At 45.9% G+C, this 62873-nt stretch overlaps 1 protein-coding gene and 1 long non-coding RNA gene across 2 annotated transcripts; one reads left to right on the top strand and one right to left on the bottom strand.

Annotated features, from left to right (window-relative positions):
• Positions 1–2301: 2301 nt before the first annotated feature.
• On the top strand, positions 2302–27622 carry LOC135399695 (lactosylceramide 4-alpha-galactosyltransferase-like). Its single transcript, XM_064631430.1, has 4 exons — positions 2302–2389; positions 22399–22504; positions 24472–24651; positions 26348–27622. The coding sequence occupies exons 1-4, from the start codon at positions 2384–2386 to the stop codon at positions 27178–27180; spliced, it is 1125 nt and encodes a 374-aa protein (XP_064487500.1). The 5' UTR covers positions 2302–2383; the 3' UTR covers positions 27181–27622.
• Positions 27623–55684: 28062 nt separating this feature from the next.
• LOC135378317 (uncharacterized) lies at positions 55685–58106 on the bottom strand. The gene is made up of 3 exons (XR_010418325.1): positions 57771–58106; positions 57610–57678; positions 55685–57441 (listed from the first exon to the last, which is right to left on the bottom strand). It is a non-coding gene; the product is annotated as an uncharacterized LOC135378317 (long non-coding RNA).
• Positions 58107–62873: the final 4767 nt, after the last annotated feature.

The raw sequence follows: 62873 nt of genomic DNA, 5'->3' as shown, positions 1-62873 counted from the left end.
CTTCGAAATAAATCTTTTAACATCCATCGTTCCTGATTTGTGGACAGCCGACGGCTCTACGTCCGCCCCGGAAAATAGTACCCTCCTCGCGCTTGGGGCTAGCCAGGGCTATAACTGTGAACGAGAATTTCGATACACCGGAAGTAGGTCGTCTGTCTGTATGTGTTCCGTGACCAGTTTTGCCAACTTAGAAGGGGGAGGGGGGGGTGATATAATTCGGAATGACGGATGCCGGGGAGCGTATTATTCGGTGAAGTTCTGTTTTAGCAGTGCAAGTAACGCGCGACGTCGGTGTAATATAGTCTAATATAGAGCCGACTGTCAGGAGAGTTTGGCCATTCTTTGGTATGTTTTCTGATTTTGCGTTTCTCTTTTTCGTGTGCGTGCGCGCTTTCTTGGCCTTTCTTTTACCAGTGGGAATAACCGTCGCCGCGCAATCCGTCCACAGCGCTCAGCTGACTCAAGGATCAAGAGCATACCTGGGTAAATTACTTCTAAAATGTAATTAAATTACATTACTCCAGTTAGAATTTAATTAAATTACATTACTCATTACTGCAACTGAAACGTAATAAAATTACATTACAATTACTACGAAAAAGTAATGACATTACAATGTCATTACTTTACCATTATTGGCATACATGTTCCCGAGTTTGTGGACGGCACAAGGGACACACAAGTTGACGAAACTTGCCTTCCCCGAAATTCGAGGAAAAAAATGTATGCTTACAATGTATCAACAGTTAGCTTGTACTCTTCTATTTGTCTCTTCTACATGTCATGCTAGTGTGCCACGAGTGTGCCACGTGTATTTTTTAATGTTTTATTTTAAAATATTTATTTCGGCGTACAGCCTCAGAACATCAGTTATCTCATGTTCAACAATTGCCGTTTGCGTCGATCCCTGTCGTATGAATGTGTGTATGAGAGTGCAAAAATGTAAGAGAGAAAGGAGGATGAGTGAGAGAGAGTGACTGGTTTGTCCCTTCAGATGACGCACCCTGTAAGTCGCTGAGAAGGCGTGTTAGCTTAGCTCAATTGGTAGAGCCCTAGACAGACGACATCAGAAGATGGACATCAGAAGAAGATGGACATCAGAAGATGTGGGTTCGAGTCCTACAGCTGGCTAACCTTTTCAGTGACTTTCACGTTTAAACGTGTTTTAAGAAAACGTTTAATCTGTGAAACGTGTTACAAAACGCGTTTCTTAAGAAAACGTTTTGACGTTTAACATAGAGCTCTAATTCGAACGCTTTGCATCTTACTCCCTGTGGGCGCACAATGGTTCAGCTTCACTTCAATGGCAGCGGTTCTTACTTCCTGAATAAAATGCTGTCATTGATTGAATATTACGTTTTATGGCAAGAAATGCCATGAAGGAAACGGGGAGAAAGCAAGAAAATATGTGGACGTCAGGGAAAAGCGAGATAAAAGTAACTTGGAACTTAACTTAAGTTACTTTGGCAAAGTTACCTGAAAAAGGAACGAGTTCCTCTGAAAGTTACCACGGCGCAAGGTACCCAGTTAAGTTACAAGTTACCAAAAAAAGGAACTTAGTTACAGTAACGAGTTACTTGTAACGAGTTACCTCGAACTCTGGTTTTTAAACGGTTCTTTTACGGCGGTGTCTCGCTCTCTGCGCCCCTATGTGTTCTCAGTTTTCCATTAAGCGGTAGCGGAGAAGGAGTACGCAGCTACCGATATTTGTAGTGGAAGTACTTTTACCACTACCAATTCAAAATGTATTGAGATTGCTTCTTCGTTACTGAAAAAACTGGCCAATACGTACAACGCTCACTGTCATGCGAATACAATGTTACGCCTTGCACCTAGCTTGAAACCGAAATCTTCTTTTGTCGACTAACAATAGCTGACAACAAAATTGCTAGAAACCGCTAAAATCTACCAAGACAGACATATTTCACACAATATGCTTGGGACTAACATCTCCATTTTTCTTTGGCCAATCAATCAATCAATCACACAAAGTTCCACAATGCTTCCCGTCGCTACACGATTGTAAAAGTGTACGGGGAACCCCATGGAGGATGAAGGATGCCGCTAAATATGATGCCGTCCCTAAAAACAAAATGAGATTGATATTTCAAGGAAAATTGGAGAACATAATGAAATTCACGTAACAAGAACAACAATTATATTCTGACGATGAAGTACGGAGATTTTCCAAATTCACGTAAGGTTCTCATCCGGCTCATGATATAATGCAAAGAGAACGCAGCCGGTGCTGCACGCTTATCATGCACGCTTATCGAGCCCCGATAAGGGCATAGGTCAAAACATCAGTTCGCTTGGACAGCAAAACCCTTGAGCGGAATGATCGACGTGTCAGTGCGAATACATCTGTTACCTACCTCGTAAAATGCTGGTAAGATGGGGTTCGGTAAAATTTCACGAGCACGCTGTCGTACCGAATTATCCCAAGCAGCACAATGTACTGAAAGTCGAGTGCAATAGGGGTGGACGGTATGTGTCTTATCAATGTTCTTTAGTTTCACGAGTCTCTTCAAGGCCTTCCACCTACCCGTCCACCCCTATTGCACTCGACTCTCAGTACATTTTGCTGCTTGGGATGGTGTCTCCTGTGTGTGTGTATTGGTGGTCGTTGGGAGTGGGGGGAGTGTTTCATTTTTGAAAAATCCCCGTTTGGTGTTATGCGTCACATTGTACTATAATGTTGATTAATTCCTATAATTAATAATAATAATAATAATGTTTATTCATACACGAAAAGGGGGCGAGCAAAAAGCCAGGTAAGTAGCCTGACGAGGCGCGACTATACCTCAGTGCGGCAGATATATATGCACTAATGTCATTTGCATTAGAAAAAAAAAACGCATAAACTATATACAGGGTGTTCAAAATTAAGCTTTCACTAGCACTTTATAAATAAGCGAACAAAAGAAAACTGGTGCTACTTTTTCTGTTCCTTGAGTAAGAAACAGATGGTACATAATTAGCAGCACCTGTTTCTTACACAAGTAGCGTAAGGTTATCATCCGGTTTCCTGTCATCGCTGTGTTGGCGTAGCGCTCGTGAAAGCTTAATTTTGAACACCCTGTATACGTACACAGGGTGTTTGCTCTAACGTGTCCAGAAATTATATTTAAAGCGAGCGATAAAAGAAAAGCAAGTGGTTCTTTTCTGCTACTTGAGTAAGAAACAGGTACTGCTTCACTAGTAGCACCTGTTTCTTAGTCAAGTAGCTGTAAAGTAGCGCTCGTTTCTCTTTTATCGCTCACTTTAAATAAAATTTATGGACACGTTAGCGCAAACACCCTGTATATTATACATAAACAAAGGAAATTGTCAAAGAGTCCGTAACTAGCGGAACACAGACAATAAACACAAGTGAGCACCACAGCTCTTTACACATAACATAATCTACGATTTCTTCAACAGAGCCGTAAACGACATCAATATTTTCACTTTCTCTGGCATTTAGGAGCAGGGAGTAGCGTAAAGTGCAGGCTCTGTTTACCATAATTGGTGTGGAGTCAAGGGATGCACCACGTGCATCTAGGTCTGAGCGCATAGCACGGAATTGAGCGCGATAGCTGAAATAACGATAGGAATGTATTATTTGTTGTCTTTACAGCTTTTCTATATGACATGGCTAGCCTATTATCATATAATTTCGTTACGTTCATAAATATGAAGTTATGTTTGAGCGTCCGCCTATGAATGCAACATTGGATGAAGGTCACGCTTATCTTCATTTGCTGCACTCAGAGTGACTGAAGACTGAGGACATGTTCCTTTTCTTCTTCTTTTTTTTTTTAATCTTGCAAGCTGTGCGCATCCCAACGGCGTCAAATTATTTGTGTGGTGTGTACGCGTGACACCGAAGCAGCACTTGGGCAAAACGCGGTGCTGACAGAACCGGACTGGCTGTCCTCCCGCAGCTCTGTAACAGCTTTTCCAATACCGGAAACAGTAACGGAAACGTTGCGCAAGCGAAATTGGAAGGCTGGTATTAGAATCGGATAACGGAAAGGAAAACATAACAGAAATGAAAATGGAAACCGTAACGAAAATACGTCCGTCACCCTTCCCTGATAGTACGTTCATATCACGCGGTATAACGAATGTTCTAGGTGCCTCCGTACTGTACCGCGCGATACCGACGGGCGAGCACGCGCAACGACGTTGGTTGCTGTACGCTACTTGCTAAGCGTTTATACTTGAGCGCAAGTGAGCGTGTGGCATGGAACATTGTCCTCTGGAAGCGGTGGGTACGCTCCACGCCGAAGTACATTCTAAGAAAAAAGGGTGTGAAAAGGCGGTAACTTCTATAGTTACCACCGCCGTCAACATGTGTCAACATGTGTCAACGTGTAGAGCATGCTCTGCTAATCAATAGTTGAAGAAAAGGCACCAACAGTGGGATTCGAACCCACACCCTTTGAGTGCTGGTCAGGTATGCTATCAATTGAAGCATGGAACTGGGTGTTGTGAGACTTGCGTGGTGTTTGTTATTAAAAGTAAAAGAAATTATCATATATCCAAATTGCTATTTAAAAAAAAGCCGTACGTCCCACTCGCTCACCGAATCAAAAGCGGTAACCCTATCATTCGTAGGTAGCAGGTAGAACTTTGCAACCTTTTAGGGGGGGGGGGGGGGGGGATATGTTTAATGCATACATGCACAACGTATGCGACAACTGTTATCCCCTAAACAGCGTAACTGCTCCACCTTTTTTTTTTCTTCTAAGAGTGTACTACTACGTTACGTGCTCTACTAAGCGCATTCTTTTCACTTGCACTGGACTGCACTACCTTGGACTCCACGCAAGACGGGTTCTCGGGTAGAGCCCTGCGCGGATGAGACTTTTGGCATCCGCATCCGACCCGCATCCGCGCACACATTACCGCATCCGATCCGCATCCGCACCATACACAACAGTTTACATCCGCATCCGATCCACTGAGCAAAACGCACCATCCGCATCCGATCCGCAAAATCCGCACGTTTCGAAAGACGCGTAAAGACCGCCGGAAGCATGTTGGTATAATTTCGGATGCCTCCATGCTGTCACGGAAGGACTCAGTCATGACGACAAGCAAAGGTAAACCTTTCAACAAACGCGATATGGAGAGACTTCTGGAACGCGTGGAACGCTACCTCGTCGGTGCTCGCGCGGTTCGAGACGCCAGAATGCCTCCTCTACCGTCTTGGCGCCGTGCATGGACAAAGGTGAACCCGAGCATGCGCTCGCTGTCGGCGCGCAGTACAAATAAATTGCTGGTGGAAAAATGACAGCACGCGGTATATCCGCATCCGATCCGCTACCGATCCGCTGCCTTCGTATCCCCATCCGATCCGCACACCGCAGAAAGTGCTAAATTTTCATCCGAATCCGCAAGTATCTTGCGGATATCCGCGGATATCCGCTTCCATCCGCGGATGGTGCAGGGCTCTATTCTCGGGAGCTGCACTTTCCAGCTGAAATGAACTTTATTAGTAATTCCTTTCTCTTCAACAGGAAAGTGCAGCACGCAAATAACCCAGTTCAGATCTGGTGCAGGAGGTGCAAGCGAAAAGAATGCACCTACTGTTGACGTTGCGTGCCAACGCTTACCGGCACACGCTGTATCACAGTCCCTCGCGCGGCTCGCTGTGCACGGACGTTGCTATGATGCTTCAGGTGCTCAAGGAAGGGCACGTCACTCAGTTGCGCTGAGTTCCACGACGCAATATAAACAGAAGCACAACAAAGGCAACGCAGGTTGCGCTACGTCACACCGCTCGAGTCTACACATTCGGACGTTGCAGTATAAACTCGCTTACGTGTGCGGCGAATATCTCCTGCGGATCTATGCGAGAGACCATTCGTGCCGTTTCATGTGGATGTGGCCGCCGGAAAGTTTGTAAGGTTTGGGAAGTTCTAATTCAGTTTTTCTGCTCATACCTTTGAGCGTTGTCTTTTCCTACACGAGCGTAGAAATGCGGGGTAGTTGGTAACTGTACACTGTGTCCCTGGCTGCGTTCCGTGTATCATTTTCCTACACTCTTAGAAATGAACTTCGCCGCATAGCACGCTCCTAGCCAACCATCATCTCGAATAATACCGTTATTTGCCCCGATTTGTTGAAAACGGGAGGCGTACGCGTTTTTTGTGACAATTATGAACAGCATAAGTATCACAAAAAAGAGTAGCCTCCCGTTTTCAACAAATCGGGGCAGATAACGATATTATTTGAGATGATGGTTGACTAGGAGCGTGCTATGCGGTGAAGTTCATTTTAAGAGTGTATGCGTGGACCTGTTATTTACGACAAGGGTTTGCCAGAATGATATCACAGTATGATGTACATGTCATGCCTCTAACACAGAGACAAATATTCACGATTCATGACACGTTGCTATCACCTCACTTCGATGAAACCCATCACACTACATACACTACGGGTCTGCACAGCTGCTAGCGTCCCAAACGCGTGCCAAATTTTTCCCATAATTCAATTCATTTCAAATATCGATTAACATGAAAAAGGCTACCTTTGACGACCTACGCATTGCTTCAATCCCACCTTAAAGGAACACTGATGTGACCCCAAAATTTTTTTCGTTTTTCGGTGCAGAGTGTTCTCCAACGAATGAAATGAGTTCCTGTGAGGAACGGTGAGCGTATAGGTGACCTACAGAGCGAGCGCGAGGGCTCTGTTCCGCACACCTTTGAAAAATTATTCTCCTCGTGAAAAGAGCTCATCGCAGAACGAGAGGACGTCGTGACGTATATGCTATTCCTCTCACGTGACCAGTGACGTACAGTGGCAGAGCTCAAGCATGTATAAGTGGCGCGTGAGCTGCGAAGAAAAAAAAACAATGCACGGAGCCTTCACTACGTCGCGAGAGCAACGTGTCGGCCGTCCACGGCTGCTTTCTCCGACCGTTTTTGTAAATTCTGTAAATCATGAGAAAAACTGCATGGAAAGATTTTCGATGAAATCGCTTTATTCTTGCTCAAAGTATCGAACACAACTAGATTTTTAAAAAACTAGAAGAGGATATATCAAATTTCGAGGAAGAACTGTGTGGTACGCGATTGGGTGCTACAGGTCTTAGAGGTTATGAAAGTCGAGAAGACGACTGCGATTTAGAAGGCACACAAACACGTCGGAACTGATGCAGCAAACCCTGGTTTTTCGTGGGAGGAGGTTGACAATGGCATACGTACATGGTATACATGCTGAAGATATAATCCTAGAACAAAAAATGGCTTACTTCCTTATGGGTCAGCTCATTCCAAGGTGGTGAATAGAGCAATAGTTAAAGGGACGGTCTCGTACAGCCGGGGCGATTCCGAAACTTAGGCAAAACTATCTTCACGAGTACTGTACGCATACAACCGTCAAAGTTTCATTCGGAATAACCAAGTTGTTTTCGAGGAATTTGTCGAAACGTGCCGTAATAGCAGACGACGAAACCTGCGCTTCTCTCATGCAACGTCACGCATGACGTCGGCCTGCGGGTACATCACCGTTGTCATGGTAATTGTAACTTGCAGAAAGACCTTGGGTTGAGTCATCCCATATACAGCCACGACTTCTGGTAATGACTATACAGGCGTCGCCACATTTAACCGTAGCTCGGGAGCGCGTGGCCGGAATGCATATGCCAGCGGCGCCTGTGTGCATCGATCAAGCATCACTTCGTTGCCGGAGCGCGCCTTGAGGGAGATATTTGCGCCCGCAGAGTAGGTAAGTGAGTAGGTGATCCATGGGGGGGGCTTGCCAAGCCCCCGTCGAGAGGCGGCGCTGGTGTACCGTGGCCCTCATGGCCCTACAGTCTCCCAGCATAGAGGCAAGGTGGCGCTGGCATGGAAGCAGGCCACGCGCTCCCGCGCTATGGCGCGCTACGGTTTAGTGTGGCGACGCCTGTGAAACCACCAAGTGAAAACAGATGTTCCATTGGAACACTGCTTGTTAGGCCTACATGATGCTTCATGAAGGCTTCAAGCGTATTGACAGATATCTTTCAAAATATTTCTCCCACGGTGCAGCAGTTTTGTTTCTGCCGTACTCAAATGTAAAATGTTTAGCAGCCTCCTCATTCGATGACCTTCCATTATAGAAGCTGAAGCTCGCATTGCATTCTGTTGATCCCGTTCATCACTCAGCCCTAAGGCTCGAAAACTGGTGCATACCGTACGTCCCCAGTACAGAGTTTGTATGTTGATGCAGTTGAACCGTCTCCAATGTTTAGGAGAAAATTCTTAACCTTGTCTTATATAACAAAAGCTTTCTCACTTCCAGACCACCCTTGTCGAGGTATTTTGGAAAATGATCACATGAATAGATTATCTGAAAACAAGCCAAGGTGCATTCCAAGCTTTGTAATTCGTGTTGCTCGTGCAATACAGTTTGCTCAAGAGTGTGGAGTTGAGCTTATGAAAGAATATATCCTTCTTCCTGAAAATTAGATTGCACCACGGAGGAAAAAAGAAATTCTATACAATTTCAAGTTAGAAAAGTACCGTACAATAAAAAATCTACCCCTTCCGTTGTTAGAAAACGGGAGTTCTTAGGAATAAAACACAGCTATAGAGACTTCGCTGCATTTTACACAGATGGCTCTAAGTCAACAAACGGGGTAGCAGCGGCAGCTGTCAACGAAGTGGGTGATGTGCAGCTCCTTAGCCTTAACCCAAGAGCAAGTGGCTATGCGGCCGAGTGATATGGGGGGGGGGGGGGATATGTTTAATGCTCATAGAAAAAAGAAGGCAGGGAAAGGTTAGCCATGGTGTACGCGCAGACTTGTGCGTAACGCGTTACTAGTAATTGCGTTACTTGTAATCAATTACCTTTTTGAGTAATTTTTCGAGTAATCAGTTACTTTACTGTCAAAGTAATTTTTCGAGTAATCAATTACTTTTCTGAGTAATCGTTTACTCAGTAATTGATTACTTTTTCCGGCAGAGATTAGCTTATCTTTCAGATGTTCTGCCCCAAGTTAAGCCCCGGGTGCCATCAGCCTTTGTTGGGCTGTTCTACTATAGCAAGCGGAGGTCATTGTAATAACGTTCTGGAATTTCAGAGTCTCTCTCCCTAATCTCTTTCTACACCAGTGTGATGGTACCTGAAGCTTTGGAGGTTTAGTGAGTCATGGGGAAGTTCCACGCAATGCTCTTCCACAATCGGGTCAACGTCTTCCCGGGCGTACAGATCTCCTTGTCCTACGTGTCTTTGTTTGTCTTGTTATTTCAGCTGTTTTGCTGTTGAACCTTTCTCTTTTTTTTTTCTGAGGCACACAAACACGGTTATAATTTGCGTGAATGCAAAGTAACGACCGAAGTAACGCGTTACTTTTATACTCGTTACTCAATTACATTTGAAGTCAAGTAATTGGTAATGGTAATCAATTACTTTTTCCACAGAAGTAACGGTAACGGTAATCGATTACTTTTTTCGAGTAACGGGCACAAGTCTGTGTAGGCGTAGTAAGCTTGCTATTCCTAAAAGCACAAAAAGTAAGATCCAGAAACAGCGACACAGGGGTCCATATATGGGGTCTTCTTAGCACTCGATAGAATATATAGCGAAAACAAAAAGAAGGCAGTAATTTACACAGATTCAAGGAGCCTAATGATGGCAACGGAAACAAAAGAGCGAACTAAAAATGCTCTTCTCCGTAATCTATTTGTACGCCTTCACAAACTCTATGAAAAATGGCATGACAGGGCATGACCCAGCCACGTAGGGATTGCTGGACATGAGCTTGCTGACGCTGCAGCAAAGGCTGCATCACTGTCTCATCCACACACTATGCGAATCCCCGTTCAGGACTACAAGTCGGCACAAAAAAATGGAAATGCCCTTATTGTATCACAGTGGCAGTTGACATAGGATGCAGAAAACAGTAACAAGTTGCATCTGGTAAAACCGGTAATTAAAGAGTGGGAGAGCTCCTATCACCGAAATCGATTCTTTGAAGTCGCACTTTCCAGACTAAGAATAGGACACACGCACCTAACACATCAGCACCTACTGTACTTGGACAACCGCAGCCAGAGTGCAAATACTGTCAGGAGCATGTAACAATCATTCACATTTTAAATGCGTGTCCATCACATGAGCAGTATCGGATTACTTTTCAACATTCTATCGGTATTGCATACAATTTCATCCCTCGCTTTTGCTTTGCAATGAGCCCATCGTACGGTTACATCCCATTTCGCCTATTCCCATTTTGCCTAACCCGGATTATCGGATTAAAGAGGTGGGAGGGGTAACAGCCGTTAGGCGAAATGGGACTGCAGTGCAATCTCATTAGGCAAAACGGGACTGTCGGCAAGTGGGCGTTACTTACACGCTCCGACCCGATGATGACGTGTGCAAGAAATGAATGTGCTCGTCGGACAACTACCTTACGTCGTCCGAAACAAAGACCCTTTACATTTGCAAATATAAGGTGTAAATATAATGTACAAAAATATTTTACATAGTGACTCCTGATGGACAGCATGACGAATGAAACAAGGCTTCGAGCCATGTTCAGTGTCACCTGAGCGATGTTAAATATGGAAACTGGTGTCACTATAGTGGTGTTTAATTTAACTCTTTTTTTTTTCTTTTGTGTTAGCGCCGTGAAGCTATGAGCGACGGCGAGATGGCTATGAGCGAGATGTGGCTATATGGAGATGAGAGGTGGCTATGAGCGACATACAGATGAGAACAGATGGAGAGAGGACAGCAGGAAGGAGTGGGGGGATAGGGGGTTAATATGCGTCTTGGGCAGACTTCAGGGGGAACTGTGCCGGTATTCGTCTCGAAAGTCTTCGGAAAACCCAGGGAAAACCTCAGACGGCACAACCGGTGGTAGGATTCGAACCCACCGCCTCCCAGTTAGCACGACACCACCGAGCGAGACGCCTTAACCCACGTTCAACCTAACTACCGTATTTTCCGGTGTATAACGCGCGCGTTTTTCGGTAAAACGGTGCTCTGAAGAGGGCCTGCGCATTATCTAACGGTGGGAGTTATACACGGAAATATTTTCCGACAGGAATTTCTTTTCTGGTCGGTGTCGTACAAATTCTAGTCTCCTCCAGGGTGTGCTGTGAATTTCTCCCAAATCACTTAGGGTCAGTTGAAAAAGCCGGCGTAGGGCGTTGGAATTAATAAAAAGTCGTGATGCTACTTAAGACTGTCATTGAGCAGTCAATAATTCAGAATGGCGAACGGGACATGATGTCGTACCTCGATGCCGTGGGACATCTAATGCATATTGAGTAGAGCTGCAAATTTGGAAGAATTTTGAAGTGCAGAAAACAAAGCTGCCCTTTTAATTAAAAAAATGTAAATAAAAACTATGTTTTCACTCTTGCACAGTCTATATTTGTGAACCAACAGATGAGGGAAGAAACCCTAGTGTAATATGAATTATGCAGACCTCATGCTTCAATGAAACCAACAAGGTTGCATGTAAAGTTATATGAAAATCCGAAATTGACTTTTGGCAGCATGCCAGAGGACCGCCTTCTTTCTTACGTAACACGGATTAGTAGGCGAAGTGGGACTGTCTGCAGCATACATTAGGCCAAATGAGACCCCCTGCAGTTCGAGGTCGGTGAACCTGCTAAGGGATGGCGAGATAATCTGCTAAGAAGCATTAGGCAAAATGGGAATAGGCGAAATGGGAAGACACGCATCGTACGTCACGTGAATGGTCTAAGGTTTCTAGATCGTATCAAGATTTTACAGAGTATATAAGCCTTTTAGTATTCATTGGTCTTTTACTCTTTCTAAGACACCTCTGGAGATAAGTTTTACATACATGCATACATTTTCAATGTCTTTGTGAATTTAAACAAATCATTCATTGCATAATCTATGAATATCCTCATCGGTGATTTGGCGCTTTTTGGCCTAAGTATCCCTTGCGCAAAAAACCTTGAACTACATACATACATCCCACTGCATTTTTTTTAAATATGTCATTGCATTGTGATGAGGTTCTTGTCTCTTACATTTGCTCACTGCCTTCTTGGTTAGTGGTCATGCTAGCCCATCATACGGCGGCGACCAACATGAACATGCACGCCCAGGATCGGATTGTCCTAGCTTTGACTGTTGCACACACGTGGCTGACACGATAATCTTGTATTTCGAGACTTTTGTGAATGATAAAAATCGCAGACATTGTGAAGGAGTCTCAACATTTCTAATGACGTTGTAATCCCAAGTCGCATACAAAAGTAGTTCCAAAAGTAATTCCGCGTCCATTACAAATTACTTGAAAAAGTAATTCAATTACAGTTACAATTATATAATATTGAATGTAATTCTGGAAATAATTACCCAGAATGTAATTAACTACCGGGTAATTCCATTTTAAATCGACCAAGGTGTCACTTTAAAGAGACACCGAAGAAAAAATGCCAAAATCAGCAAATATGACAAAAATTGCACATATTTTAGCGCTCATAGCTCCTGAATGAAGTGTGCTTTTAATGTGCAATCTTTCCTCTATCGTTCAATATATCGAAAACCATTCTAACCCGTTTGGTTGCCGAAAGAGATGTCAGTAAAATTAGGTGAGAGCAGAAAATAAACCTCTACCCGAGGAACGTCATCATGATGTTGGTAGACACACCGAAACCAAAACAGATCGGAAAGGGACAGCTGGGCTCCACGAATGGGCAATTGTTCGCTGCCTCCTATTGAAAGAAAAGTGGGACCGAAGGTCACGTCCTTTTTAGAGACCATCGTAATCCCCTCAAGACCGTGACTTTCGGGCGCGACCTTGTTCGCCACTAGCTTTGAACGTAGTTCAACTCTACCAAACTCGTGGCGCTATCGAACATTATGACGTCATTTGTTTACAAACAGGTAGAGGTCTATTGCCGAAGTTTCGTATGGCATACCTCAGCCGCTCCAGTACTTATTCCAGTAATTTTGCGGTTACTGAAAGGCCAAAGTATCTCCTAAATCCAGCTGCAAAAATATGTTGCAATATTTTAGTAGGGTGAAAGCAGCGAATTTTTTTCTGTGCCCGGGTCTCGCCGTTGCGACCTTGCATTCCGACTCCACTTTCGAGTGGCACGCCATCGCGCGTTTTCCATTTCAGAGGGCGTTCGGTCTCCCTGATGTTGCACTGATTCCCGCCGCTGGCACGTATTTGTGGACATGTCCGCGTTGGGATTCTTATTTACGTGCAACCATTTTATATATAGTTGCGAGACCAACAGATGGCGTCTGTCTATTATGCCGCAGCGACTGAGAGTAGAGTACTGACTGACGATATGTGGCTGAGTATAGCAACAACTTTTGAAACAGTTTTGTCAATGCTGCACAGGGTGTGCGCCTGAAAAGAAATTCTGTACTGGTAAGTGCTACCAAGTGGCTCATTGCTGGGGGTGCCGTCTTTATTACAGCCGCAAAAAGACGTAACAAAAAACTGTCCGGCTACATTGCATAGGTAGCATATGTATCCATTGAGCCTCGACATTATTTGGTCAGTTAGACTGGATTTGGTCAATAAGAGGAAGGTTGCACCACGCCAGACCAGGCGAACCCTTGTCGTTAGAATGCGTCCCTCATTCTCTTTTATTAATAATGGTCACAAATATACGTCACGATAATTTCCATCGCAGAATGGGTACCTATGCAATGTAGGCTGACAGTTTTTGTTACTTCTTTTAGCGGCTGTAACAAAGACGGCACCTCCAGCAATCAGCCACTGGTAACGCTTCCCAGTACAGAATTTAATTTAAAAAATTGACATCTTGTGTAGTATTGACAAAACTGTTTCAAAAGTTGTTATACTCAGCTTCATACGAGGGTGGTTCCATAAGTTTCCGGCCCGAGGTAGATAATGCGCGCGAATTTGAAAATGCGATTAGGGACGCGTGGCGCCATCTGTTGGAGGGCCGGAGCACCACCCTCAACCCTTTCCATGCTTTTGTCGGTTGGAGAGCGGCATTTCAAACCTTTTAAACAGCCAGGGTGCACTCTTCAGTTAAAATGGAAAAAATCTAGTACCGCGCTGTGATAAAATACTTGACAAAAGAGGGACTTTCGCCTAAAGAAATTAAAGCTCGACTGGACAATGTGTACAGGGAAGCCTCTTCGTCGTACACAACGGTAAAAGACTGGGCTAAGCAGTTTCGACTGGGGGCGAGAGTCCACTGAAGATGATCCACGCGATGGTCGTCCAGTGTAAGTGGTGACACAAGAAAATTTGTCTCTCATCGAGGAGGAAGTGCTGAGCGACAGGCGTCTGAAGGTGAAGGAAATCTCAGAAAGGCTGGGGCTTTCCAAAACAACCGTTTTTCGCCTCATCGGCGAGGGCCTTCACATGAAAAAGGTCAGTGCGAGATGGGTGCCACGACTTCTCTCGTCAGTTCAAAAGCAACAGCGCGTCGTCTGTGCCAAAGAGTTTTTGGAGCTCTGTCAAGAGAACGAAGAAGAAATATTGAAGTCAATTGTCACAGGGGATGAGACTATGGTGCTCTACTATGATCCCCTTTCGAAAAAGGAGTCGATGGAATGGCGCAAACCAGGAGAAGCACCCCAAGAAAAGCCAAGGTCACATAATCCACAAAGAAGATCATGGCAACAATATTTTGGGATTGTCACGGGATCCTCCTCATCGACTTCAAAGAGAGGAATACCACAGTGAATGCGACTTATGTGCTTCACTCCTGCACCGACTGCGAGACGCCATCAAGGAAAAGAGGCGCGGCAGGTTGAGTCGAGGTGTCCGGTTGCTCCAGGACAATGCCCCTGTCCACACGGCTTCTGTTGCCAAGGCTGCACTGAAGAAGTGCGGCTTCGAAGAAGTCCACCACCCACCCTACAGTCCAGACTTGGCACCGAGTGACTACTTCCTGTTCTGAAACTTGAAGAGGGATCTCAGAGGACGGAGATTTCAAAACGATAGTGAGATGCAAGAGGCAGTTTTCCAGCATTTTGCGGGCAAATCTTCGGGCTATTTTTCCAAGGCTATAAGAATGCTGGTTGATAGGTGTCAAAAGTGCATCGAAGTTAAGGGTGACTATGTTGAAAAGTGATACACTTGTTTCGTCTCTATGACTATTAAAAGTTGGTCTGCCGGAAACTTATGGAGCCACCCTCGTATCGTCAGTCAGTACTCCACTCTCAGTCGCTGCGGCATAATAGACGGACGCCATCTGTTGGTCTCGCAACGGCATATAAAAGGGTTGCACATAAATAAGAATGCCGACGTGGACATGTCCACAAATAAGTGCCAGCGGCGGGAATCAATGCAACATCAGGGAGACCGAAGGCCCTGTGAAATGGGAAACGCGCGATGGCGTGCGACTCGAAAGTGGAATCTGAGTGCAAGGCCGCAACCGCGAGACCTGGGCACAGAGAAAAATTCGCTGCCTTCACCCTACTAAAATAGTGCAACATATTCTTGCAGCTGGATTTAGGGGATACGTTGACCTTTCAGTAACCGCAAAATTATTGGAATAAGTATTGCAGCGGCCGAGGCAAACATCGGCAATTTTCTGCTCCCACCTAACTTTACTGACATCTCTTTCGGCAACCAAACGGGTTAGAATGGTTTTCGATATATTGAACGATAGAGGAAAGATTGCACATTAAAAGCACACTTCATTTACGGATATCTGACCTGCCGTCGACGAGCTATGAGCGCTAACATATGTGCAATTTTTGTCATATCTGCTGATTTTGGCATTTTTTCTTCGGCGTCTCTTTAAAGTGACACCGTTTTCACTCTGTACGGGTATACTAGACTGCCCAGGCTTTATGTGTGCCAGCTATGAGGGCTGTGACGCGAATGAAATGGCATCAGTAAGGCTGCAAAGTCGCGAGAAACAATCACCTCGCGAAGACGGCGCCACCTTACCCCCTCTCCATCTGTGGACTGGTTGATCGTAGGAAGCTCCGGGAACTGCTTTCGTCTTGACTTAAGGTCGTTTCCAACATATATTTTTTTCACTGAAATCAAAAAATGTCATCCGCGGACCTTGGTCGATTTAAAATGGAATTACCCTACCGTAGCTGAATTACTTATAGTTAATTACTTTACAGGTCTGGTTACAAGGGTCATTTTCATAAATAAATTTCGTAGTTGCGAAGAACACCGGAGAGTTTCCTGTGGATCCTGAGTTAAAAGTTGCTTGAAAATAGCGACAAATTATTACGAAAAGCTTAATTGGTCAAGAAATTGGCTGCTCTGTACATATTTTGCACTAAAATGTGAAATGAAATAATCTTCTAACTTAGAAGGGAACAATGTGTGCTGGATGCGGGCACCGTTAACCCGTTATTAGACTACTGCACCACAATTTCCTTCGGGTGAATACGTAAAACGCTGGGCATCAACATGAGAGCGCTGTTAACAATCCTCGGCGATTTTCAAGCGCTGCGAGAAATCTATGCAGCTCTGGTACGCGGTGTGCATGCAATGCAAGTAGCCCTTTTGCCTTCATTCGCATTACAAATCTCGTCCAACTGGATATTTTGCTTGCGTTAGTTGTTCGTAGAGTTAACCATAGCGCAGTGTGGTCCAGATAAATATTTGTCGTTCATTGAGAGCGATAACTGTACGAAAACGCAAAAACCAATACTGTACCCACAGAGAACTTGCATTCCTCCAGCTCCTCCCGCCTATAAGCCAGAACGGAACCGAAACCGAAATTTTCCGGTATACGTTGTACACTCTACATCGTTTCACGCCTTTCAAGGTGTAAAATAGGTGTATTAACAAAGATCACACCTCTTTCACACCCTACAACTTTGTTTTGGAAGTTCCTGAGAGTGTAACAATGGTGTACTACACCCTTAGGTGAAATATGGTGATAAGTGTGTCGCCTGGGTGTATAAAGGGAGTATGTTTATTTTCGTTCACATGAACAAAAGTAAATATACAGGGTGTCTCAGTTAAATCCCCGGGCTAAATAATTCGCGAATGGGTGCACCAATCGAATAACTTTCTTTTTTACAAGTATTTGTGCAATACCTCCTACAGGCTGCGCACCGTGTGAATGTGTGGGAGGCGCTCATTATTTAAATAAAAATCCAAACGAGTTTCGTGAAAAACATAACTTCTAAAGCAGGGTGCCATCGGCATTAAAATGGGTACTACCCCTTTTGGGACCTTCAGTGGAGAGCTTTTAGAGCAAAATCTGCCACCGAAGCGGGTCATTTGTTGCAGTAATTACTTCGTTTCGGTTTACATATTTTTGTCGCGGCTGGTGGCGGTGAAGCGCAAAAGGACGCTCTTCCACTCACTTATCCACCAATGAATTAAGTGTTCTTGAGCTTACTTCGCAACGGGGAGTGCTGAAGAAAAAGTAGCAGCGTCAGACAGGCTACGCCAGTCCCCACCCTGCTTATCTGACTGATATGCGCCCTTTCTCAGTTATGATCGCATGGAGGAAACACAGTTAATCACATAGTGCCTTGATATCACATGCTTTCCATTTTCTCTTCAGCACTCCCCATAGCGAAGTAAGCTCAAGAACACGCCATTCATTGGTGGATAAGAGAGTGGAAGAGCGTCCTTTTGCGCTTCACCGCACATTTCCCCAGGGCGTCAGTCGTGACGTTGCCCACATACGTGAGGCCGACAACGGCAAGCCCTTTCACCGTCACCACCACCACCACCACCGCGACCAGCCGCTACAAAAATTTGTAAACCGAAACTAATTAGTTCGTGGGACAAGTGACCTGTTTCCATGTCAGATTTTTCTTTAAAAGGTGTCCACCGAAGGTCTCAAAAGGGGTAGTACCCATTTTAATGCCGACGGCGCCCTGCTTTAGAAGTCATGTTTTTCACAAAACTCATTTGAATTTTTATTTAAATAATGAGCCCCTCGCACTCGTTGACAGGGTGCGCGGCTTCTAAGTGGTATCAAACAGACACTCGTAAAAAAGAAATTTATTCGATTGGTGCACCCATTCGCGAATTATTTAGCCCGGGATTTAACTGAGACACCCGGTATACAACAACAGGGAACGGGAAGTTACATTACAAAAGTGCATGGCGTGGATTTACAACACGTCTACCATCTGATAATGTATGCAAATTTAGAAGATCTGTTGAGATAGTGCTTAAATTTCTTAAAATACGTCGCTCCTCATTGCAAGACAGAACAAATACTACATGATAGTGCTCATCAAACTCAACTGCAGTTAATGTTTGTATGAGAAAATGGTATCAGAGTTAATAACACATATGCCTCCAATCTCAACGAACACGGGTAAGTCCTCCTCGGAAGATTCTTTGGCAATAACACAGCCAACAGCAAATGTGTTATCATTATCAACTGCACTTTCCACATAGACTATAGATTCTGCGTGAATATCACGGTCATGAATGTAACTCTGAATTGCTTCTGGGGCATGTTGAAGTATTACCTCCTTGGAACCATCAGTAGATGTGGCATTTCTGATGAAGGGCTGCAATCACACATACATTTGATAAAATTGACGTCTTCTTGCTAATGAAAGGGTTATGTTCTTAAAATGTCGAGTTTTTCTAGCAACATCTTTAAAATGCTAGTGTGCCCCTTCGAAACGCGTACAACCATGCAGATAGGAGAGGACCAAACATCCTGATGAGTCGCGGATAATGAACAACGTAATGCATTTTACAGGGGTTGGATATTTGTGGGTATAACACTGCAAAGCCTTGAAGAAACGAATAAATGCAACGTTCTAAGTAGTCAACATGCATATGGGGGAGGTGCCTGCTCATGAGAAGGTCTACAATTTCACGAAAAGCTATATACAGCTGCCATGCTTCATTGCCATGCACAGCAGCCATGCCATATATGATTGTCTGTATGTCGGCTGTACATGTTTACACACATAATTAATCACCTTGATGTGCATACATATATGGACCTCAATGTGATTATACGCAATATGCTGGTAATTGTGAATACACAGTTACCAGCATATTGCTACAAACCCAGCAGTTTTATTCGGCGTTACACCCTTTACACCACAATTGCCATGAGGGTGTTAAAATGCACCTTAAAAGGTGTGCGCCATGAACCTTTTGATTTACACCCTTTAAGGTGTAAAACGATTTAGAGTGTACCTGCACTGGAGCTGAAGAAGAAAAAGTAGAAACATATCGAAGCAACGCGAAACAGATGGTGTTGCTGGTGGTGCTGGTGAAAGGGTTCGCAGTTGTCGTCCTCACAGAGGTGGGCAACGTCATGACTGACGCCCTGGGGGAATGTGCGCCCCGGGCCGACTGCTAAGGGAACTGTGCCGACATATGTCTGGAAGCATCTGAGGAAAACCCAGGAAAAACCCCAGACAGCAGAGCCGGCACCGGGATTCGAAGACGGGCACCTCCCAGTCTCGACTTGACATGGCAAGCACGTTAGCCACTGAGGTTAAAACAGACGAATATGTGCTTCGACATGTTTCAAGCCAACCAACACGCTCTACACTCTAAACCGTTTTACACCTTAAAGGGTGTAAACCCAAATGTGCAGGGCACGCACCTTTTAAGGTGTAGTTTAACACTGTCAACGTTGTTAGGGTGTAATCATGTGGTAGGGTGTAATTCTCATCGCCGAATAAGAAAATACGCAGAAAATGTTGTCAGCTTGATGCGAAAAAACTACTGTTTTCGCATCGAGCTGACAACACTTTCTGGGTATATGCCCAGGACCATCTAGGAATGTATTTCTATGTCATTTTGATAATCACCAAACGAACATATACATATGTAAAAAGTTTCACTGCATCTAAAGTATTCAGTAAAAATTGGTCTGCTCGTGCAGCACGTCATTAGGTAATAGGTGAACTATAATGCGATCAACTATGTGTATAAGAATGTTATGTGAAGGAAATATATACGGCTATACATAGGCAACTCAAGGATAGGGCAATTCACCAGAACACACTTCAATGAGCTATATGAAAAATGGTATGCATGGCTTGTTATATGCTCAGTTTTTTTGTTTTTTTTTTCTGAAAACTGATGGAACAAAGAGAGGTGTCACTTGAACAGGTACCAGAATGTCACATTAACTATGTTTCTGACAATCATTATAGTTGTTGACATTGTGATGTCGTCAGAAGTGTCACGACTGATGGCTCCACAGTTTCAGCAAGTTGTGTAATTGTAGAAGAAATACCTGAAAATGACTTGCCGGTATTTTCAGAGATCTTAGGAATATATGTTGTAAATTCTCAGATTCTTTTCATTTCCCTCTGTTTAACCACCGTTGAATACCATTGCCACTTGCATGTCCATGTGGTAACTACCACTCAGGAATCCACTGTTTTGGAAAATTGGAAGAGCGTTTCACCTGACGGGTGTTGAACCTACACAAACTCCCGGATGGCAGGCGCGTTATCAATCCATGTCATGCGCTTCTGTAGTGCGACGTACTTATGTCAATTCATGTGACGCGCTCTCTGATTGCCTATATGTTATTTCTTAACTTATGTCAAGCTCTCCTTAGTGTGCCTGAATTAATCCACGCCTGCCTGTTAATCATGCCAGGTGTTTATTATTTCGTCATGTCGTGCATTCTTCTAGTGTTTCGTAAGTAATTTTATGTAATGTGGAAAACCTGCCCACTTCATCGTCAAAATATAATTGTTGTTGTTGTTATGTAATGCGCTCCCTTATAATTAGGGTTCCGCGTTTTCGATGTTATTTTTGGGCAGATTCGGCGTATGTTTTTCGATGTTTATTGATTTTCGAGAAATCGGAGTTTTTCGATGTTTTTCCTTGCGTGTACATGGTTTACCCGACAGTTAACGGCGCATAGCAATTACAATGTAATTTCAGTGCTGTGCGCGTCTAACGCAGCCTTAACAACAACAACCAATGCGAATTACCAGTTTTGTGAAATTACAAGAAACTTTATTGCTCCACAGCGAAGTGATGACGCATTCACGAAACCAACGAAAGCGCAACTCATTTAAGCTTATAGTAATAAGTGCAAGCATACTTGCCGAGGTTCTTGTCAGACATTGCTTCGCGCTCTTTAGTTCGCGAGTTCTATAAGTGCTGCAAGAAATGGTCGGAAGGCGTTTGTTCACCTTGTTCGTTACGATGATTCTTCATAATCACGTGGCGCCGCGATTGCAGGTGCTCTGATATGCGCGCCTGAGAGTTCAAAATCTTAATTAAAATTAATTTTCGCAAACGTAGTCCGAGGCCCTCTTCCTTTTTCTTCCCATCTCGGGTGCCGCGGAAAAACAGGACCGCCGTACGTGGAAAGTGGAGGTGTATGTACTGTCGTAACCTCTCCACTAAACAACTAAAGGCCTGTGACCGAGATTGTAATTGAGGTCACGTCCCTAAAAAGCTCACAAACGATGTGAGGCAACTACAATGGCAGAATGAGATTGCGACTAGCGCACCCGATCCGGGACAAAGGGATTGACCCTGGAACACTCAATGTGGTCGCAGGTCATCCAACCATAGCAAATACCAGGAAAGAAGAGCAATAAAGGAAAACCTGCTTGGTATGTTGGAATCTTAAGCTGGGCATGTGCAGCAATTTATCTGTCATGGTTCCTGAAATGTTCCTCTGTATTCGATGTTTTTCGATTAAAACCGAAAACGGGGAACCCTACATAATGTTCCCCTGTCATGTCTGCAGTATTCGATCTCCTTTCAGTGAACAAAGTAAATGTATGTTCAAGATTCAAACACACCCTCAAAACACCCTGTATCACACCCTCACCGAGATTTTTCAGAAAAGGGTGTAATACAACATTCTTACACCCTTGAGAGCTCTCAAACAGATTTTTAAGGTGCACAAATGGTGTATTACTGCTGTGTACAGCCACTTTACACCCATTTTACACCTTTAGGGGTGTGAAAAGATTTAGTGTGTATATCTTGCAGGAAAAAAATGGAGTACAGTCTTAATACGACGAGTGATGAACTGCGCCAGTGACGTTTCATACACTGTTGGCTGGTGCAGTGTTGGTTGCAGTGTGGTTGGTTTCATACCTTGTTTTTATTATTTTCTGCAGTGCGCCTTTTTGATCAGATTTTTCGTTTTCCCGTTCTTTTTTCTGTGCGTATAGCAATTTAAGAAGAGTTGAACTCCAATGCGCCGCATAGCCTGTATACTGTGGGATGTGCCTTCATGAGCCGCGAATGATACCACATTTCGTACTCAAATCTAATCGAGTACCACAACTTAGGCCGAATTTAGTCATTCGTTATTGCCGACTTTCGGGGGGAAATTCGTTTATGCATTTATCGGGTGGTGCAAAGACAACTGCGCATCGCATATGCTAGTCCATGACATATTTTGACATTCTCATAATCATATTGATGTCAAGTATCATTAGTTCTTCCATATGACCCAAAGTAAGGTTTCATAACTCTTCTACTGTTTTTGACGGTGACACTCAAAGCCAGTTGCCTTTTCTTTCACGTTATAGCGCAGATGTGCAGTGTGCCTGTTATACGGACGCAAGCCTCGAGTCATGGCCATGCTGGTCCTGGTGGCTGTGGTTGTCCTTGTTATATTCATCGTCCAACTACAGGGTATGTCATCAAACTTAACGGGCTAAGCCATTTTTCCTTCTTTGTTCTGTGCAGAGATTCCGTCACTACCTTGCCAGGAAAAAAACTTTCCGGTTGAGCACCAAATATAATCTAACAGTATACGTTGCCCATAATGCCACATCTACCAATACTAATGAACCCCAAGTTGCGAACTACCAGGGAGTACGAGATCACTTTGGCTCGACGAAAGTTCTACCCTCTCTAGCTGCCAATCTTTAACTGTTGCGTTCAAGATTCGTTCCTTTTGGCTGAATGGCTTACAAAATGAACACTAAATTCATCTGTTCAGTAGTTTTCGCGTATACACAGATTCAACGAGTAACAATTCGGCTTTCCTCAGCATACAATTTTAACATTTCTAATCACAAGGGTCGTTCGAGGTTGACTGAGTCTTTTCTTTCTTTAAATACAATGGAAAATTGACAACGTAATGACTTGTTGACAATGACAACTGTCAGTTTCTTAAAGTATTCACCATGCTCATCTGGACACAGCTGCCATTGCTGTGGCAAATCTTTGATGCCTTTGGCGTAGAAAAAAGTGGGCTGCAGTTGTAGCCACTGCAGGACATCTTTTTGGAGGGCTTCATCCGTGTGGAACGTCTTTCCTCCAAGGTGTTCTTTAAGGGACCCAAACAAATGGTAAATCGTTTGGAACTAAATCTTGGCTGTAAGGGGCATGGGGTAAAACCTCCCAGGGCATTTCAACCAGGGTTGCTACCGTCAAATTCGCCGAGCGCAGCTAGTCATTGTCATGAAGAATGACCTTTCCGGACAACGTCCTAGGGCTCTTCTTGGCGAACTGCGTTTCCCACGGCACACTTTATCAACGTGGAGTAGTTCCGGGCATTAATCGTGACCCCTTGCTGCAAGATGTCCACAGGGATGACACCCCGCATGTCCCAGAAGACAGTTCCCATGGACTTCCCAGCAGGCGGCTGCATGTTAGTTTTCTTTGGCGGCGAGGAAGCCTTTTGTCGTCATTCCATGCTGCTTCTTTTTGTCTCTGGGATGAGGTGATGCATCCAAGTTTCATCACAAACAATTGCAACAATTCATTCCTCTCGGATTGAAACCAGTTCAGCAGCTTGCTCAGAGGTTGCCATGCGCGCTCCCCTCTGGTCACAAGTAAGGTGTCGGGGAGGTGGAAGTATGTGGAAGTGAGTGTCGGAAGTAAGGTGTCGGGGGGGTCTTGCACAGACTTTGCGGGACAGTAAATGCTCGTGAATGATTGCCTCCACACTGCCGACACTAATATTACTCTAGGCTGTACTGTCCGCCGGTTCCCGAGGATGGCTTGCTCAACGCCTGCGATGTTCACTGGCATGACTGCAGTCGGACGAAGTGTCCATGTGGTTCATTCGTCACCATATCCCGTCCTTCGCTAAACTGTCTGCACCATACGTACACTCTTCCCCTTGATATCGTTTGTTCCCCATACTGTGCCTGTAATATTTGCAAAATCTCACCTAGTTTGACGTCCTCCTTCACAAGGGATTTGATTATGCATAGCTGTTCCACAGCTGCAGACACACTGCTCGCCGCCATAATAGCTGCCGCTGCTTCACGTGCACTGCTGCACGTGTAGCATGTGCCGCACGTGCCGCCGACCCGAGAACGGTTGCACGTCGTCCTCGGAAAGTTTTATTCAATTACATTTCCTCACTGATTTTTCTCGAGCAAAAGTCTCGGTCAACCTTGGACGACCCTCTTCGTCAACAACCTGATTATTATTTTTTCTTTTTCTTTTCTTTTTTCTATTGTGGAGACCTATCATAAGGGTGTCGGGTATCACAACCGAAGTTTAAAGAGGGTGCTACTACTTTTCCTATTTTTGTCTTCCGAGCTGCTTCCAAGTGCTTCCAAGCAGCGATGTGTCCTACACTCAGGGTATAGTGTGATACGTCTTGCCGTTAACCGAAATTTATAAATCCGTCTCTTTAACAGAGATAGGACGACGTCCTGACAGGGAATGCTGTCTGTGCCCTGAGGCGGCACGAATCGTCTTTCACCCGGATACGAAGGACAGAAGTCTACGACAGCCGCAAGCCACAGTAGTGGGTCGGGAATTTGCGAAGACTATGTCACGGGATCCCGGGCCTCATATTTTCATGGTCATTGCTCCAGGTACTACAAATTCTCGAAACAGCGGCACCCCACATAATGATTTGATAGCGTTCAACAGCTGTAGCCGTTAAAATCAAAACACATGTTGATATAGGGGAACGCCACTAGTCCGCTTCGACTTTTGTGTGATTCCAAATAAGATCAAGCAGGACGCTCCGTTCGCTGCCCTAGATTGGGGTGTGGCAGAAAGTAGTCCGAGCTAAAAGTGTTAAGCCATTATTGTTGATGACAAGTGGTCATGCGAGTTCCCAAGATTTTTTTCCAGAGGAGGGCAAAGAGCTTCTGAGGGGCAGGGCAAAGCGTGCAACCAATCGACAATAGAATGAGAGCAATCGAAACCTCTGATATGCAGATGATGTGGCGGGTAAGTTTCAGAGTAATGCTAACGACATCGGAGGACTCATGAGGACTTACGAATAAAGCGCACGCAATTCCCACAGGTGATCTTGGAGTTCCAGGGAAGGGCCTCGGTCCCCCTTGCACCAGCTCTCGAAACAGCTCCGTAAAAATAATGACAAAGCGTGAAAGGGTGAAAAGGCTCTCCCACTCGGTCCTGATTTTCTGGTTTTTTTTTGTTTGTTTGTTTGTGTGTGTGTGTGTGTGTGTGTGTGTGTGTGTGTTTCACTTTGCGTTGATCGTGTTGGTGAACAACGTCTCACAGATGGAGCTTAATATTTTGCTTGTATCGCAGGCAGCATGAGTGCTACAAACCATGAGTACTAATTGCATTGCATATGTTTAGCAAAATTCGCACGTTGAGAAAACTTGCCGTTAAACCGTCCGAATGACTCGATTGCGCTCTAGATGTCCAAGTGTACCATACATTGTCAGACGAGCTGTTACATTGAACGAGGCAACCTGAGACAGGAAGCAAAAAGGAACACAACACAACACGTTCTCAAACGCGGACGCGTCAGACACGTCTCGAACTTTGATAATGGTGCCAGTTGTACTACAGAAAGCCACACTGGTACAGAAGTACAGCTTGGGACAAAAGTTTACGGAACACCGGGGCGTCGCAATTCTCCGTTGGAGCGACACCCTATAGCAGCAAGCAGGAGCCGACACGCATACCGAGAGATGGAGAGAATCGCCGGTCACCTGTTTCTTATTCGATTTCTTCCTGATAGCTAGCAGGGGGCCGTTCCGATGAAGAAATACGCCAGTGCCGTGTTCCGTAAACTTTTGTCCCAAGCTGTACAAAAGATGAAATTTTGCAGAAAGTGAATGTTCGAGAGTGCTAATCTAAAATAGCTAAAAATAAAGGCCTCGTTTCGTACACATTTTAGAAACAGGTGGCATAATTTTTTCCCTGTCGTGACCACAAGGCAGGCCATCCATTTATTGTGCACCTGCTGGCCTCACTGTCAAAATACTTGCCTTCCAAAATGTATTGCAAACACTTATTCTAGCATTGAACATGATTTTCTGCCACATACCTCTTGTACCGAATAGTTATGCACGAACTAATGTTTTTCTGCTGTTCCCACGTTGAATTTTATAGCCGACAGTGAAGCGCTGCAAAGAAATGGCAGTTTATCCTAGTGTCGCTTTTTTGGGACGCTTTTCCGTTGCATATTTCACGACATCACCCACCCCAAAAATGCATTCCACGTTAAAAACAGCAGGTCCGACAGAGAAAAGTCAAAGGCTCCAACAAACAGTCCGTGTTACAAGCTGTCCTTACCCTTTCTAGGTACATGGGTTACTGACTACCATGTCTGCAGTGTGGAGTCAGCCGCTCTGCACCATCCAGGCCATAATGTCCATCTCCTGCTCCTGGGTGAGCGCTCCAAGGATACCTTGTACATGGACGCCACCCGCCTGACGCATCTAAGCCACATCATAAACGTTCGGCTATGGCATATCAAAACGGCGGACATCTTTATCGGATCGCCCTTGCAACACTTGTACTACAAGGAATTCTTGAGAAATCCATACTCGGGCGATGGTACCCACGTAATGGATGCAGTCAAGGTCCTGCTATTGTGGATGTTTGGTGGAATTATTTTGGACCCAGACTTCGTTGTACTGAAGACGATAGACGACGATAAGTTCACTAATGCAATCGTGGAAGATGGTAAAGATTTTCCAACGATTCACTTTCTTAGATTTCAGAAGAACAGCAGCTTCTTAAGCACCTGGATGAAAGAATTTCAGGACAACTACAACGCTTACGACGCGCACGACGCTGGCATCGTGGTACTGATGCGTAGTATACGTTCAGTGTGCAATATTAGTGCGTTGAATGAAGTCGATGTGAGCGGCTGCCAACTGACGGTGCTGAAATCGAGGTATTTTTTTCCAGTTCATCAAAAAGAAGCCAATGATATATTCAAACGTGGTCGTGATATGACGTTGATTGTGAAGAACAGCTTTGCGGTTTGGTTGTGGAGCGACAAAGTTCATGTCCGTATAAGTGATTTGGACTTCTCTTTCTACAGAAAATTAATGAGAGATCATTGTCCGACCATCAATCTTAATGGCGGTAGATACGTGTACAGGAGAGGGTTACACGGTGAAATGTAGTACTGGGACCACCTTTAGAGGCTTGCCCTGCTCAGTAATCATACAAACGCCGACACTCTCATGAAAAGACCACATGATCCTGTCATACCAAATGTATCGCACACAAGGCACACGTTTCCAATTACTTTTCGTGTGACACTTTTTATGTTACTGGCGCTGGTAATTCCACGCTTCGATTGTATGCAAAAATCCATGACTAGTTGTGTGACCCCAGAGTAAATCTACGTCGTCTTTCTCGTTTTATGTGATGGAGCTAACTGCATAAAACCTACGCTCGCTGTGAACGATATGCCTCTTTCCTTACGAAAATTACGAAAATTTCCTTACTAAAATTAACATTGACTCTGTATTGACTCTTTATTTTGGGTCTATGTACTACATTGATATCCTATTGCATTTTACAGTTTATTGACTTCTGTAAATAGAATCTCTATGTCCTTCATATTGATTTTCGATGTATGTGCTATTGTATACCGGGTGTTTCAGTTAAATCCCCGGGCTAAATAATTCGCGAACCGGTGCACCAATCGAATAACTTTCTTTTTTACAAGTACCTGTCCAATACCGCCTACAAGATGCGCACCGCATGAATGAGCGGGAGGCGCTCATTATTTAAATAAAAATTCAAATGAGTTCCGTGAAAAAAGCTAACTTCTAAAGCAGGGCGCCGTCGGCATTAAAATGGGTACTACCCCTTTTGGGACCTTCAGTGGACACCTTTTAGAGAAAATCTGCCACCGAAGCAGGTCATTTGTTGCAGTAATTAATTGGTTTCGGTTTACGTATTTTTGTCGCGGCTGGTCCGGGCGAAGGGCAAAAGGACGTAATTCATTCGTGTAATGCATTGGTGTAATTCATTGGTGTAAGGACGTAATTCATTGGTGGACATGGGAGTGAAAGAGCGTCCTTTTGTGCTTCACAGCGACCAGCCGCGACAAAAATATGTAAACCAAAACCAATTAATTACTGCAACAAATGACCGCTTCGGTTGCAGATTTTTCTCTAAAAGGTATCTACTGAAGGTCCCAGAAGGGGTAGTACCCATTTTAATGCCGACGGCGCCCTGCTTTAGAAGTTAGCTTTTTTCACGAAACTCATTTGAATTTTTATTTAAATAATGAGCACCTCCCGCTCATTCACGCGGTGCGCATCTTGTAGGCGGTATTGGACAGATACTTGTAAAAAAGGAAGTTATTCGATTGGTGCATTGGTTCGCGAATTATTTAGCCCGGGGATTTAACTGAAACACCCGGTATACATGGGCTATACAAATTCTATTGACACCGTATTCCAAATTGGCCACCGTGTATGTGTTGAGAAGTGTCAATAGACATTATGCAATACAGACTCCATACAAAAATGCTAAAAAGCGGGTTCGGCGGTTTCCATTCGCTACACCCTGGCGTGATTTCGCTTGTGTGTATGTGTGATGCAAAACACAAAAGCTACAGGTATATACTCTTAATTTGTTTTATTGCACGTTCCACAATGCAGTGTAGCCGCAGATCATTTCCATGACATAACCTCCACAGTGAACGGGGCTCCGTGAGAGTAAGACATTTCTTCATTGTTTTGAACCTCGGCCACCATACATTTCCTTTTATGTTTCTCTTTGTTCGTTTCTGGCACTCCCCATAACGAACAATGAGCGCGGCAGCTTGTAAAGCAAACTGAGAAAAATATAATGAGAAATATAGAGAGAACTAACATGTCCGAAAAAGTCACTTCAAAAGGTTATGAAAACTCTTCCCAGGAGCAGTACTGCCTGGCGGTACTGGCATATGTGTGTATTGTCATCAAGCAGGAGAGCTACCTATGGAGGTAGTCCAAGGTATATCTAAACAGGTAGCGCAACTCCCATAGGCCCCTGTGTCTTCAGAATGACGCCATGATAGAGACGGTGAGCGCCATCCATCCGTTGCGCAGACTACTACGATTGTAAATAGATGACGTCAGAAGTGACGTCAGCAGTATGAATAATAAGTAGCCATTGGCCAGGGAAGGGTAACGGTAATGGTAACGGAAACAGAAACGGTATATTACCGAAATTGGAGATGGTAACGATAACAGAAACGGAAACGCGTACCACGGTACTCCATTACCGGAAACAGAAACGGAAACGAAAATTATCATCCGGTATTGAATTCGGGTAATGGCTGTTCCTGTTGTGCGATGACATTTGAGTGACTTTTCATTTTATTTTTGTATTTTGGTGACTCCATTCCCCGTAATGCTCTAAATATTACACGAGAGCATCGAAAGAAAGCGCAATGTTGGACCTCGAGGGTGCATCTCTCGCATACCTCGTCCCAATCCTCATAACACCATGACATCAACATATCACTGCACTCCACCATAGCACGAGGATGACAGCCTAGAATTTTTAGCTATTCATTTTTTACTTTTTTTTTTCATTTCACCGCGGCATGGCAGTATTATTTATTACTGAGAGCGTCCGCTAATGAATGCGACATTGGATGAAGGTCACGCCCATCTTGAGTTGCTGGACTCCGAGTGACTGAAGAACTGTTCGTACATTTTTTTTAATTCTTGCAAGATGTGCGCATCCCAACGATGTAAAATTACTTGTGTAGTGTGTACGCGTGACACCGAAGCAGCACTTGAGCAAAACAGGGTGCTGACAGAGCCGGACGGGCTGTCCTCCGGCGGCTCGGTAACAGCCGTTCCATTACCGGAAACAGCAACGGAAACGTAACGGAAACGAAATTGAAAGGCTGACATCAGAAACGACAACGGAAACGAAAATATAGCAGTAACGAAAATGGAAACGGTAACGAAAATACGCCCGTTATCCTTCCCTGGCCATGGCACATTTACGTTCGCGCACTTCGTTTGCGTTGTATTCCCTTTTCCTCACCCCGGCAACAATACCAGACGAGAACACAACGAAAAAAAATTCACGGGCGATTTAGCGGTAAATGCGAGAGAAATGCATTAGCATTAACTGCCTTTTCCGGCCCATACTTGACTTCCGGGTATCCACTTCCGGTTTAAACCCAACTTCCGGTTGTCCACTTCTAGTTTAAGCCCGACTTGTTGACCACATCGCGTTTACACTTGACTTCCGGTATGCATTTCCGGTCCAACTCGACTTCCGGTTCTCCACTTCCGATCTAACCTGACTTCCGGTTGTCCACCTCCAGTCAATGCTTGTTTTCCAGTTTGACACTTTCAATTAGTATGTGTAAGTCCATTTAATTAACATTTAATTAGTCTCAATTACTTTCAATTACCCTGTAATTACCTTAGGTAACCGCAGGTTACATGAGGTAATCTTGAATCCCCTTAATTACCTTTAATTACGTTTACTTATCTTACCTTAATTACTCTCAATTCCCCTTTAATTGACGTTAATTACCTAAAAATACATTAAATTACCTGCGGTTACCTTCGGTATTCTTTAATTTCATTTAATCTTTCTCTTAATTAGATGTGTGTTACATTCATTACCTTTAAACTCAACTTTCTTGTTTTAATTGCATTTAATTACCTCTAATTACCTTCAATTACTCTTACCTCTTACACTTACTTACCTTCGGCTACTTTAATTTCAAATAATTTGCCTCCATTTATATTTATCCCCTTATATCCCCTTTGCATGTCCACTTATGCCACTGTCTCGGTGAGGCTTCACCATCTCACACACGGACACACACACACACACATACATACATACAGCTTTTTTCGATTTTAACACTCCTAATGCTAACGCATTAATAAATCATATCAGGTTTAATTAAACATATCAGTTCAAAATACATACAGTTATCACAGATTTAGACAACTCCAAACTGAAGGGCATCGTGAAGACCACACAGAAATTAGGAAGGTTCACTTAAGGTCCATTTCTCACCTAGAGCTATACGTACACGTAGAAATTAGACGTTTGCCTTTATTCAATGAGTGGCCGTTATAGGTCCATTGCAACAAAACATGACATCGTTGGTGCACAGCTGATTCCTGCTAACACTCACGCTATCGTGGCCGCTCGTCCCATGAATTTTTTTTTTTCGCGGGGCCAGCAACAGGGGCTGCATTGTATTCATCTGTTCACACGTGTTAATCTTGGTCTACAGCTCCGAGATGTGAACGTCGCTTCCTGTTTAACCGAAAAGGTGTTATCGACGATTCCATTAAACAAGCCAAGCAGAATACTGAAAGGACCGAATCGGTGCAAGCTTCAACTCCTGGGCGTAATAAACTCTGAACTCGAATACCGACTGAGGAAGCTGTCCACTGATGTTTTGTAATTAGAGGTCTAGAAGAGCCCCTATTGTCTAGCGAAGCCCTTGGTCTTGTGAAAAGACTCTTCGAAGTGACAACGATAGAATCGGCGACGAAATCTAGTCTCCAACCTGTAAGGCGGCAACCGCATGGAGCACTTTTGCCAACTGAATGGCAGCAGTACTTGAAAGGAACGGTGACCTACTAAGCGAACAATACACGACGGACCGATGAGCCGGTTTCTGCCAAGGATAGATATTTAGTCTGAGGAGAGGAAGTGACACCACCTGACGGAACCGTGTGCTCCAATGAAAACACGCTTCCCAGGAAATGCCACAAGCACGTGACAGTCACCTGTGACCGGGAGACTCTTTTTGGCTGTAGTTCGAGTCACACGGGCTCCGCCTCTCGGCGAACGTCATATGTCACGTGAGAAAGTCGCTTCTGCCCGCGCGCCGGCCGCTGGCGATTCTTCTTGCTGCGGAAAGATGGGGAATATGCGCATGTGGACATGTGCCCGTAGTTTTATAAGGTAACGCGCAGTGCTGCATAGCCTTGCTGGATGGAGATGAGATGAGTGAGGAGATAAGAAGAGTAACTCGTTCACTAGTCCTTTCTTCGCAGGCAAGATAGGGGGGGATATATTTATTAGACGAAAGAAAAAATGGGGAGGAAACGCAAGATGGAGATTAGTGCTTGCCGAACGGGAACACAAGTGCCTGCTGCTGAACTTCGGATAAAGTTTGCAATCAACAACTACGAATCGCAAGGGAACTGTTTTGAACTCCCTGAACTTCTATCTTCTGCAGCACAATACAATTTATACTAAGTGCGAGTAGTATAATTATATGTCCTATAGCCAAGAGTTTTCTCTAATCCAATTCCAATCCAATTCTAAGCCATAATCCAGTTCTAATCCAACACAAGCCAAATCCAAAGTCATCTGACTGGTCGCCATTAGCTCCGCCCACTTCACGTTGATTGGCCCATGCTAAGCCTACTGATCATTGATTGGTTGACTGTAGCTCCGCCCCTTTATGCTAATTACTCGGCTCTGCCCACTTCACGCTGATTGGTGCATGCGTATCGCTGAGCACAGCTCCGCCGCTTTATGCTAATTAACTGGCTCAGCTGATTGGTCCATTCGAAGCCTACTGATCACTCTCCACATTTTCCAGACTTTCTAAGCCCTCTGATTGGCCGTCCCCAATTTAAGCCTACCGATTGGCCCGTTCTAAGCACACTGATTGGCCGACTAAGCCCGCTGAACATAGCCTTCGTTAGCGCCTGCCAGATGGCGCGCTCGGCAGCGACCCCGCTGTGGCTTTATCTCATACGTCCAAACTTACTTCATGCCACCAGATGGCGCGACTCAGGTGCGACAGACGGTTCCGCTTTGAGGCGTCACACGAGCGAGAGAACTTTGTCGAGATGTGCTGCCACATATTGCGCTCCCGTATCATCGCAAACAAGTTGCGGGACATCATACGCGAAATCTTGGATGAGTACCTGTCCGCTTACAGGGAGCAATCACTGCGCGAGCTCCAGGAACTATGTCAGGAAGAAATAAGAGTCCTGGAGACGATCATCAATCGCGCTAGGAGCTATGGATGAAAATAAAGATGCATCACACCTCGCTACACAGTCTGCTCAAGTTATTCCACTATGCGCATGCAGTTCCAGCACCCCGCTCGAATTCTCATCTCCGGCGCGGCCATGTGTGGCAAGACGGTGCTCACGCAGAATATAATGAGACACCTCGAGTTATTTAGCATTCCACCACAGAAGATACTCTACGTACGAAAATATGCAGCCGGATGGGAAAAGGATTTCGACGGCGTGGAGTTTATGGACAGGATACCCGCAGATTGGGATGAACAATATCCCACTCTCATAGTTATTGACGATCAAATCACAGAAAAGGGGGTTCTATCGGAGGTAGAGTCGCTGTTTGTGCGTGGTAGCCAACAGATCGAAACCTTCGGACGTCAAGTATTCGGGAAACAGGGGCTCTCCTATTTTCTCGACGTATATAACCAGGCGACGGAGAAGGCGCACGGTTATTTAGTTGTGGATCTTCACTCGCAAACACCTCCCTCTCGTACCCTGCGAACGGGTATTTTACCGCACGATCGGCAGTTCCTGTTTACGCCCGCAAAATGACCGCCGATCTTAGAAGACATCTCACGCTCCTCAAAGTATTGACCACAGCACAGAGCTACTTAAAGAGCTCAGCTGCGACGACATTCGAATCCTTTCGGAAATCTGTCTGAACATTCTACGCGGAAATATCCCACTTTCGACGGAACTTCATAAAAACTTGAAGAAACACAAAAAAATCCTCCGCTTCCTCGCTTACAAGTCACTTCATAAGTGCCCCCGGCAGTTGAAGAAATATATTAGGCAACAACGAGGTGGTCTCATTCCCATACTTCCACTGCTCCTCTCAGGGCTATCAAGTCTCGTAGCGAGAGTCGCCGGGCGAGCGATATCCAAAGCCATCGGTCATGGCTCATTGAATAGAAATAGGTGAAGTTCTGAAATCTAACGATTCGGACGATGTAAAAGTGGGCAAATTATTGGAAGCCCTCTATTACTTGCTGAAGCACGCTCACTATCATCCTCCTCCTCCTCTGGAACCTGTTCATTCGGCACCCGAACCGGAACCCAATCAATTCGATTTTAATCTTCTACCCTCCGGCGTTGATAAAGCACGCGCGAAATCTGTGCTAGAAGAATTGAAGAAAGTTTTCACCTGGCAGGCGGATAATGTACTAGTATATAGAGGGGAGCGAATCAATCGCTCAAACATTGTGGCCCTTGTGAGCTACTTGGCACGTCGTAGCGCACTCATCAAGAAACCCAGTTGGTACAAAAAAGTATCAAAAATTATAAGCGCTCTGAAAATGCACCACATTGCTCGCTGGAGCAAATATGGGGCCCTATAGAAAGATCAAGGAGAAAGGGTTAGGTGGAGTCGATCGGTACCCCGCACGCAGAAGCCATCGAACAGCTGAAAAAAGAAGATGCTTACAACCTTCACAAGCCCGTGAAGAAAGAAATTTAAACGGCGCTCCATCATCGCAACTCACGTGAGGGATTTATATCAGGCTGACCTTCTGGATATGCGTAAATATCAGAAATTTAACATGGGTTTCAGGTACGTCGTAACGGTCATCGATACGCTTTCGAGGTACCTCTACATGGTCCCCATTCGCACAAAGCGCCCGCAAGACGTAAAGAAAGCTTTCCAATGAGTTTTCCGTCATGGAATTCCGAAGAATCTCCTCACGGATCGCGGAAGCGAATTTTGGGGTTCCCCCGTTCGTGAGTATTTTCAGTCGCTACTAAATCACTATAGCACGCAAATCGGAATGAAGGCGGCCTCCTGTGAACGCGTGCAGAGAACAATTAGAGAAAGAATAGACAGGCATTTCACTAGTACGGGGAAGTTTAATTATATCAACGCGCTACCAAAGATAGTGGCCGACTATAACGACTCGGTACACTCCGTCACGGGCGAAAAGCCGAAAAACGTGAACGCCGGAAATGAAGTAGCTCTGTTCAACAGATTGAATCGTAAGACGACCCCGCGCGAGAGCAAGTATAAAGCAGGGGACCAGGTGAGGCTCGCGTTAGATCGCGGCGTGTTCGCCAAAGGCTACGATCAAAGGTGGACGGCCGAAGTGTTCGAGGTGTCGCGAACGAGAAAGACCGATCCACCCGTAGTGTACGTGAAAGATTCGACGGGAAAAGAAATACTGGGATCATTCTACGAGCAGGAGCTGCAGCCCGTCCACCATCTTTCCTCATACGATAAGCGACTCATATCCACGGTGATTAGAAAGAAGAAAATTAACGGGGTATTGCACTATCGTTGGTTCGGATACGCCAAAGATCACTATTCTTGGGTGCCCGCCAGCGATGTCAGAAAATGAATTTTACGTGTATCTGCTCTCGAACGCCAGCATGGACCTGCACCCGTCCAACACGCTGAATGACTTCATGATCACGTTAGATAAGCCACTACACCTGGATGATTCGTACGTCATCGGTCTAGAGGGATTTTCCATTCCCAACAGCTTCCTGAACGTGAACCAAGCGCCGGATAACCTGATAACGCTATCAAGAGAGAAGTGGCAAACAAAACAGCTCACGTTCGAAGACACGGACACGCTATTGAATAAAATATTCCCCGAATATGGGATAGAGTGGACTTACGAGAAAGATCACTACGTGTTTAAGCTACCGTCGCGCGTGCGCTCGGTGAAATTAATCGACAGACCGCTGCATCTCGCCTTGGAATCGACGACATCGATGGAGATCACCCGGAGGGCGGTAGAGTACGCCCCGTCCCAAACGTGTTACCGCTCGCGGAGGAAAGAGCCGTTATGATGCGAGTTCGCCGGGTGATAGTGATCAAAAACGATCTAATTTTGGAACCCCGATCGCTAATTACCGACACATTCAACGAATTCTTCAGAGCGACGAACGATACAGAATCAAGGGTGGAATACAAAGACAACACTTACTCGCTCTCTCTCCCGGCGAATTTCAACTTGTCGACCGAGTTCCTGGACCTCATTCAGGTGAAGCACATCCACGTTGAAGGATCCCGAAATCCCATAGTGAAGACGTACCGCATCCACATAAACACTCGAGAGACGGAAAGTCGGCGCATTTCACTTCCACCAAATTACTACGAAACACCCGAAGCTCTCGTGAGCGCCATCCATGAGCGTCTGCAGCCGGAGGCTTCCCTCACGTACGATGCATGGGCGAGGAAGTGTTCGTTGAGCTTGCGGGGAAACGTGTCGCTTACATTATCCGATTACTTTGCGTACCTACTGGGTTTCGACGCAAAAACCGTATTTACCGAAAACGATACGGGCGTCGACGAAGTTTCCATAGATCTTCCCATTAACTGTATTATGATATACACGGATCTCGTCACATCCTCCGTAGTGGGAAACGGGCGGCATCCGATACTGAAATTAATTCCATTCGTATACGATAGAACGAAAGAACAACTGAGTTTCAGCTTTCTTCCCGTTCAGTATTTTAAGTTAGTGCAGCGCGAAATTTCCTCAATCACCGTCTCTATACGCGACGACACGGGTCGCAAGCTACCGCTACAAAATCGCGGTAGATCGACGCTGACGCTGCACTTTAAGCATGTACACTAAAGCGGTACCAATCTACGGATTTAAACAACGAGATTTGGCCGAGGCAGACCAACAATTAGGGACGACACAGACAAGTAAGCCTCAAACGCCCAGAAATTAACGAATGGAAACAACTCAGGGAAAAGAGGTGCTGACGCCAGGAATCGAACCTGGGTCTTCTGATTTCCGGTCAGATATGCTAACCTGTGTCGTCCCTAATTGTTGGTCTGCCTCGGCCAAATCTCGTTGTTTACGTCGTTTACAATCGCCCTGCCTCGTGTCTGAATGAGAGAGTGAGTGAGAAAGATGTAAGAGAGATGGGAATAGCGTGGTTGGTTGTCCGTCCCCCCCCCGTACTTGAGGCACTCAATGGCTCAAGGAAAACGGCGTGCTGGTGTGGTTAGCATATCTGACCGGAAATCAGAAGACCCAGGTTCGATTCCTGGCGTCAGCACCTCTTTTCCCTGAGTTGTTTCCATTCCTACGGATTTGGCGTTCCGACGGTATACAGGTCGCACCTGTACCAGAGGGGAGGCAATTTCTTTTCTCAGCTCGGGCGTTTCGCTATTCCACTCTTTAAACGCGTATCGCCCTACTTAAAAAAGACGGCTGTTGCGGCCGCTAAGTGCGTGGCCAAAAATCTGTCTGAGGGAGACTCTTTCCGAAATGCGCTTAAAAGATCGGCGAAAGATACAGGCCACGAAATTCTCCGAGACCTCGGAGGGGCCGGGCGAAGAAAGAGGAGAAAACCGGACGTCTTCGACAGCATAAATCACGCCGGTTGCGCGGCCACAATTTAGTTGCGAGATGGACACGATTAACGTCGTACATCCCGACACTCCTCTGTTGGATAAATCGGAAACACAGTTATTTTCCGTGCCGGGAACGCAGTGGCATATACTGAAGGGGGAATATGAGGTATTCTACCCGGTCGCTGACATATCCTCCGTCAGAAAGTTCCAGCTTTCGAATTTGGGGCATCACTATCTCGATTTGAACTCCGCGTACATAGTGACGAAAGTCCGCATCGTACGTGACGATGGTTCGCTACCGGAAACACACGCTGGCGATCGGACGACCTACGATGAGGTCTACCCCGTCAACGCGTTCGCCAGCTCGCTTTTCAAGAACGTAGCCGTCTTCTTGAATCAGACCATGATTACGAATAATGATTTGTATAGCTATAGAAGCTACCTGGATATTTTGCTTCACGCCAGCACCACGGAGCAAAATACCGTGCATAAAGCGGGTCTGTACACGCAAGAAGAAGCGCGTCAATCGGAAAACAACATTCGCGCTCGTGGACCGACGGAACAATACAACCTCACACGTGGCGGCAAGACCATCGACCTGGTTTCGAAGATCAACTCGGACATTTTCCTGCAGCCTAAGCTACTCATATCGGGAGTGGAAATTAGGCTTGTTTTTTATCAAGGCTCCGACGAATTCCGCATTATGAAGACCGATCAGGAGCAGCACACGCATAAAGTGGAAATCATGAGTGCCACCTTGTATATAAAGAAAATCACCGTGTCTCCCAGCCTATTCCTCGGGCACGAAACGGAATTGCAGCAACGCAATTATCTCTACACACTGGCCGGAAGTGAATCGCGTATTCGTTCGCTACCAGTTGGCAACCTGGATGCATGCCTGGAAGATTTATTTCCAGAGAAGATACCGTCTAAGGTGGTGGTCACATTCGTGCCCACCCTACCCTACCATTTGTGAACTGCGACATTGAGTCGGCGACGCTCACCGTGAACGGGACGCAGCGAATAGACACGTTCGACTTCAACAATAACCTGAACCACCGAAGCTACTTCAACCTCTTGGAGCAGCTGTGTGAGATGCACGTCTCCTACGAATACGACCACTACGTTGGAAACAAGTTCCTACTGTACTATGACCTTGATCCCGATCAATCCTCCGTCCACCTGTCACCGATCAGGCGTGGAAACGTTCGTCTGCAACTCAAGTTCCGACGTGCCTTGGCCGAACCCACGACCGTATTGATACTGTCCGAGAGTGTAAGAATCATGTCCATCGATAAGAACAGGAACGTCACACTGGATTAGCGATGTTCGAGCAAGATATCGAGAGACTCCTGAAGTACAATGATTACACTTGGCACTCTTCCGTGGTGTATACGCTCGAGACGACCGCCTGCCCGCGCTGGATAGACCGGGTATAATCGTAGTGAACACCGATCGGCGACAGCAAGCCGGGGAGCACTGGATTCTGTACGCGAAAATGAAGGATGACCTTATCTACTTTGATTCCTTCGGATTGCCGCCCATCGAACCCGAGCTGAAACGCCTCGCCGTCGACGAATATAATGTCTGTATTCAAAGCCTGTATTCTCCAATGTGTGGTGTGTACTGTTGTATCGTGGCGACATTGTTGGCGAAAGAGAAATCACTGGAGAGCATTGTATCCCTATTTTCCGATAATCTCGCCGCTAATGACCTAAAATCAATAAAGATGCTAGAAAAGTTGTTTGTCGCTTAAAAAAGTGTGGTGTCCTTTATTCTCTATAACTCCCCACAAACTATACTTGCTTAGTCGATGAATACGCACTATAGCTCCCTATCATATCATTCTATCAATATGGCTTCCCATCATATCAGCCTATCTTCCTAATCCATCACAACAACGCAACATTTTTTTCTCTTAAAATCAGAAATGCATGTATTTTTATTTTACTGCTGATTACATATGGGACGCGGACTTTCGCTGGTCTCGCGGTCACTTCTTCTTCGCGTGAGTAAAGATGTCGGGCGATGCGACTCTTTTGCCATCCCTGAATCTCTCCTTCTTCTCTTTTCAGATATGGTAATTCTCGCATTTCTTGCAAATCTTCATCTGTGAGTCGCTTAAAACGACTGGGTAGGTACACCTTTACGCGTTTATCGTTGTCCATCAGGAGTTCCACGTACACGGCCTCCCCGTACATAGTGTCCACTTTGCGTAAGTCCAACACGTCGAGCTTTTCGTTGTTCGGAACAATGCTCATTTTCTGAATGTCCCCATCACCGGGTTTCTTTAGTTTATTCAGCTTCTCGAAAATAGATGACATATCTCTCAGTGCAAGTTTCTACGCACGCCAAATGAACTGAAAATGAGGACAACTATTACCTAACTTTCCTCATCTTGAAGACAATAGTGAAACATACCTTTCTCGTTGTGCGCTTCACCCGGAGTCGACCGACGGCAGTAGCTTCACGGACCTCAAATGAGTTGTATATATCGCAACTTTTATATAAAGCACCCCTGGAGGAGCGCAAGGGTGGTGCGATTTTGTTTACACAATCACGCAGGAACAGCCCATGATATATGATGCGCGCGCGCGCGCGAAGGACATTTGGAACTTCTTGGAAACTGCATAAGCGAACCCTTTGTTTTTGGTTACAGAAAGCTTGTTTCGGCATGTGGAAATGAGAGGGCTATAACAGGCAGTCCACTTTGACGTGGGCTCGTAGAGATTTTTTTCTTCAGATAGACTTGCCTTATCAGTCAGTTGCAGAACAGTTTACTTTTTTAATACGCGTGGCCTCGCGGCGTGACTGCTGAAGCTAGATGACTTCATTTCTCGGAAAACATGATTTACGATCTTCAAACTGCGAGCTCTGATATAAAACAGATGGCCCAACTTGTTGAGACATGCAGCGCGGCGGCCGAGGCTCCATGACCTCATTTCTTGACAAACGTGATTTACGAGCTCCAAAGCATGGCAGTACGTGAGCTTTGATATAAAACAGATGGCCCCACGTGTTGGGATGGCCGATGAAGCTCCGTAACCTCATTTCTCCTCCGTGACCTCGTTTCTCGGAACACATGATTTACGACCACCAAAGCATGGGAATTCACACGAGCTTTGATATAAAACAGATGGCCCCAACGTGTTCTGACACGCAGCATGGCCGATGAAGCTCCGTGACCTCATTTCTCGGAACACGTGATTTACGACCACCAAAGCATGGGAGTACACAAGCTTTGATATAAAACAGATGGCCCCAACGTGTTCTGACATGCAGCATGGCTGCTGGTTTATAAGCCACGAGAGCGCCTCAGGGGGGAACGGTCTGCTTCAACTCGCTTCAAAAGTAAGTTATTCGCCTCACTTGTTGCACATTTCTTACGGCTCCTTTTACTTTCAGTGCCTAGGTGTGTATATACTGCTTTTTTGACCCTCACGATATCGAGAATGAATCGATAGACGATTCTCGGGACGGCGCACCTCCTACACTGTGTGCTTGTTGCGGAATGAGACCTGCCGCGCGAACCGTGCTTGATTTAGATTTCATGTACTGAAAGACGACGATGTTGTTTGGACCTTTTCGGGAGTTTGTTGCTTTTTTTAGTGTTGTAACTCGTGAATGACGAGGAAGAAAAAACTAATTTTGGAATTTTGGAACGTCTGGTTCGAGTCCTTTTCCCTACTCATCGAATGTCCTGTGTCACTCTGATCGAAACGAAATCCGGTTAGTAGCTATCCATCTGACCATAACATATTGGTGCCGAAACCCGGGACGGTAATTCCGGACGATCGAGGAGGATGGATCGCTTGAAAGCGAAAAGGACTGTACTGCGTGGGAGGACCACTCGAATCATCAACGAAAGCAAAGCTCATCTTTCATCTGAGACCGCCAGCGCTGAGGAGCTCACCGTTCTACTAGATCGCCTTACCATTTGCAGTAACGACTTGAAGGACGTTGACACCCAGTTGGAGACGCTCATTCCAATCGAAGATCTTCAACAGGAGCATGACAGCTGCTTTGGATACCAAGAGGAAGTAAGCACAGTAATCTCAAAATTGAACTACAAACTCTGACAAGTTAGAGCTCCCAAGCAAGCGATGGCCGACGGTTGGCAAAAGGTCGGATGACAGTTGGTCAACGACTCTTTCGGCCATCCAACGTTGGCGCAGCGTTGCATAGTGATAGGCAGAGCGAGGACTTGAAAGCCGTCGGCCAGGGTACAGATCCGTATCAAGAAACGAGCTCGTTGGCCAAGCACTTGCACAAAGCTTTGATTAATCTCGCCTGGGCGAGAGGGAAACGTAGAATGGTCTAGCGCTCCATAAGTTTGACTTTCGATGGACCAAGGGAATTTCTCAAAACTAAAGCAGTAAGAAACAGCAGCATTACCTTTATGGCGAGTTAATACGACAAGCAATTCATCATTTCAGTGTCGTTTGTGTACGCGCCAAATTAAACTTAGACACGCCTCACCCTTCATTTTAACACTCACGCGAACAGGTCTCTCGAATTTGCGGCAGCTCGCGAGACAGGTTATGCATAGTATCTGTTTTTCCCCAGGAAACGTTGTGGGAAATACGAGCAACAAACAAATAATGGTATGACAATGAAAAAATGGCTAGGAAGCAAGCGAGCTGGTGAAGATGATGCATAATGTAAAAACCCCGAGACTAGGGAACACGAAGTGTCAGACACAACACGAAGTCTCAAACACAGCTGAAAATTTTACGTCACAAAACAAGAAATATATACAAACAGAAGGGAAAGGAACACCAGTTGGGAACAAAATAGAAGGTCATTTCGGGGGAACGAGCAGTCTGTTCAAGGCCGGACCGAGGATTACGGAAGGTTTGCTGACACAGTTCCCACAAGAAGTTATGAAAAGGGTCTCTCTCAAAAGTCTTCTGTGAGGGTCCACTTCGGATGTCTTTACAATTGTTTCATCCCATAGAGGGAAGCAGTCTGAGCATTCTTCCAAATGTTTTGCAATTTCAGAGTTTGAGGCATTATTTTTTACTTTTAAAGAATGCTCTCTCAAACAATCATTTAAGCAACGTTTTGTCTGGCCAATATAACAGAAACCACAAGCTAAGGGGATCTGGTAAACAACGTTTGAAGAACAGGGGACAATTTTATTCCGGTGATTCTTGCAAAAAACTTCAGGTTTGGCGAAAGGCGTGAGGCGGTCAAGACGGAAGTTGTTCTTGAAAACGATGTTGATTTGAAACTTCTTCGCAACGGCTAACAAGTTGTTGTTTAACAAAACATTTAAAGCACCAAGTAACATGTGATGGGGGTAACGAGCATCATTCAAACGGAGAAGCTGACTTTCCACAGAGGGAATGATATGATGACAACAAGATTTTTTTACGGCATTTGATAGGATACCTGTGATCAAACCCCGTTTTACAGTTTTAGAATGACAACTTGAAGCAGGCCTCAAACTCTGATATTGCAAAACATTTGGAAGAATGCTCAGATTGCTTCCCTCTATGGGATGAAACAATTGTAAAGGCATCCGAAGTGGACCCTCACAGAAGACTTTTGAGAGAGACCCTTTTCATAACTTCTTGTGGGAACTGTGTCAGCAAACCTTCCGTAATCCTCGGTCCGGCCTTGAACAGACTGCTCGTTCCCCCGAAATGACCTTCTATTTTGTTCCCAACTGGTGTTCCTTTCCCTTCTGTTTGTATATATTTCTTGTTTTGTGAAGTAAAATTTTCAGCTGTGTTTGAGACTTCGTGTTGTGTCTGTACCTTCGTGTTCCCTAGTCTCGGGGTTTTTACATTATGCAAATAATGGTATATCGTTACCTTACGCCGCGAGACAATTGAGTCTGAAAATGAGGGACGCCGCAGGAATGCTTTGTTCTGTATCTTGGCACAAGCTTGGCACAACGTAGGCTGGCCAATGCTTGGCAAATCATTGGCCAAGGTACAGATACGTATCAAGAAACAAGCTTGTTGGCCGATGATGTACCAATAAAGGCCAGGTAGGCCAGCCTAACTATAGCCTAGCTTGGCCCAACCTTTGTTTGTTGCTTGGGCTCCGGCTTTGCAGACCATGACATCGCAAACTGAGAGGAACACTCAGTCCTTGAGGGAGTCAACGAGATCTGGAATTAAGTTACCAAAGCTCCAGCTCCAAAAGTTCAATGGCGAGCCCACGCTGTGGCCAAGCTTCTGGGAGCAATACTTAAGCAGCATAGATGAAAACGCTACCCTTTCCAAGATCGAGAACTTCCAGTACCTGAGATCTCTTCTCGTTGGACGGGCGTCTGCTCCGATTGAGGGACTCCACGCCACGGAAGCTTGCTATGATGATGCGTTGGAGTTGCTGAAAAAACGTTTTGGTGATAGACAGAAGATAGAACACGAGTATTTCTCCCGTCTGCGTCAACTTTCCCATATTCGCTCTTCGCACGATACTGGTGGACTGAGGAAGATGTATGATCAGACTCTGTCTAGTATGCGGGGATTAAAATCTCTCGGAATAACTGCTGGAAGTTACGCAGCGATGATGAACGACATTCTCCTGAACGCGTTGTCACAGGACATGGTTTTGGACTACCATCGTAGGAAACAGCAACAACCAGCACAGCTCGAAAACTCCGAAAAGCAGAGGATCTCCTCGATTTTCTCCAGAACGAAGTTGAAAGGAGAGAAAAGGCGGGAATATCTAGCCAGGATGGAGGAGTTGTGAAATGAAGAGGGAGTCAGATAAGCCGTCCCAGTGGGCTAGTACTCCAAACGGGTTCTGAGCCGGCCAAGTGCATCTTTTGCGGCTCTTCGGCGCATACGACTGAACGATGCTCTTCTGATATGAATCTGAGTGCCCAAAAAGAGAAGCTCAAATCTCAGCGAAATGTGTCCGATGCACCTGGGTGGGACATATGACGAACCAGTGTGTGAGATGTGTCAAATGCGATAAATGCAAAGGTAGACACGTAACCTCCATGTGTGACCCGGAGTATAACCCAGCCCAGTCAACTAGCCCTAAAACGCAAACCCGCAGCGCAGTGATCGCCACGTCCTCAGCCACTTCACGTTCCACGGTTTTGCTACAGACTTTCCGGGCTTGGGTGGTCGCCGACAAGAAGTCCGCATACATTCGAGGATTATTTGACAGCGGTAGTCAAAGTACCTTTGTGCGAGAGGATCTTGTTTGCAGCTTGAACTTGCCCGTCCTGAGAGAGGAGGAACTCTCAATAAGCACATTTTCCAGTGATATGGGGAGGAAACCAGAGAGGCGACGAATAGTTGAGCTCCAGGTACGAAGCCAGTATGCCGAGGAGGCAATAACTATGGAAGCAATCGAAATGCCAGTTCTGTGTCATGATCTTCCATCAGCTTCAGCAGATGACCGTCACTTGATTCTACTTGGAGCTACTTACTACTACTAGGAGAACATGTTGCTGATATCGTATCGTTCCCAGGCATACCGCAAGTGAAGGGAATTTCGGTCCTTGTTGGGTCGGATCGAATGTGGAAATTGCTGAAAGGAGAGATCCAACGTTACGGGTCAAACGATGAAATCGTTGCCATCAACTCCAAACTAGGATGGACGTTTCAGGGTCCGACTACCGAACGTTCGCTGATCGCAAGGCAGGCCTGCAACTATGTATCTGTGCTTCGTGTGAGTACACTTTCTGAGGACCTGCGCTGTGACCAGCTTTTAGAACGATTTTGCAGCCTGGAAGGAGTTGGAATCGTCCACGAAGATGAATCTCCGTCGGCCGAAGGTCATGCCGTTCTCGAGGAGTTCGAGAAAACACTAAAGATGAGGGATGGCAGGTAAGAGGTTCAGCTTCCGTGGAAACGGACAGATTCGCTGTTGAACGAAAACTTCGAGATAGCTCCCAGTAAACCAGAAATATCCCAAGTACGTCCCACAAAGGTCGCACACGTCGCATATGTCCGCCACGTCTATGCGACGTTACTTGTACGTCCACAATGGGACTTCGAAAAGTGTCTTACTTTCTATATCCCTGGGACATCTGATAGATGTAAAAAGAAAGGCGCAAGCGCGCTTTATTTTTCGGAGACATTTAGGACACGTGACCTTTAGTGGCGTGACGGTGCAAACGGTGAAAAACTGTAGGTTTACTGCTTTATCTACCAAGTAATCACATTATAGACGGTAGCTTGAGTTAAAAACACGATATTTGCAGGGATGGGGTGTAAGGAACGCTCGCAGCTATGCGCTGACGTCGTTTGCAGACTCTCAAGTTAACGGCAAAGACGTTGTCACCGTTGCAAACGTGATACGCCATGATACACTTGATGAACGTACTCCAACAATTTATATTTCAGTATATGCTCGCTTTGGTATCTTTTGAAATCCCCGTACGCGGCGGAGGGACCAAAAAGGTAGCCTGCGTCTCATATCAGTCATATGGTGACAGGCGAAAGCTCCTTTACTATCGCGCGGTCTGCATTGGTCTTGAATTATGGCCGAAAGTTGACCCCTCCCCAAGTGGGGTGTGCTGCCAAAAGTAGATGCCCTTTTGTTTAATTAGTGTGTGCAGCATTCATTTGCTATAGCAATCAATCACTATCAATTTCAAATTGATTCAACACAAGAATAGCATACATTTTAAAATATCCCAGGAACATCCAAACATCCAAAATAGATGTCTATGCGACGGTTCTGGGATGTGAAAACAGTAGGAATCTGGCAGTCGCATGGATGTACTTTCTACGTAAACGGGCTCTCTGTGAAGCTCCCATGGATATCCGAACATCCAATTTGCGATATCGCCAGGATGTACCTGGGACGTATATGGTTTCCTGGGCTAAAACTAGGCTGAAGAAACTTGTGTTCCGACTGAACAGGGACAGACATTTGATCGAAGAGTACGACGAAGTTATACGTGGATATCTTCTCAGTGGATACGCAGAAGAAGTTCCTGTATCCAACCAAGAACAGAACACTCAGGTTTTCTACATGCCACACAGAGAAGTTTTCCGCGAGGCATCTACAACAACCAAGTTGCGTGTAGTGTTCGACGCGTCGTCGCATGGTCCTGGAAGTACTTCTTTAAATGACCATCTGGAAACTGGACCAAAGCTTCAAGCGGACATGCAGGATATTCTAATCAGGTTTAGGATGCATCAGATCGCTATGATAGCGGATATCGAGAAAGCTTTCCTCCACATCATGGTCCACGAGAGAGATCGTGATGCGCTACGATATCTTTGGTACCGCGACGTGCCCTTTCGTGAGATGACGTCTAACGAGCTCTGCGTTCTCAGGATGAGTCTGGTTCCCTTCGGAACGACCGCGAGTCCTTTCCTCCTGGCTGCAACGCTGCATCACCACTTTCATCACATCACTGACGATCTAAGGGACACCGCAAGCGACTTGTTATCCTCATTTTACGTGGACGACTTGGTAACAGGAGCTGATAACGTTGAACAAGCCACGAGGATGCATCGTCAGGCTTTGGCAGTCATTGAACAGGCTGGTATGCGCCTCAGGAAATGGGCATCGAATGAACCCCGGTTAAAGTCTGTGTTCAAAAAGGGTGAGACTGACGAGTCGATACATCAGAAGGTACTTGGAGTTCCTTGGAATACTGAAACTGACAGCTTGATGCCTAATTTAGAAGCCGTGAAAACGTTTGTGGCAACTTCACCAGTAACCAAAAGGAACATACTCCAAGGCACCGCGAGACTGTTTGACCCTTTGGGATTCCTCAATCCATTTACGTTCAGGGCCCGATCTACGTTTCAAGACCTATGGAAGAAAAAGGTTGATGGGACGAAGATATCCCATGTGATGCTCAGCAGAAGTGGATCGAATGGTGTAATGAACTATCTACATTATCAGCACTAGAGATTCCACGTTGCGTCGTTCCAGCGAATGCATCTGCGTTTCAAATGCATATATTTTGTTATGCCAGTCCTCTTGGTTACGGGGCAGTGGCTTACCTGAGAACCGCAAACACAAAGGGCGAGATTTCAACGCATTTATTACTCTCAAAAACTCGTCTAGCACCTATCAAGCAGCTCTCTCTTCCAAGACTAGAGCTTATGGGAATGCTTATCGGAGCGAGAATGTTCACTTACCTGCAAAGAACACTGTATAAATTCCAGTTCGACTATTTTATGTGGACCGACTCCATGATCGCATTGTGGTGGATATGACGCCGGCCAACCGAATGGAAAGTGTTCGTCAGCAATCGAGTAAAAGAAATCCAACGTCTCACCGAAATATCGCATTGGGCGCACTGCCCTGGGACCGAAAACCCAGCCGACCACTTGACAAGAGGCTACTACTACTACTACTGCTACTACTACTGCGCTAAAACTGATTAGCAGTCAATGCTGGTGGCATGGGCCTAAGTGGCTAGCCGGAGACTGCGGGTGCTGGCCGAACGATTTCGTCGAACAGGATCCACGAACGAATGAGGAACGGCTACAATGTCAGACATTACTGCAAGTGGCGTTGCAACAAGGGTTCTTGATTTCCAATGAAGGGTTCTTGAATTCCTTGAAGGGTTCTTGGGTTCCAATTCTTGATTTGGATGCGTTCAGCAAGTATTCCCGTGTTTTGCGAACGACTGCCTGGATTCTTCGATTCATTACAAATTGTCGGCATCATGAAGAACGGCTCACGGGTCCCTTGTCTGCAGACGAACTACTTCATGCGGAAACGTACTGGGTACGTACTTCGCAGGCCGCAACATACCCCGATGAAGTTTATTCACTGAGGGAGAAGCTGGAATTTCCCAAGAACTCGAAGATCGCAAATTTGCAGCCGTTTCTGGATGCAACTGGAGTTCTCCGGCTTAAGGGTCGGCTTCACTATGCGGATGAAGTAGAACAAGTCAAGCATCCCATCATCATTTCGAAGGAGCACCGCCTGGCACACCTTATAGCGTCTGCTTCACACCATCGCACACTACACGGAGGACTCCAGGACACCATGAACGACCTTAGGGAGAAATGGTGGATTCCCCAAGCTAGACAATTTGTGAAGACTATGGTCTTCCGCTGCCCAAAGTGCAAACGGTTCCGACTTCAGCCAGCGAGAGCACCTCCTGCTTTGTTACCTGCAGAGCGACTAACCCCCATTCTTCCGTTTGAAGTGAAAGGAGTAGACTTTGTCAGCCCAGTTTTTGTAAAAACCGATGACGGATCAAAGAGGTCTTATATCTCATTGTTTACTTGTGCCGCTACCAGGGCGGTACATTTCGAACTAATCAGCAACCTCGGAGCCAACGCATTTCTTCTTGCATTCAGGAGATTCGTGTCCCGTCGTGGAATACCCTCGGTAATGTACTCAGATAACGCCTTAACATTTAAGAGGGCCGCGAAAGATATCCAGAAGTTAGGGAGTCTAATACGGCAAGACGGCGTGCAGAATTATATGACCACAACTATGATCAGCTGGAGGTTCATGCCGGAAAGAGCACCGTGGTGGGGCGGGTTTTGGAAGAGACTCGTTCGGACCCTTAAACATGCTCTACGACGAGTTATCGGAAAGCAGTCGTTGACGATCGAAGAAATGGAAACGGTGCTAGCCGAAGCCGAAGCAGCAGTAAACTCACGGCCCATCACGTACTTGCATTCCTCACCCAACGAGCCTACTGCTCTGACACCAGCGCACCTCCTAGTTGGAAAACGCTTGATTGCCTTGCCATCTTCGAAACGACCAGACCGAACCAGATCAACTACAGAAGTGCTTTCGCGAAGGTGGGTGCACCAGCAAAAGATAGCTGACCACTTTTGGAAACGTTTGCACAAGGACTATCTGTGGGAGTTGCGATCGGCCCATGTATCACGTACCACGCCTTCGCATTCCATGAAAGAAGGCGATCTTGTACTCGTTCATGAAGAACGAACACCGAGGCAAGTCTGGAAAACAGCACGGATTGTGAAGTTTCATCGAGGAAGAGATGGAGAGAACAGGTCATGTTCCATCAAGCTGCCATCAGGTAACATCACAAGACGACCTGTACAGCAGCTGTACCCATTCGAGGATCATCTCCAATGTGCTAGTGACGCCCATTCCGAGGGGGAGGATGTTGCGGAATGAGACCTGCCGCGCGAACCGTGCTTGATTTAGATTTCATGTACTGAAAGACGACGATGTTGTTTGGACCTTTTCGGGAGTTTGTTGCGTTTTTTTAGTGTGTTTAGTGAGTTAACTAGTGAACGACGAGGAAGAAAAAAACTAATTTTTGAATTTTGGAACGTCTGGTTCGAGTCCTTTTCTCTACCTCATCGAATGTCCTGTGTCACTCTGAGACGAAACGAAATCTGGTTAGTAGCTATCCATCTGACCATAACATGCTCATGTGATGAGATCGCACCCCGACGTGGATATATCCTTCCTGCCCTTTTTCCAGACTGGGAGTGCATTTAGAGGTGTCGTTAAAAGGTACGTGCTATTGGCATCTGTTCACGATCAGGGAGTATAGAGGATTTGCGACAATATTTAATGCGTCACTATCACGATATGGTCGCTATATTGAGAGCACAACGAGTACCCTTTAGGTTTTGAATTTGTTCTGATGTTTTAATGATAAAGGAAATTCGTGGGGAGATAATCGCGCACATCGCCCACTTTATGGCGTTTGCTCGCGAAGTCCACAGTCACGGAGCCATCGCGAATACCCTAATGGACGTGATTCAAGAGTCCACGGACGCCTAGAAAATTATCAGCGGGAAGGGAGCGGGTTTGTGTCCACCGACGTCCAAAACGTTCAAATATGTATTTCCGCGGTGAAAACGAAAAAATTCGGATGCAATGGGGCGCTTCCCGATCATTTGGCTACCGGCACGTAAGGAGGGTGAGTGTTTTAAATACAACACGCTCGCCCTCCTGCATCCACAGAGTTGGAATACATGGTAAAAAAAAATATGAAAATTACGCCGCGGAGTACTGGTGGCCTAGTCGCTTCCCCGTTTCCTACTCTGACCTGGACTTCGAATTCGAATGCAATGCCTGGAAATCGAAGACAAAAACATGATATCCGTGTACGTATACGAGTACGTCGATCAGGGAGTGCACGTGCCGCGACCCCCAAAATTCGAGTATGAAAAGAAAATTCACTTATTGGCTATAGACCAGCATTTTTTTGGAATCAAGTCCCTCGAGCGGTTACTGATTAGGAAAGACAAGCGTTTCGTATGCGAGCGTTGCACGCGCTCTTTCCTGAAGGAAGAGAGCATGGCGAAACATCGTCGCCTGTGCGCGGACGTAAACGAAATCATATTGGAATTTTGCGAACCGGGCAAAAACTTTGTAGAATTTACTAAAATACAGTACAAGCAGCAGTACAACTACGTCGTCGCGTTGGGCACGGAGAGCGTACTCGCGCCCAGTGGTGTTGGCATGCAGCGTCACGTCACCTCTAGCTTCTGTGCCGTGCTCGTGCGCACTCACGACTCGAAGGTGATGCGTATCAGGACGCACCACAGTGAAGATTCCGCGAGGCAGTGCGTGAAAGCTTTGATGGAAATGCGGGACGAGATGATCACCCTGAACGCCTGCCCCGCCGAAATCGTGCTGAATGATGAGCAACGAGCACGGCACCGAGTTGCCACCCATTGTGCGTACTGTAGCCGGGAGTTCGCGCACCCCGTGTCCGGCACCACGACCATTCCAAGCGTTGTACTGCCGGCGAGACAAATTACATCGCGACGCTGTGCAACCCCTGTAACGTGGCGTGCACGACGCGGGAAAAACTGCTGATCATGGTGCACAATCTGGCGTACGATTTGGCCGGATTGCTGCGGGATTTTCACCTTCTCGGGTGGAAGCGAGCTCCCTTCATCGTGGCCAGTTCCATGGAAAAAATCCGATCGTTCGAAATTGGCACCTTCCTATTCAGAGATACCATGCAGTACCTAAATTCGTCGCTGGGAGAGCTCGTGGAAACCGTCAAATCCATGGGGGGCGCAGAGGCGTTCCAATGCCTGAAGCAGGTATTTGGAGACGACTACGAAATTTTGCTTCGTAAAGGTGTATTCCCATACAGCCACGTTAGCTCGTTCGCGGTCTACGACGAATTGGCTCTGCCGGCAAAATCCGCCTTCCGAAACGATCTGACGGGGGAGGATATAAGCGACGAAGACTATCAGTACGCGCTGCACGTATTTGAACATTTTGGATGCTCAAATCTGAGGGATTATAACGCATTGTACCTGAAAACGGATGCCCTGTTACATGCTGATGTAATGCAGCACATCCGGCGCCTGTGCTACGACGCGCGCGGATTGGAATTGCTTCATTGCGTTTCTCTGGCATCCTATTCGTGGAAATGCGCTCTAAATTACACGCAGGCAAAATTGGAACTGATCATCGACGAGGACATGTACCGAACCATTGAATCGGGTGTTAGAGGCGAGCTCTATCAGGCGAGCAGGCGTCATTTACGGGCTAACAACCCGCTGTGCAGTGGCTACGATCCCAATAAAGAGGAGGTGTACCCCCCCATATCGTACATAGATTGCAACAATCTTTACGGATTCAGTATGATAAATCACCTCCCCATCGGCGATTTCGAATGGGTCGAGGATTTTAGCTCCGTAGATTTTAGGCGTCACCCCACGGATTCGGACGGGGGATACGTGTACGTGTGCGACTTGGAGTATCCAAAATCTATCCACGCGCTGACGCGGTACTTCCCCCTGGCTCCCGAGAAGGCGGTCGTCCCGAAGGAATGGCTCTCACCATTCCAGCGAGGGCTCCTCGAAGAGTTAAAGGAGCATGGAAATGATCGGAATAAAATATGACGGGAGAAGTAGAAATTATGATTCTGAGCCCTGTGATACATATTCGCACAAAAAGTTTCAGCGTAGCGCGCAATCCTGGAGCGCGAGGGAGCTTTGAATCTCGCGGCAGAAATGCCCCCTCACTCGGCTGTCAGCCGCTGACGTCATGTGACCGCGCCGTCTTTTTCTTTATTTTTTGCGATTTCTCCGGCGCGCGCTGGCAAGCCGACCGGGAAGGAAGCGTTGTTGCTCATCGGACGCCGTGCGAAGGACAGGTGATGAATTGAACACTCTTTAGGCGACACGTCTGCTCTTCTCGACGAAACGTTTTATGGAGTTGGAGGCTAAGTTCCTCGAGCTTCTATTTCGCCACACGAATGTACCGGAGGCTGGTAAGTGATGCTGCTAAGTGTGAACGAACATTCGGATTGAAATATAGTGCTTCTTCTTGTTTACAAATGCATAGTCATGAAGACGCGGCGCAGTGACCAGTGTTTTCACTTGAAGATGTTGCCGACCATCATGACTTCTCCGTGTTGTGGTCAACACTATGGGCTCTGAACCGCATGGACACTGGCATCTCTGAGGCGAAAGAGCGGACCGATGAACGCATAGCTGTGTAACATTGCGCTTACCATATCTTAGTGATACCAGGAGCGTAACGTCTCCACAAACACTACAACATGAATACCAAAATAAAGTTAGTAAAGTTCATCTGCTAGCGATCTGTGGGAAACCCCAAAATACATGGTCAAATAATCATTTTCTTTTTTGAATGGTCATACGCAGAATACAACACTGGCACATGAAATAAATCTCCAACTGACAGGAACGTATTTAGTCGTATCACATAAATATATGCTGCACACACAGGCACAATACTGTTCACTAATGAACGACACCTCAGCACAATCGGAACAGAAATCACAACCGCGTACGATCCACCTCAACCCGGGCCGTCACTGCAACACAGAGGCATGGCTACACCTTTTACACAGCCCGCAGTCTTGTTTTATGCAAAACTTACGAGACAAATCATGTAAGAACGCAAGTGAATGTCAAACGCAAATAAATAGCAACAGCGTCTCAGTCGGTAAGTTGCCACGATTCCTGAGCTAGCAGACGATTCTGGCGGGGAGCGGACGCTTCCGGCAGCCAATGAAGTGCTCGGACGCCTGACGTCACCACACGCCAGACTCGGCTTGGGGGAGACTGTCGCCGCGGAGCGCATTCTTCCAAACTAATTTTCTCAGGAAATTCGTGCTTTTCGAAGGAAATATTTTCCGTAACAGTTTATGAAGGTAGTATGTTCATATCAAGCGGTGAAAAAATATATGTTCCAAATGATTTCCATGCTCCTTTAATGTATCAGCCGGCGAACAGCAAAAAGCTGCTGCTCACGTGCAAGGACAAGGTCGAGTACGTTGTTCATTACGCGCTGCTCGCGCTCTATTGTAGACTGGGCATGAGGGTGACAAAAATGTCCCTACATGGAGGACAATGTTGCCAGAGGCGTCGCCTCGAGCACGACGTTCGAGAAAAATTTCTATAAAACCTCAAATAATGCAGTCTTTGGGCGTACGTTGCTAAATGCCTTTACGTTGCTAATTGCCTTCGATGAGGAGACGGCGAGTCGCCTCGGGAGTCGGGCGGAATGTGTACGAATGGAAATTTTGTCCCCCGATTGTGTCATGTACGAAATGCGCAAAAGAAAAGTGCGATGCGATTTCCTCCTGCAGATTGGCTTCACGATTTTAGAACAGAGTAAGTTAACCATGTACTCGTTCTACTATTAAACCCTGCTGAGTAAGCTCACTTGTCCGGTGATTACCTGCTACTTTGACACGGACTCTCTGATCCTCGGCCTATTCCGTAAGGACTACGAAGATCAGTTACGACTTACGAGCGATCGCCGACGACCATTTAGACTTGTCTTCCTTTGATCGGGATCATCCACTGTACAGCGAGAGGAATCGCGGTAGGCTTGGCGCGTTCAAAAGTGAAACGGGTAGCATACCCAACGAGGAAGTAATATGCTTGAAAGCCAAAATGTATTCCATCAAATTAGCCGGGGGAAAACAGATAGCGAGAGCTAAAGGGGTCAAAAAGAACATTGTGCGCAAACACCTCCTCCATGACATGTACCGCGATACCCTATTCAAACACGCTAGCGTATCGCACGAACAGGTGTCAATAGTGGGAAAGAAACAGTTCATGTACACCATCAGAAATGTGAAAAGAAGTCTGATGGCGTACGACGACAAACAATACCTCTACAATGACGTGGACTCCGACCCGTACGGAAGCTGCGAATATGGTAAGTTCGAGTGGATGACGTAGATAGCGGGATTTCACCCGGCGTTCTTTCCCCCCGCACAGATAATGCAGTGGATGAGAAGGAGTAGCATCATTTGGACTGCGTCACTGGAAGGATGTGGTACCTCGTTCTCTTCTCGCTCGTCTCGTGCGCGCTGGCGCTGGACGCCAGCAACCGTACGGCGAACATCAAGCTGGAGAAGGATAAGCACACGTACGCGCATGAATGCCCAGGCGACATCTTGGCCATCAGGGAGTGGCACGTGGTACCTATGCGGTCCGGCATTAGCCTGGACAGGAACGCTACTGGATCGCTGCGTACGTGCCTTCACTCACTGGACGTGAGCGACAGCTACGAGGATATCCAGTGCACGTGGAAGTGCCAACTCACGGAGGACGAAATTTTTCTCAGTCGCTGTTCCGGAGACGTCTACATGATCCGTCATTTAACGCGGAACCACGCCCAGCATCAAAGGAATCAACCTTTCCAAGACTGCCATGCTTTTCCTCAAACATGTACTCAATAAACGTTGAAATGTATTTTTTTCCCTGTCTGTCTGAGATAAAGCCGCAGCGGGGTCGCTGCCGAGCGCGCCATCTGGCAGGTGCTAACGAAGGCTATGTTCAGCGGGCTTAGTCAGCCAATCAGTGGGCTTAAAACAGGCCAATCGGTAGGCTTAAATTGGGGACGGCCAATCAGAGGGCTTAGAAAGTCTGGAAAATGTGGAGAGTGATCAGTAGGCTTCGAATGGACCAATCAGCGGAGCCAGTTAATTAGCATAAAGGGGCGGAGCTGTGCTCAGCGATACGCATGCACCAATCAGCGTGAAGTGGGCAGAGCCAAGTAATTAGCATAAAGGGGCGGAGCTACAGTCAACCAATCAATGATCAGTAGGCTTAGCACGGGCCATTCAGCGTGAACTGGGCGGAGCCAAGCCAACTAATTAGCATAAAGGAGCGGAGCTACGGTCAGCCAATCAAAGATCAGTAGGCTTAGCATGGGCCAATCAACGTGAAGTGGGCGGAGCTAATGGTGACCAGTCAGATGGCTTTGGATTTGGCTTGTGTTGGATTAGAACTGGATTGTGTTGGATTAGAACTGGATTATGGCTTAGAATTGGATTGGAATTGGATTAGAGAAAACTCTTGGCTATAGGACATATAATTATACTTCTAGTGCGACAGGTGTGAGCAGGCAGTTGTGCCTGTGATGTGTGATTCAAATGTGTGCTCAAATCGCTGGAAACATAAAATAAAAGAAAATAGCAAAAGAATAGACTGAGAGCAATATATATATGATTAATGTATTCCATTTAATGAAAGAGTTTCTCTATATATCTCGAAATTCGGAAGCATGTACAACAACAACAATAAATGATACAGAAGTTATGATGACATGGGATGTTTACCCCTGGTAGCCAAAGGACCCAACCCTACTTCACAGAGGTTGATATGAGAGGAAACACAAAGTTCGTAGAAAAGTTCCACATAGCTATGATAATCTATACTATTTTGTGAAGTAAAATAAATTTGAAAATCACCGTGTATCGAGTACATAATGCTGAATTCGAGAAGCCGTAATGGGTAACACGCGTTGGACACCGGTACACAGGCAACGACGTAAATAATATTTGGTGACTCGTTGGAAGTGCTGACTGTTTCAACGGAACATCTAACGGAATGTTTATTCGCACGTGAATCGATCAGCACAAGGTACAAATCGTAAGAGAATGGGTTGTTTATTTACAACTAAGTTATTAAAAGTTTAAGTAGACGGTCTATGTTGCAGCGGAAGCTTTTTTGCGCTCGTCAGGAGCTAAAATGAAGACATTCCCCGTACTCACGTACTGCAAAAACTATAGCTTATTTGCAAATAAACCCATTCTCTTGCTCTTTGTACTTCTACAAAGATCGTCTATCGTCTGTGTGTCATTTAGCATTCCTGCTGGCGTTCGTAAGATGTGCATATGTGTAGATAGTGCTCTAACAAAAACAAACAAAAATACAAATAAACACTGCAAAACAGTTTTTATGCTTTCTTCATAAGTCACAAGAAGCCACAGAGTTTTTCTTTTTGCACAGTATAAAGAGCTGCTAAAATATTCCGAATTTATTTGCAAAGCAGGATACAACAAAATATTGCACTTCTCATAATAACTGTAAGAAGCCCTGGTACACTGGTGAACTGAATAAATAATCTAAAATATTGCACTGGGCTAATTCTCACACCTCAAACACAAACAATGTTTGTATAAGAGCTAAAAAATGTTTTTCGGTATTGTATTCACACAGTACCTGTGACACATGAAATGATGACACGTGAGGGAGAATGTGAGAGAAGTACACATAGCATAACCTTCTGGTCATTTCAGTAATGTATTGGTCATCCTTTTAACAACTATAGCCGCGCTTCAACCTTTGAATAAAGAAACAGATATTGTGACTTGACATCGAGAAGGAACGTTCCTTTGGCGTGTAATTGGGTAGTGTACTGCTCTCCAGTGGTGAATCACCCCAGGTCATAGTCATGATTTATTTGTTATTGTTGTTGTTCCTTTGCCATTGCAGATTGCATTGGGTTCAAGGGGAATGGCAACGTTACTCTCATAAACATAACAGACAGAGGTTGCTGCCTCTTGTAGTGAGCATTTATAAATTTTAAAATGACCAATGTCGTAAAATGCTACTTGATAGAAAACTGTTAACAACACTAGATAGGAAGTCACATAATATGTTATTGATTAAGGCTTCACTATTTGCACTGTCAGTATATCGTTCGTGTGGGTGGTCCTCTGGTTAGCTGACGCATGGTTGGATTAAAGCATTTTTCTTGAGCAAAGCTATATAGAGCGCAGCACGGAGATGCTTTGATGAAATCATGTTGAATGTCTTCAAGTTGCCTGTTGTCGAATTGAACAGCCAGAGCTTGGTTGATATTGCACAAGACTATTCCCTTTGCCGGTTTAATAATATTAGTCTTGGACATTTACCCCACCGTTGCTCCACATCCGTAGAGGAGAGTCCAAAACGACAACATTGTTGATGCCTATCCTGTGAGAAAAAATATAGATTAAAGCATCTCGAAGCAATCTAGGTTGCATCACATCAATTAGGAAAAACAATGGACAAGGACGAAGGTAGTCTTTGGAATATAAGAAAGCATAAAAGTGGTATGTGACTTTATGTTTAGGTCACGCAGGGACCACAAGAACTACTTACTTGTGTATCAACAATAACCCAGCAATAACGTGTGTACGCCTTCCTCACGCTCTGCATGTGCATGAATACCTGCGGCACAATAAAATTGTTACTTGTTAATCTGCCTCAATGCAGAGAACGTCAAGATACGCCGGCTTAGTGTTGTCCACAGTGACACTAACGTTTTCCGGTGGACTTTTGAGATTGCTGGTCTGAAGAATCAGGCTGATAAATATACTGTTGCCATTTTCACGCGATACGGCGCGCAGTAGATTACATGGGCTGCTTTGAGGACGGCTTCTTCCACAGCACACGCCTGTCTTCGCAGAAACGTATCCTGATCGGGTCGAATCGTTATCACATATGTGAGCGGAAATAGCACTTGAAGGATGCTCTCTGCCTCTTCTTTTCAGGTTTTATGTCAAGGCATGACCTCACGACTGAACGCGACCCAGCGAAATAACTACACATACGGATAAAACACAACAACTCCGCGATCACCTCTCCGCCGCCATTTTGAGAAATGCGAAGCGCCCTCTTTAGTCGCTGAAAGTTGCGGATATCGGAGGTTTCAAGGAGGCAACCCCTTTGGAACGTCAAACTTGTTCAGTATAAGGATAATTTAATAATTGGGTGTTTACGTCGCGAGACAACTGAGTCAGTATAAGGACATCAACTTAAAATATATCCTTTGACAGGAGGTGGCAAAGGTGTGTAAGGCGAAGGTTGACTTAATGAAACATCAAAATATTATTTGTGGCACATGGCAAATCGGAAATGTGTGAGGAGATAACGGTAACAAAAACGCACTCTGATATTTCTTTAGTGAGCATTGCTAGAAACAGTCATAAGCCAGCATTCTCTTTGTATCTCAAAATTTATTGTAAACACCTGATTTCTAGATGTTATTAGCACCGTACTACTACGTTACTATTTACCGTACTACTATGTTACTATTTATGTTACGAAACAATGCGTACAGCTGTTTACTACAATAAGCATTGCCACATCGCGTGCAACAAGCGGTGGTAAACGCTGGGCCGACGCTTCACCATGACAACCTCAACGTGGACATTTTGCTCCATGCGGTTGCATAGCTTCGATACCGTTCCGTTCACGCTGAGTTGGCGCTCCGTTGGCCCGATTCAGTTGGCAAACGTTGCTCCATGCGGTTGCCGCCTAAGAGAATTCCCAAAGCTGTTCCAAGTATTAAGCTGTGGAACTCACCGAATTTGTGTTGACTACACCCCGTTGAACAAATTCGTAGAAAGTGAGCTCCATCCTATGCCAGTCACAGACCGTGTCATCGCTCAAATAGGCGTCTCCAAGTACTTCTCAAAGTTGGATGCGAATTCTGGCTACTGGCAGTTTCAGCTAACCGAAGAGTCGCAATTACTTACGCCCTTCATTACTCCCTTTGGTCGCTTCAAGTTCACAAGGTAGCCGTTTGGGATATCATCAGCACCAGAGTTTTTTCAGAAGAAGATGGCTCATATCGTCTCGGGGTTAGATGGAGTCGTCTGCAACATGGATGACATCCTTGTCCACGCGAAGACAAGAGATGAGCCCGGTGACAGACTACGCAAGGTTATCGCTCGATTGCAAGAGTATGGGGTGAACTTGAACAAAGACAAGTGCGTCTTCAGTGTTCAACGAGTAAAGTTCTTGGGTCCTATCATCGACCAGGAAGGAATCCATCCAGATGACACAAAAGTGAAGGCCATTCAAGACATGAAGCCCCCCTCCCCCCCTACGTCTCTTACGGAACTAAAAAGTTTTCTTGGAATGGTGAACTACCTCGGAAAGTTTATTCCTCATCTGGCTGATGTTGTGAGCCCGTTAAAGGGACGGTCTCGTACAGCCGGGGCGATTCCGAAACTTAGCCAAGACTATCTTCACGAGTACTGTACAGATACAACAGTCAACGTTTCATTTGGAATAACCAAGTCGTTTTCGAGGAATTTGTCGAAACGTGCCGTAATAGCAGACGACGAAACGTGCGCTTCTCTCATGCATACGTCACGCATGACGTCGGCCTGCGTGTACGTCGTCGTTGTCATGGTAATTGTTTCTTGCAGAAGCACCTTGGGTTGTTCAGTCATCCCCTGGCTCTCGAAATGGGGACACTCAGGCATATATCTCCGCGAGCGGAGAATGTAGTCCCAGCATTGACTGTGGGGTCTCCGATAATGTGGCGTATAATCGGATACGTGGAAGCCACGGTGTAAGATAAAGATAAGAGGTGATGACACCCACGCGGCCACGCCAGCAGAGCGTCCAGATAATGTTCGCTTTCCAGGCCCCCTCGCCTGATCGCCATCTGACGGTGCGCAAGCTGCCGCACATGCGCACAGCTGCATAGCTGCACGGTGCGCATAGCTGCCGAGGCCAAGAGCAGAAGACATTCGCTTGCAACGCCGGGAAAGGCATAGGTAACCTTTGGCGGTCCTGTCAGTCCTACTGCGCGCCGTCAGGTGGCGATCAGACGAGGGGGCCTGGAAAGCGAACATTATCTGGACGCCGCCTTCGCATGGCGAGACAAGAAAGTGTCATCAACACTTATCTTTATCTTACACCGTGGTGGAAGCTAAGTCACGTATTTTCTTTCCGCGAGTATTTAATGCGGTTTTTAAATAAACACGCACTGCTTCTCCATGTACGTCGTCAGCGACACTTCATTTCGAAACATGATCAGTGTGCAACGGGGAGTGTAATGGAAGCGCGCGTAATATATTTTTTGTCGGAGCTGTAATGCGCCCGCGCGCGCCGATGGCCGGCGACTTCAGATTTGTGATTGTGGGTGGGGTTGGTCTGCGACTTTTAACTTGTCTCTGAGGATTAACATAGTTGTTCGAAACCACCATGTGGGCCACTTCAGAGCATAGATTGAGAAGTTACCGCTCAAAAAGAACTCGTTACAAGTTAAGTTACCGTGTGCAAAATGTAGTGTAATAAAAGTTAATAACGAAATTCTTCAGCCTGAAATGTAACTCGCAGTTACTGAGTTACTTATAAAAAAGAACGAGTTACTTCCAAGTTACTTCGGACACAAAATAGCATCACGCAGGTGCAGCGCGCGTGAGCAGTTGAGTTAGATCTTGAGTTGGCTGCGGAGGAGTGCAACACGCTTAGATCGTTTTCGTTTATGTCCAACAATAGACCTCTCCCTGTTTGTAAACAAATGACGTCATAGTGTTCTTCAGCGCCAAAAATTCGGTAGAATTGAACTACGCTCGATAGCTAGAGGTGAACAAGGTCGCCCTCGAAAGCCACGGTCTCGAGGGGATTACGATATGGTCCCTTAAAGAAACGCGACCCTCGGTCCTGCTTTTCTTTCAATGGGAGGTAGCGAACAAGTGCCAGTTCGTGGAACCCAGCCCTGTCCTTCCGATTTGTTTCGATTTCAGTCTGTCTACCAATGTCATGACGACGTTTCTCTAGTAGAGGCCTATTCGAACGCTATGCATCTTACTCCCTGTGGGCGCACAATGGTTCAGCTTCATTTCAATGGCAGCGATTCTTACTTCCTGAATAAAATACTGTCTTTGATCACGTTTTATGGCAAAAAAATGCTATGAAGGAACCGGAGAGAAAGCAAGAAAATACGTGGACGTGAGTGAAAAGCGAGTTAAAAGCAACTTGGAACTTAACTTAAGTTACTTTGGCAAAGTTACCTGAAAAAGGAACGAGTTCCTCTGAAAGTTACCATGGCGCAAAAGTACCGAGTTAAGTTACAAGTTACCAAAAAAAGGAACTTAGTTACAGTAACGAGTTACTTGTAACGAGTTACCTCGAACTCTGCTTCAGAGTGTGAGTTTTTCACCTGAGAACGGAAAGAAAATGTACTAGAGTTGCCGCGGTTCCCAGTAACTTCTGAAAGCCGTCTGCTCACGCCGATGCACTAGCGCGCGCAAAAGCAGACGATTTCTGTATCCTATCACGGACTTTCCTGCAGGGCGACGTGGCCGTTCTTATTGTTGCCAACACAGATCGCGGCATGCTCTGCAACCTTTATCAATTTAATTCGGTTATTTAATAACTGTGACGTGTTTTGTCGGGTAAATTCGCAGTATTCCATTTTCAACAAAGGGCAATCGAATGGTACACTTTATGAGAGGGGCAGGGGGCACGAGACCTGTCCCTTTAAACGCTTTATTAAGTTCCAAGTCTGAGTGGGTTTGGACAGAAGCACAGCAGCAAGCATTCAGGACCGTCAAGACGTTGCTAACGACAAGTCCGGTTCTGGTCTTCTTCGATCCGAAGAAAAAGGCAGTTGTTTCCGCTGATGCTTCGTCATATGGACTTGGGGCGATTCTTCGACAGTTACAACCTGATGGGAGGTATCGACCTGTCGCATGTGCTTCACGAAGTCTCACGGACACGGAGAAGAAGTATGCTCAGATAGAAAAGGAGGGCCTCGCCATTGTATGGGCATGCGAGAAGTTTCGGGACTACATCACGGGGATGCACATCACTATCGAGACCGATCACAAGCCCTTAATTCCAATCTTCATGAACAAATCCTTGGACGACATAACCCCTCGTCTACAAAGGATGAAGCTTAAGCTGATGCGGCACTCTTGTGATTTGGTTCATGTCCCAGGAAAATCTCTAGTAGCGGCCGACGTTCTCTCGCGAAGCCCACTGCCGGACATAGAAGGCAGTGGGCTGGAGGATGAGCTGGCGGCTTGCGTCAGGGGAACCGTCACCCACTTTCCGGCGACAGGTCAGAGATTGTCCCAAATCAAGAAGGGGCAATACGAAGACACTTCGTGTCAGATGCTGTCGAATTACCTTCAACAAGGCTGGCCAGACAAAGCACTTGTTGGCTCGAGCTGCAAGAGCTACTGGTAAGAGAGGTTTAACCTTTCTCTCAACGACGGACTTCTCATGAAAGGGTCCCGAATTCTTATCCCCGTCGCCATGAGAAGAGAGATGCTCGACAAGCTCCATGAAGGGCATGCCGGGATCACAAAGTGCAGGGCAAGAGCCAGACAGGCAGTTTGGTGGCCTGGAATTTCTAAGGACATCGAGGACGTTGTTCGAAGATGTTCGCGCTGTGTCCAGGAGTCTACCAATAGGCATGAGCCCTTGATGCCTTCGCCGTTCCCAGAGCGCCCATGGCAAAAGGTAGCGGTCGATCTTTTCTACCTTAGTGGCAAGTGGTTCTTGCTGGTAACGGATTATTGTTCAAGATATCCGGAGCTGGCTCCTTTGACCAACTTAACAAGTTCAGCGGTCATCGATCACCTGAAGTCCATATTTCCCAGGCACGGAGCGCCAGA

Source organism: Ornithodoros turicata, chromosome 1 (assembly GCF_037126465.1).
Source record: "Ornithodoros turicata isolate Travis chromosome 1, ASM3712646v1, whole genome shotgun sequence".
In the NCBI taxonomy this organism is placed as follows: domain Eukaryota; kingdom Metazoa; phylum Arthropoda; class Arachnida; order Ixodida; family Argasidae; genus Ornithodoros; species Ornithodoros turicata.
This window is presented reverse-complemented; position numbering and strand designations above follow the sequence as displayed.

Bases quoted from the DNA above. Each gene is read 5' to 3' on its own strand.
- LOC135399695 (XM_064631430.1), top strand. The intron at 22,505-24,471 runs GTATGTCATCAA...TCTCTTTAACAG, and splicing joins ATTCATCGTCCAACTACAGG to AGATAGGACGACGTCCTGAC. The intron at 24,652-26,347 runs GTACTACAAATT...TACCCTTTCTAG, and splicing joins TTTCATGGTCATTGCTCCAG to GTACATGGGTTACTGACTAC.